General features: G+C 37.8%; 2 protein-coding genes across 2 annotated transcripts; both read left to right on the plus strand.

The window, feature by feature from the left end:
• The first annotated feature begins 24,745 nt into the window (after positions 1-24,745).
• LOC133797036 (probable chlorophyll(ide) b reductase NYC1, chloroplastic) lies at positions 24,746-29,065 on the plus strand. Its single transcript, XM_062234797.1, has 10 exons — positions 24,746-25,402; positions 25,728-25,806; positions 25,920-26,055; positions 26,229-26,303; positions 26,423-26,618; positions 26,855-26,923; positions 27,208-27,347; positions 27,478-27,600; positions 27,852-28,044; positions 28,542-29,065. Exons 1-10 carry the CDS (start codon positions 25,013-25,015, stop codon positions 28,725-28,727), a joined length of 1,587 nt encoding a protein of 528 aa, XP_062090781.1. The 5' UTR covers positions 24,746-25,012; the 3' UTR covers positions 28,728-29,065.
• A 9,146-nt stretch (positions 29,066-38,211) lies between these two features.
• Positions 38,212-42,613, plus strand: LOC133797037 (proline-rich receptor-like protein kinase PERK1). The gene is made up of 8 exons (XM_062234798.1): positions 38,212-38,998; positions 39,762-40,304; positions 40,503-40,589; positions 40,720-40,790; positions 40,948-41,024; positions 41,355-41,502; positions 41,632-41,793; positions 42,065-42,613. Exons 1-8 carry the CDS (start codon positions 38,398-38,400, stop codon positions 42,374-42,376), a joined length of 2,001 nt encoding a protein of 666 aa, XP_062090782.1. The 5' UTR covers positions 38,212-38,397; the 3' UTR covers positions 42,377-42,613.
• The last annotated feature ends 29,476 nt before the right edge of the window (positions 42,614-72,089 follow it).

The following is a 72,089-nucleotide window of genomic DNA, read 5'->3' on the forward strand; positions in this document are numbered from 1 at the left end:
TACTCTGGTCGTATAGAACATCTCACCGAATAGCGACAGGTCATACCCCATTTTCCTTAGCATACGGGTATGAGGCTATGTTGCCCGTCGAGTTAGATCCGCCCTCCCAACGAAGAATTACATACGACCAGGACCAGAATAGCCAACTAATGATGGACTCCTTAGACTCACTTAAAGAGAAACGGGAAAGAGCCCAACTCCGAGTAGCTGCATACCAGCAAAAGGTCGCCCGATATTTTAACTCAAAAGTGAAAGAAAGAAAATTCAACGTCGAAGACCTAGTACTACGACGAGTTTTCTTAAACACCCGTGACCCAACTGCTGGAGTGCTCGGACCAAACTAGGAAGGACCTTACCAGATTGAGGAAGTCCTTCATCCAGGCACCTACAAGCTTGCACACTTAAATGGAGATCTCGTTCCACGCTATTGGAACGGAGAACACCTGCGCAAGTATTATCAATAAACAATCCTTTTTAAAGGACTGGCTTGTATCAATTTTTACTTTTTACAAGTTTCGAATAAAGGTTAGCCACGTTGTATGGCTAATCGCTTATAAGTGTAATATCTTTTTAAGATCACTCGTAAAGACATGTTTAGTCCATTTTTAATACGAGATTATAAGGGACTGTGCGCAGCCAGTCATTCTTGCCAACCTTTGTAAATTTATTTTTACAAGTATTTGTTCATTACGTGTGTTGTTTTGCTGTATTATAAGTGTTACGTTTCCTACCGAGCAGTAATGTTTGCACAGGTCGTGGTCAAGGCAAGTGACTAAGGACCTAAAGCTCCTCGATCACTTGGGGGGCATATAAGGTACATCGATAGCAAAGCATACCAAGAGGTATGTAAACACACGAACAAAATGAGTGAAAGCATGCTACGGTACTTAGAGTATTTTTCAAAATTTATATTTTGTTAAATCAAGCCAAAGTACTATGCTAAGTTCGGTCATGCGAATAGATGTTATAATAGACAAAAATATTATAATATCAAAAGGCATTCTTTTACACCGCGAGCAGTACTGCTCGGATGTAATTGTTTAATTAAAAGTTAAAAGCTACCCTTGCAGCAAAGTAAAAAGCTGCCCTTGCAGCAAAGTAAAAAGCTGCCCTCGCAGCAATAAAAACAACTTGTCTTTACAAAACGACCCGTGGGCCATGAAAACAAAATAAAAAGAAAAAAAAATTTTAAGGAGCAGGAGGGTCTTGAGGATTGGGAGGAGTGCCTTGGTCCGCCGAAGGACCAGCTTCAGCTTTAGCGGCAGGCACTTTGGCCTTTTCCTCTATTTCTAGCCGAACGGCGTACTGCGCCATCAGAGTCCTCTTCAACCGCTCGGACAGGTAGTTGAAGTTGGCCTCCCGGTTGTGCTTCCAGAATTCATAGAAGCAGAGGTGAGTGGCCTCCTCATACTTCTTCAAATTCTTGGCCCCGTCCTCCTCGAGCTCCTGCACTCGCTTTTCAAGCTCCCTCGTCTCCTGCCTGCTGGCGATCAAATCGAGCTCAAGCTGCTTACATTCTTGAGTGTTGAGCTTGGCACTCTCCCTGAATTTTTCTCTGGATTCGTTGGCTTTCTTCAGGGCATTTTGGGCGTCTAGAAGCTCCTGGGTGAGAGTGGCTTGGTCCTCGCACAGTTGTTCATTCTGCTTGGACAGCTCTTTATTCTCCTCGAGCAGCTTATTGTTGTCAGCCTCAAGTGCTTGCTTAGTCTGGGCAAGCCTGGAGTCGAAGTTCTTTCCCTGAGAAACCAACGCCCCAACACGGCGCCAGCCAGCAGTTAAAGTTAGCAGTCCCTGAAGACAAAGAATAAGATCAAGTAAGGAAAATAAATCAGACATAAATGATAAAGTAGCAAGAGATGACTTACGCTAACTATCTTGTTCAACCCTCTGTTGACGACTTGATCAGCCTCCATTGAGGCAGTTTCAGTAATGGCGGCCTGGCTGCGTCTGTGCTTCGAGAGTTTGTATATCCTCTCCCTGGCTGAGCCGACCACAAACCTGGGCAGGGAGCCTTCGGGCAAGTTGTCCATTGCCTCCTTGTCAGAAGCCTTAGAAGAAGGCTGTGGATTAATAGGAGTGGGAGTCGTCTGCTCGGAAGGGGGCGGAGGTGGTGAGTTTTCCTTGGAGGGGGCGGTGGCTAGAGTATCATCTGTTCGAACCCTCTTTGAGGGGGTCTTGCTGCTTTCCCCTCGAGCCCTCTTGTTATCCTTCTTCAGGACAGAAGAGGCAGCGACAGCTTGCTAGTGCTCAAAGACATCCTCGGAGTCCATACCTGCACAAAAGGAAGCAACACAAGCAGTAAGACTAAATGGTCATGCAGGATTAAAGAATAAAAGTAAAAGGATTACAAGTAAAGTACCCGCGCTACAACTACTGGTCGTAACATTATTTACTGAACTACCTAGTTCCTGGAAGAAATCTGAATTTAAGGAGGGAGCATTCCTAAAGTTTCCATCCCCATCAAATAGATGAGAGGGAATTGGCAAATGATTTAAAAGCGAGATTATTATGCCGTTTTCATCCGACGAGTCGTCAGAAAGTTCGGTAGGCTCAGCAGCCATTTGTTTTCCTTTGCCCTTGAGGGCCAAGGGTTTCTCTGCTCGACGAGGGACGACAGGTTCCCTGATCGTAACCCCAGTTGGTCTCCTCCGCGGAGGAGACGCTTGGGGTTGCTGCTCGGGTTCCACTTCGACTTGGGCATTCTCCACCGAAGGTTCGCTCGTCACTGGTTGAGGATTCCAGAGGCCGACCAGCCTAAGGTTAGCCTCATTAACTAAATTTTTGACACTCTTATCAGCATTTGGCATGCTGGCTAAGAGTGCCGCCCTTGACTCCATCCCTGGAGTTGGGATTGGACGTAACCATGGGCCTGGAACACAGTGGAATGTCAAGACATTGTGGCAGAAAAACACTAAGTGAAGAAGCTAGTGACGTAGAATTTTTACCTCCTCGGGTGAAGGCCAGGTTGTCTGATGGACTCGAAAATGTACAATGATAATACAAAAAAAAAATACTTACCGAAAATATATGATCCTTTTTTAAATGGAGCCTACCGTGGACAAATTAAAAAATTGTTTTCACTTTCAATCCAAAATGAAATTGCCAAAAAAAATGACATAGAAAGGGGTTGGATAAATAAAATTCATAGTCTCCTTATTATAAATTTTTTAGAATTTGAACAAAAAAAAAAAAAATTAGAAAAAATTGATAAAAAATCATTAAAAAAAGAAACTCTTTTTTTCTTGCACTTAATTAATGAGCGGCTAAGTCGGGAGTAAGGAAGTATTCTTGGTGATACCTCCCCACGTTGGAGATGTGAGTAGTGTCAGACAAGAAAGTGCGCCCGGTTTCTTGGTGACAAAAATGGAAAAACCTCGTGCCTTCTTGGTTAGGGTTGGACTTAAGGTAAAAAAGAAAGTTGACCTCGTGGGGAGTGGGCTCTGGCCATTTTCTGAGTTTGTAAAGGATATAGAGTGCGGCTAGCATTCTATATCCATTTGGGGTGATTTGAAAGGGGGTAACTCCAAAGTAATTTGCCACCCCCTGAAAGAACGAGTGAAGAGGCAAAGTGGCACCTGCCTCAATGTGAAACCGCGACTAGGCGCTGTAGGTAGGGGTGTGTAGAAAATATCCGATCCAATAAAAACCGACCGATCCAAAAAAAATCGACTGCCAAAAATTGGATGTCCAATTACTATTGGATCGGATCGGATGTAATTTTTAAAAATCCAAATTGGATCGGTCGGTTGTTGGATGACCATCTGACATCCAATAAAAACTGACTGAACCGATCCAATTTCCATCCAATTACATCCAATACCTCACTGTAGCTTACTATAGGCTTGCACACATGGGATGATTAAAAAAACCCTAAACTAAACATTACAATTAAATATTTTTATTATTTGGATGAGTAATTAGTGTTTTTATAATTGAAATAATATATATATATTTTTTTAAAATCAGCCTAAATAAAGGTTTTAAAAGATCAGATGGATCCGATCCGATCCAACGAATAACCAATGGATGGAACCAAACCGATCCAATCATCCATTGGATCGGATCGGATCAGTTGGTTCAAGATGATTGGATCGGATCGGTTCCAAAAATCCAACATCCAATTGGATAATTGGATCAGATCGGACTTAAAAACATTGGATGTCATCCAATGAACACCCCTAGCTGTAGGCCCCGCCTGGCAGGTTGGCCCTCTGGTCGATGGAAGGTCTGACCAGGGTCACCCCTGTCAGTTTATACTTATTTAAGTAGTTGCCAATCATCTTCATCATCACTCTACTTTGGGGAACAACATGCCATCCGACATCCGGCTGAGCAGCATGTCGAGGACGGGCACGCCTTTGTACATTGGCATCAGGAACATTTTCACCTCGACCACTGTTCGAGGGGCATCAGCAGTAGACTGGCACGAGGAGTTAGGGATTTTCCTTTTTTGAGCTTTTGTTTTTGTTCGAGCCATTCTCTGGGTAGGGACTGTAGAAGGGTTTGGGCTAGGGCGAGAGAAAGGGATATTTGGTATCAAAGTAGAGGGGTTTTCTTCACCTTCAAGCAGCTGGGCTAGGAGGTCGTCTTCAATGGGTCTTTCTCCTCCCCAAGGGTCTTGCATATGAATTGCAAACAGACAAAGGAGGAGATAAGACACATAGCCTGCGGATTTACGTGGGAGATTGGGATAACGTTGCTCGCGTCTATTGACCAACAACATCCTACCCATACACTAAGTTTGGTGCTAGTAGTTTGAAAAACGGATCAAAAAGGAAATAAAATGTTTTCTGAAAAGGAACTTTTTCAACTCCTAAAGGGCGAGAAAAAACCCAGTTTTTTCAACTAGCTTAAAGATTGAATTTTTACATTGATCTTACGCCCTAAACCTATGATCCTTACTATCGAACTAGCTCCTAACTTATATAAAGCAGGAATACACTCTCTTACCAAGCATCATATGGTTTATACAAAAATCCTCATAATTTCTACTCAAGAACGCAGGAAATCGCAGAGCACAGTAAACAGCATGCATGGCATAATGAAGAGTTCAAAAGACGAAGTGATTACCTGGGCAAAGGGTGGAGATTCAGAAAACATAGAAATTTCGAGTCGGAAAGACCTTCGGCAGGGCGTCTGAATGGTTTCGAAGTTCTGGGCTCTGAAGCAAAGTTCTTGAAGTTCTTGATTGGAATGATGAGTAAAAAATTATAAGAAAGATAAAGAGGTTACTTATAGAGGCTGAAGTATGGCAAAAAGTGGCAATCATGACTTTCCCATTTTCAAAACGTGGGGGAGTGTATAAGCCATCAAATTGATTTCTTGAAAACCGAAAGGGCTTGATTAGACATAATTATGTCACAGTTTTCAAAAACGCATAAAGATTCTGACAGATTTCGTGGGGCATATGAACGATTGTTTCCCTAAAGTTTTTTTATTGCTGGTCGCACTAAACAAACTTGGGGGGCAAATGTTATCCAAAAAACAGGCATGGATGACATGGCAAATGTTTAATACACGTGGCTGACATCTGGCAGGAGTCTTGTTCGACCATCGACCAAAGAGATGTCTATGGCGCAACGCTCAATCTTTATATACGACCAGCCTAGTCGTATACTCGCTATATTTGGAGAAAATCTTATGCAGTTATAATCATATCTGTGGATGCCAAAAATCCACCAAGAAAAAAATCCCCGGTACATGGTTAAAGTACAAGGCTAAAGGACACTTAGTTACATTATCAGGCTCAGGCCTATAAGTCTTGTGAAACAGGGAGATGGTCCCAAGGGAAGCAACACCTTGTGAGCTGTGATGTATGGCCTTTGTGGATGCTCAATATTCCAAGCTTGTAAAAGATCCAAAGCACGCGCTTGGGCCCTGTGAATGCTAAAAATTTGGTACTTGTAGGAGACCCAAAACAAGTTCCAAAAGCCCCTCATGTGCCACCAAGGACCTGCGCGCCCTGACCACGCGACGCCCCTGCTCCGCGCGCGCGCACCTCGCGACGCCCCTGCTCCGCGCGCACTCACCACGCGACGCCCCTGCTCCGCGCGACACCACCTGATCTGCATGCAGGGTGGCCTCGCCCTCAAGGGCCATGCCCAAGTAGCATGCAAGCATGGGTGGCCTCGCCCAAGGACTAAGCATGCCCAGGGGACTCACCCCAAAGGGCCTCGTCCCAAGGACCACGCGTGCCTAGTGGCCTCGCCCCAAAGGGCTTCGACCCAAGGGCCACGTGTGCCTAGTGGCCTCGCCTCAAAGGACCTCACCCAAGGACTAAGCATGCCCAGTGGCCTCGCCCGAAAGGGCCTCGTCCCAAGGGCCACGCGTGCATGATGCCAGTGTTCAAGGTGGCTTACAAGACACAAAAAGAGTACGAACAAGGTACCTCTAAAGGGGTACGTACATGCCTGCAAGGATTAAGGGACAGGCCTGACACCTGTACCCGACAAATAGAGGCAGTTGGGAATAGTATGAGGAGTGGTTACACCACCACCATGTCTCTGACACCCGTACAAGACAAGTAGTGGAGTCATGACCGGGTACAAAAGCTGAGGTGCTCCCACGAACACTGACCATGTACCAGAGCCGACACCACTACCTGTAACGACCCAAATTCGCTAATAAGGCTTAAGGGCCTTGATTAGTGTGCCAGGAGGGCAGGTTGGGATTTATGTGTGGTTTTATGAATTAAATGCATGATTATGATTTAAAGCATGTTATGTGACTATTCGATTATTTGATTATTTGAGATGCATGACTATGTATATTAGTATGCATGTAGGCCCGGATTGTGTTTGAAGGGCATAATTGTAATTTTGGCCATGTTGGGCATAACTGTATTAATATGTGGTGATTGTTGAGACCACAGTGGTATGTGGGTATTTCCGTGATTGGTAACTTTCGGCACGAGGCGATCCTAGAGCTGAATAGCGAGGAAAGTCACAACGGGGCATTATAATTTACTTTGGGCAAGTCAAGGAGTATTTTTTATATTGGGTTATGAAAATAAATAATTGGAGATATATTTGAGGTTAGGATGTCTAGGCGGGAATACTGGGGGATTTTACCATTTTTGCCTCGGGGATATTTTGGTACCCCGAACCTTGAGGTAACCAGCTTAAGTTATAAAAACAAAACAAATAAACCATTTGGAGACTTAGAGAAACCGACCCAGCCTCCACCCTCTCTTCTTCTTCTTTCTTTCCTCTTTCTTTCATGAATCCACAGAAATCTTAGGAGAAATCAAGCTTGAATTTCTGAAAATTGATTGTGGGATTTGGAGGTTTAGCTCAAGAGTTAATCAAGAACAAATCAGGGTAAAGGTAAGCAATTAATTCTTTTTCTCAAGTTAAATTTCTGAGATTTTGTTGGGTTGTGAATGTTTATGGATTTTGATGTTCAAGGTGGAGTTTGAGGCTTGAAACTTTGAAGATAGGTCATGGGATCCTTTGGGAAATGATTCTACAACTGAGGTAAGGTTTAAATTAAAGTTTGATGGTTGAAATTGAGAATTTCCATGGTTGGTTTTGAGTTTTAGGTTTGAAATTTCAGAAATTTGGAATTGGGATCTTGGTGAGTGTTAGGTTGGATTTTTGGTGGAATTGTGTTGTTTAAACCATCCTAATGTTGTGATTATTAATTGGTTTTGAATTGGGAGCTTTGGGATGGCTTTAGGTGAGGTTTTAAGCTTGAAAATGGTGGGTTTTTCTGGGTTCGAAGGGTCGGGCCGCGGCATAGTTCTTGGAGGGCCGCGGCCCTTGAAGGCTAAGTTGTGCTGAGGATGGAGGGCGGGCCGCGGCATGGTCCTTGTAGGGCCGCGGCCCTTACCTGTTTCTGGGCGTTTTTGTGGCCCTGTTTGGGGGCCATGCCGCGGCATGGTTGGGCCATGCCGGGGCGCTTAAGGAATTTTGGGATTTTGAGAATTTGGGCTTGGGAATTTAACCTAGGGTGCTCGGGGTTGAGTCTTTTACAATGTTTGGTGAATTTCAACGTTCCGAGTACTAGAACTTGGTTTAGAAACTCATTGGAGATTAATCTTATTGGTATCCATTATCTTGGTTGTGACTAGGTGTTAAGCTAGTGCTCGGGAAGTGGATCGTGCTCGGGGGCCGTCATTTTCTATTTAAAGCATTTGGAACTAAGGTAAGAAAACTATAACACCCGTAGGATAGGGCGTGGGCCCATAGTGTGATTGCGGGGCACGGCCCTATATTGCATGTTGCATGATGAAATGATTGCCGGGCATGGCCCTCTATTTCATTACATGTTAGGGTGCAGATTTAAATGAATTGATATTTGTTTGAATGTGTTTGATTCATGCTATATATGATTATAGTGAATTGCACGGCTATGGCCGAGGGCGGCAAGGCCGAGAACGGCAGCGGGGCCGGAAGTAACACCTAGCACATGGGATGCTATGGTCAGGGCAGGGCCCGGGACCCACAGGATATGTGTGAGATCCTGCGGTGAAGACCGAGACCCTAGGCTTCGGTAAGGCTTCGGGGACGGCATGGCCGTGTTTGCTTAGTTTATGGTTGACTTGTTTATGTGTGGATTATCTGTTATGATAAATTGTATAATTTGCATATGTTATGTTCCGCATGAGTTTTCTTGCTGGGCTTCGGCTCACGGGTGCTCCGTGTTGCAGGTAGGGCAAAGACTGAGTCAACCAACCATGAGTACGGAGAGCGTGAAGCGACGCATACATGTTTGGCCTGCCCGACTGCTTTGGTTGGGGGTTTATTCGAAAATGGCTGTAATAATCTATGATTTTTATGATCAATCAACTGTAAACTCATTTCAAGATGTAAATAGTTTTCAAACCTTCTTTTGGGATCCCAAATGTTTAATACTAGAAGTTTTATTGAAACGACGCATTTTTCTAAGATTACAGCCTTAACTTTTATTTAGTCACACTTTTGTTTAAAAACCTCGGTTAGCGAGCTCATTGCACACTGTTTTGTCTTAAAACTCACTTAGTAACGGCTCTAAGGAAGTAGGGCGTTACACTACCCCTGGACATGGTCAGTGTACTCGTGTACCATCTGGTCCCCTGGACCACCATGTACCCAAGGCCATTAGAGCCTACTATAAAATGGACTCTAACTCCACCTAAAAGGGGGTTGGAAAATTCATTGTATGCAGAGGCTATTGATAAATATACCAAAGCTTGCTCCATTGTTGATCTGTGTTTACTTTTCCTTAAAGTTTATTCTCAGTTCTTATATAAATATCTCCTAACTTACCTTTGAGTTTTCCGATCTAATTTCGTTGACGAGATTTCACCGTCAACAATATCCGGAATTATCTTCCATGATTTCCTGAGTATCCGATTATTTAGGAAAGAATATCTATAACAAATTACTGTAATCTTCCTTGAGCCTATAAATAGAGAAAAATAGCTCAAGGAAGGGACTTTTGGACTTTTGGCTTTCTAATTATTGGAGATTAGAGTTTTACAAGTGTATTAGAGCTATCACATTCGAGATATTGTTTTGTTCTTCAGAGGTTTGTGAAACTCATTGAACCCTAGTTCTTTGATCACTCCTTTGAATCTTATATCAATAACAGCTCAAGTGGACGTAGGTTATTACCAGATTCTGGGGCCGAACCACTATAAATTCCTGTGTGTTTTATTGTTTTTGTCATTATTCTCATCTCAACATTTCTGTCCACATCAAGCAATTTTGACTCCGTGTCAGTTGACCAAAATTAGGGTCAACAGGTTCCTCCTCTGTTCGAGCTTTTTTGGGTGCACGATCCTCAACACTCATCATCTCGATGTCCTAGTCATGACGTAGGGTTCGAGCGTATCGTTCCCTCGCTTTTCCACTATCTCCTGCAAGATGTGGGCCTCCGCAGATGGTGAGTAGGGTACCTGCCATGAGAGCTAGCTGTAAAGGTGGCGAGCGCTTGCGTGTAGGTGCCGACTCATTGCCACCTTGAGCTTCTCGCTGTGAACCTCCCGCGACTCGTACATATCGTCTTAAGTGTCCCTGCCTTATCAGGAACTCGATCTCGTCCTTTAGCTGGTTACACTCATTGGTGTTGTGCTCGTAGTCATTATGATAACGACAGAACTTTGTCGAATCTCTCTTGGAGATATCTTTTCTTATAGGCGCGGGCCGTTTATAAAGCACGCTCGAGCTGGTCGCTTGGAAAACCTCGGTTCGACTTTCGACAAGGGCGGTGTAATTGGTGAATTTTGGTTCATACCGATTATTCTTAAGGCGCTTACTCTCGGAGGTCGAGGGTTCGCCATTCGCCCGTTTTCCACCATTTTTACCGTTGCCATTCCCGTTTCCATTCCCGTTGCCTTTGCCGTTGCCATTGGGCTTAGACCCATTGGCGGCTTTGGCGGGTTCTTCTTTGGGCCCCTTGTCTTTTGCTTGCGATTTGCCTTCGTTGGCAATCGCATCCTCGAGCTTGATGTACCGATCAGCTCGACCTAAAAACTCCTGAGTAGTGTTGACCCCATGCTTCCTAAGGCTACTCCAGAGAGGAGAATGGCGCCTAACCCCAGCAGTTAGGGCCATCATCTTGCCTTCATCGCCCACAGTCTTAGCTCCTGCTGTGGCTTGCATGAAGCGCTGAACATACTCCTTCAAAGGCTCCCCTTCTTTCTGGCGTATCTCGACTAGTTGATCTGCCTCGGTGGGGTGCACTCGACCCGCATAGAATTGTCTGTAAAACTCCTTCATGAACATTTCCTAGGATACTATTCTTGCAGGAGGGAACTTAAAGAATCACTCCTGAATGGCATCAGAAAGGGTCACTGGGAAGATCATGCAGCGAGCATCTTCAGAGACTTTCTGAATGTCCATTTGTATTTCAAATTTGTTTACATGAGATACCGGGTCTCCATACCTGTCAAAGTTTGGCAAGGTCGACATCTTGAACTTGTTGGGGGTTTCTGCCACAACAATCATTTGTATAAAATGGGTGCCTCTCCTCCGATCGTACTCGATATGCAATGTCCGCCCCCCAACCAGCTGCTGTACAGCTTGGTTCAAGGCATCGATTTGAGCTTGAACAGCTTCAAGAATTGATGGGGCCTCTGGTGCTGGGGGATGTATTCATCGTGCCTTTCTCAGCGGTCGTTAAGTACATCCCTCAGGTCATCGTCTCTTCGCCGATGCTCGCTAGCTCCGAGCCGGCTAAAGACGTTGTTTTGTCTGGGCTGCTCCCTAGCATTATGTCCTGCTTGTCGGTCTTCTCTAGGTGGGGGGCTTCTGCCTCCACCTCTCTCCTCGTTTCTCCGACCAGCATTCCCTCTGCCTGAGTCGGCCTCATTGTAGTCGTGGCCATCTCTGAACCTTGACTAGCTATGGTGGGACCGACTGTTTCTTCTGTTGCCTCTTTGGGCTGGAACTTCCTGAGCGTTACGGGGAGGCCTGCGCTGGTCGGTGGGTCCCCGTGCATTGTCATGCCGTGGAGGGCCCATGACCGCAGAACTTGTATCTGAGTTCCTTCCGTTGGCAGAAGGACGTTGCCCCTTGCTCGGTGGGTGCGACTCTTCGTCCCCTGGGCGTATAGGGCTACGGGGATGTTGCCCGGCCCTATTCTGCCTTGGGTGTGGGGGATTGCCTCAACCAGCCTGGTATGGAGGCTGCGTCTCAAGGTCCCTAGGTGGGATATCATCCTGAGGCATCGGTGGCTGCTCCGGCCTTTAAGGGCTTGTTGGCTGGAGCGAAGGGCTAGGATTGGGACCTCTTTGAGGTGGACCACTTGGGGGTTGATCAGACTGCGAGGCAGGTACAGCCTGATTCCTAGCCAACTGGAGGGCTGCTTCAAGGGCTGCCATGGCATCCCTCTGACGACAGTCCATCTCCGCCTGTCTCTCGCTCAGCTCTTGGCGCTGGCGCTCTATCTCCCTCTGTTGTGACGCCATTATCTCGGCAACACTCTCTTGACTGGCCCTCAGAGCAGCCAATTCATCTTGCAACACCCCCAGTGTTGTCTTCAGGGCCTCAGAGTCCACTTCCTCCTCATTGAACTCCAAATGAGGTTCGTCTTCAGCCATATTTGGGGGAGGAGGCTGGGATGGTGCGGCAGCAGCCTGTCCAGTTTTCTTGGTAGTCTTTGCCATTAGATTTTCTTGAGTTCAACTCTCAATGAAAGCACCAGAATGTTGACCCTGATTTTGGTCAACGACACGGATTCTAGAAAATGACAGGAAAATGATATAGAGCTTGAAAATAACCTAATGGAAAGATAAAGAACACAGAGATTTATAGTGGTTCGGCCCCAGTGATTGGTAATGACCTACGTCCACTTGATACTATAATTAATATTGAGCTCCCAAGGTGTGATCAAAGAACTAGGGTTCTTGAGTTTCACGGACCTTAGAAGAAGAAAACAATACAACGATGGATAATAGTACTATAATTCCCTCAGAAAAAGATCCATCCCCTTCCCTGAGCTATCTCTTGTATATTTATAGGCTCAGGAAGAGTTACATGAATTAGGAAATAATATCTATCCTTAATGATCGGATCTGCAGGTCATAATGAAGAGATATTCTCGGATATCATCACAACTGTACAGATCTTTTACATAAATAAACGAAATATACGACCAAGCTGGTCGTATATAGAACTTGATCTCTTCGTGTAGAAATAATCCTGGTCGATAGGCGAGCTGTATCTCTGCTACGTGTCCGCCACGTGTCGAAAATCCTTGCCACGTCATCAGCAACTGATTTATGGATGAACATAAATTAATAAATAAGTTTAAATCAAGGTTCAAATTATAAATAGTTAATTTGATAAAATGATTTAAATAATTATTTAATTAAATAAATTAATTAAAATAATACATGCCTTGATTTTAAGTCCAATGGGCTTATAATCAAATGAGAAATTTCACGGGCCTAAATCCCATGATATTTTTGACCTAGGGCTTCATATTGACTATTATTTTATTGATTTTTTAATTAAATTAAATGGCATAATTGAGTCTATAAAATGAGTGCTTAGAGAGAAGTCAAAACACAAGTTCATAAGTTTAGAAGTCAGATTTTCTAATAGGTTTTAGATTCTCTCTAAACACAAGTCATTTTATAACCCTCTTAGTTATTTTCTCTTCTTCTCTCTGTATCTATCTCATGTGTTGAGAATTGCCCACTCTAGTCTAGGTGATTCTAAGGATACATTGGAAGACTGTGAAGATATTAGAAGAACGGTTCAGTTTCTTGATAGTACTCTGCGATATAAAGGATACAAGAGTTAGAGAAACTGAAGGAAAGACTTTTTCATTCTGCTGCATATCCTGTAAGTATTCTTGTAACGACCCAAATTTGCTAATAAGGCTTAGGGCCTTGATTAGTGTGTCTGGAGGGAAATAAGTGAATTATTGTTATAATATATGAATTTATGTGCATATGTGATAGAGATGCATGTTTAGTTGAATTAAATATGCTTGTGGGCCCCATTTGGATATTAGGGGTATGATTGTAATTTTAGCCCGTTGAGGGCAATTACGTGATAAATGTGTTATGTTTGTGATATATCTGTGTAGCACGATCCGAGACAGTTCTAGGGAGTCATTAGTCAGAAAGTCACAACGGGGTTAAGAATTCGACTCGGGGTGAGTCGAGGGGTATACTGGGTATGAGATATTTTTCGGGGTTATCGGGTTATGAAAATAAATATTTTGAGATATATTTGAGGTTAGAATGTTTAGGAGGGAATATTGGGAAATTTTACCATTTTTCCTTCGGGGACGTTTTTGGTACCCCAAGCCTTGAGGTAACCTTAAAGCTTAAGCTAAATAAAACAAAACAAAGGAAATATTTGGAAACTTGGAGAAACCGACTTAGGCCTCTGCCTTTCTCTCTTTCTATTTCAAAACCACACTAAGGGGGAAACCTAGAGGAAATAAGCTAGGAAAATTCAGAGATTCAAGCTGGAGCTTTGGAGAACTGAAGCTTAGAACCTAGAAGATTAGTTCAAAACTTAGTTAAGCAAAGGTAAGCTTTTATCTTGAAGGAATTATATTGCTTTTCAACTGTTATTTTTCAGAGTTTGCATGTGGGAAGGTGGTGAATTGCCTTGAGTGTTTGGTTGAGCTTTGGGGTTAGTCTTTGTTAGGTTTTGATGCTGAAACTGTGTTAGAACCTTTGTGATAATTAGCTTGGATTGTTGGCTTGACTTTGGGGATAATTGGACTGGTTTTGAGGTAAAAATAGTGTGTTATTTCTGGGTTCGAGGGGTTGGGTTGCGGCTCTGTTCTTGCTGTGCCGCAGCCCCTTTGAACTGGGGCGTCAGGAATTGGAGGCGCGCCGCGGCGCCCTTCAGGAAGGGCCGCGGCGCGTGTGGGCAGTTTTGAGGCAAGGCCTCGGGTTGAGCCGGGGGTCGCGGCTTGAGTCCCTAGGGCCGCGGCGCTTAAGGTACTTTTGGGTTTTTAAGAGGTTTTAGGCTCGGGAATTCACTAGTTAAGGCTCGGGATGGATTTTGTCACCCGGATTGATAGAATTCAAGGTCTCAGATATTATAATTGTGGTTTGAAGTTTTTTTATTGGATTAGAGTTTAATGGGTGAATATTGTTATTATGTTGTGATTAGGGCTTCGACGAGGCTCGGACTAGGGAACTGTTCTCGGGATATCGGTGCATAGAAAGCTCGGGACACAGGTAAGTAACTACTGTTCCCATAGAGCTTGTGTTGTAGGGCTCGGCCCTATTTGATTATGTTGCGAGGCATGGCCCTTTGATTAAATTTATGTGTGTTATGAAACTTGTTTAGTATATTATGTGTATGTATTGACGATGGAACGACAAAGGCCGGGAACGGCGAAGGCCGAGAACGGCAAGGGGCCGGGAGCAGCGTTTAGCACGCGGAGTGCGAGTTGCCAGGGTAAGACCCCGAGGGATACCTAGGATATCCTTACGGTTTAGACCGCGAACCCAGGGCCTGGTAAAGCGCCTAGGACGGCATGGCCGTACATGTATGACCTGGTGATGGCTTGATTTTGTATTAAGTGTTTGAACTCTCTTGTTGTCTACCTTTATTATCTATTATTTTGTCTTACTTCTGTGTGCTTTGCTGCTTGTTATGTTCCTGCTTTGTTGTTTAGTTAATCTTGTAGCGATACTCTTTGCTTTTGTTCATATGTAACTAGGGGGCTCAATGACGACTTCTTTAATCAATCTAAGTTGTAGCTGACTGTTTTTCTTTCTTGAGTTTTCAACTAAATGCTTTGGATGTGAATGCTGCTAGTCATTGATTGATGCAAATGTTTCTTTTTTTAGTTTGTGCATAGTTAGATTAAACAATTTTGAGACCCTAGAAAGAGCTAGTTTTTTGTGAGAGCTTAAGTTTCTATAATTACTTAGTGATTTTACTTGAGGCGAAATCCTAGACAATACCACAGCGATGAAATGATTTAGGCCATCTTTGGACCGTTTGAGCCTTTGAAGCCTACCTTGTATGCATTTTTATCCATAGTCACCCCATTGAGCTTAAGTGTCAATTTTTTTTTCTTTCTTAGCCACACATTAGCTTAGCTTAACATATATATACTCACCTATTTTCACCACACCCTTTTAGCACCTTGATCTTTATAGGATTTATTTGTTATGCATTTTGGGGTGTTTTGTGAGTGAGTGGATGAGAAAATTGTGTGAGTGTTTTTCCTTTTCTCCTTTTGCTTGTTTTCACCATTGGGGACAATGTTGATTTTAAGTTGTGGGGGGGGGGGGGGGGGGGAGTGTGTTCTCAATCTTCTTGTACTCTTGCCATTTAGTTGTTTATTTTCATAAAAAAAAAATAGAGAATCCAAAAAGAAAAAAAAATTTAAGAGTACACTCCCTTGCATCAAAGCATCTAAAAAAAACAAAAAAACAAAAAATAAGAAACAAATAAGAAAAGAAGCGTATGTATGTTTGTAAATAAGTTTGGGGGTGTACTTTTCAAATAAAGGAAAAGTTGTTTTAGTTTTGTCTTTGTATGTTAGTAATAAAGGCTAGTGGAAAGATTTATATTGTGTTGTGGGGTTTTCTTTGGGGGAAATGAATGTGTGCATTTATGTATTTAGGTCCTAGAAAGATTGAGATGTTTAGGGTGATTTGAGCCAAAAATTATCTCTCTTATCCCACCTTTACCCTAGCCTATCATTACAAGCTTGATAAAGTCCTATTGATCTTTGGTGTGGTGTTTGTCTACATTAGTGGAGAGGGAATCACTAAGTAACTTATGGAGACATTATTTAAGCTTGAGGACCAAGGTCTAGCTTGATTTTTGGTGATTGAAATTGTTTAGGAAAAGCCATGCATGCACTAAAGGGTGAAACACTTGATTCATATTTTTGGCAGCAACATTCATGATTAAAGAATTTGGTTTAAAGCTTGTGAAAGATTGAAATTCAGCATCTCTTTTTCAAAAATAAAATTTCCTGAGAGCCTTCCCCTTTTTACCATTGGCATAGCAAAGTTTGTCCTTTGTTGTGGTGTTTTGCCTTTGTGTTTTCTTGTCTCTTGTGTTTAGTTTGTACCTTTTGTGTCTCTTGTTAGTTGTATGTTGTTTTTAGAGTCATCACTCGAGGACGAGTAATGTTGTAAGTTTGGGGGTGTGATAACTCTTGAATAAAGAGTTATTTCATGTGCTTTTGAACTTATAATTGTGAAAAAAATCATGGGTGATGTTAGTTTATTTTTAGTGTTTGTAGCTAACTTTGATGTTTTCATTATTTTAATTAAGTGTAATTATTTTTTAGTTTTTAATAGCTCTTGGGTTAAAGATAATGTTTTCATGGATGAATATTTGCACAAAGGAATGAGCTAGCATATGAATCCATTGTGATGAAATTATGTGTTGATGGCTGAATATTCAGGTTTGCTGCAGCAAACCTGAAGCATTTTGATCAGGCATATTTTGGAGCACATGGTGCATGTGGCAGTCAAAGGGTGAGCTGACATTTTTGGCTGAGGTGGAAAGGATAGAAAGACTATTCAGCATGTTGGAGAAAAAGACAAAAATTAGAGGAAATGATGACTTTATGCTTTGGGAGAAAAAATGGGCATTATGGTACTTTTGGAAGGGAGGGGAGAAAAACCTAACATACACTAAAAGACGTTTCAGCTGGAGAGAAGTGGAGGCAACCATTTTTGGCAAAGAAGACCAGAAAAATTAGAGAGGTAAAACTTGAAAATACCAACAAGGAAGAAGGAGGACAAGCATAGAAAGCTTAAGCATCATTTTGGATTTGTTCTTTCTTCTTTTCCTAAACTTTATTTTATTAATTTTTGAGTTGGATTCTACATCTGAATATTATGGGCTGTTTTGATTGTGAATTAATGTCTATGAACTCAGCCATGAACTAATTTTTAGGTGGCTTGAATTGTTGATGAACTCTATATTATAGTCTATAAATTTCTTGCACTTTATTCTAGTAAAATCTCCTTTGTCCATTCAAGTGTGCTTACATTAATTTCTTGTTGTTGTTTGGCCAGCAATGGCAAGTTATTTAATTATGTTTAATGCTGGAAAGATTAAATGTAATGGGAAAAACTTGGATGACACAAGTCATAATCTAGGTTAAGTTATGTTAGTAAGTAACATAGGGATATGTTATTTGCCTTGTGTAATTTTTGAGAATTAAACTTTGATTTGCATTCTTAAATCTGATTTTGCATAGGAATATGTTTAATTAGATAGAAGAATTAATGTCATAAAATTTGGGAAAGTTTTATGAGTATTTAAATGAATTATTGTTAACATGGGAGTTTTGCTAGAATATTGCTGCAGCAATCTGTCCGCAAGTTGTTCAGGATAAATAATATAGGGGAATTCAATAATTCAAGTCCATTTTGCAATCCATATATTTCTCTAAATTTTCTTGTTCAGTTCAGTTTTTAATTTCAGTATTTCCATTTTAAATTTAATATTTTGCTTAGCCTATAAACAACCCACTTGATTTTTAAATTTCTAAAATTGTTTAGTAATTGTTTTGCTTACTTTTTTAATTTGCAATCCATGTGTGGAGACGATTTACTTATCATTATATTACTTGTGTGATTACGTGCACTTGCGTATTCAAAATCAATATTAAATTGATCGCAACATGTTTCGATGCAATCATGAAAACTTTCTTTTTGGCCAAAACAATGTTTTTTTATGCAAAATCGATGCAAAATCGATATTGTTTCAATGTAAAATCGATGGAGTTTCGATGTTGTTGCGATGCAATCATGAAAACCTTATTTTTGGGCAAAACGATGCTTTTTCGATGCAATTTTGATGCTCTGCACTGAAATTTGACGAAAAATTTGGAGGTTCATATTTTTTCACTCAAATGTCAATTTCAGATGATTTTTTTTTTTAAATTTTGGTATTTTTTTTAGATCTACAATATTAGAATGAGAGAGAGAGTGATGCAATGAGAGACGTTAGAGAGAGAGAGTTTGGACTGAGAGAGAAAATAAGTGTTTGAATGTTAGGGGTATCTTTGTCCAAAAAATTGAACTTGTCATATATTTTGAATAATAACTTATGTTGACATATTAAAAAATTTCACTAAATTATCATGTATATAACATGGAATTTATCTTTTATAATCTAGTATCCTAATAAAAAAGTACTAAGTTCATGCTAAGACAAATAACACGATATTAAAATTGTATTAATTAAATGATAACGTATTAAATTAGTTCCAAGACAAAATTAAAGGTACTAAAATGATATATATATATTTTTAATAATATACTATTTTATAAATATAGCGTTTATATATTTTATTTTTGAGTATGAGTATGGGGACCCTAACATAATGGAGAGTGTTGACGTTGTTTTTTACCAACAGTGTATTACGAAATTTAGCTGGAATAAACTAGTGCTTAAGGATAAACCGTAAGAATAATAATCCCTCTTAAATATATTTAAAGATGATATGGTAATAACACTCGTTCCTTTTTATGTGGTTCGGAGGTTAAAATCTCCCTAGTCCACGAGTCGATATTATTACTGCATGTCTCTCTATATATTGACAGAGTATTTGCATTACACAGAAAAAACCCAACCCATTTTCTATCTAAGGTCTTGGTATTTATAGAAGAACCATCACATGATAGGTGTTGGGGTTGTCACGTGAATATACATCCCTCACTTGTGACCTATCATCTACTAATGGTGAATATTACAATATATCTTAAGGTAAGATCTAATCATTAGGTAGAAATGATCATGGGTCGCCTGGCGTAATCAGACACGTGATGTCTGATTACGCACGTTTATATTACGTGTCCGAGAATTCAGGGATAAATGGACATGTGATGCTTGACCGCGCACGTTTATATATAACGTATCCAACTTAATAAACTCATGGGCATGGCAGGTGGTCAGAGGACTCTGACCTGAGCATAATGCCAGCCCGTGTCCCGGAGGCCGTAAGTTATATCCATCTCCAGTTCGTACTTTAACGCTTCGTACTCCTCAGCTCGTGTTATTATCTAGGGGGTCATACTTATACTGCCTCTGCCAAGGAGATGTCAATCTGTGGGTCCCTCAGTGTTATTCTTAGATGGCCAGCTGTACTCGAGCTGCAAAAAGTACCCGGGCTGAATATCAGGGCGTAGAGAGAGAATTCAGGTGTGCCTGTTACTTATGTTAATTAATTAAGCATTATTGTCTTAGGTTATTTTTGGATATAATTGAATTGGATTAAATAATATAAAAGAAAAAATATGGAAGAATGAATGGGTGATTATTAAATAAGGATAGATACAAAATAACAATTTACTTTTTCTTACTATGGAAATATCCCCAATAAAATCACCCTATCCCATCAAATATTGCTTTATTATTCCTATCCGAAATCAAACAAATGATCATCATACCATTGTTTTTTTCTTTTCTTTTTTAAGTAATCCTCTAACCATTATTTTTTCATATATACCAACACAAATCAAGTATACCATTTTCTTAATAATATATATTTTTTCAAGATAATATACTATTTTGGTTCCCTGAATTTATACAAAATACTAAATATGCCTTCCGATTATCATAAATACCAAATGATACTCTTTATTTTATTATTCATACCAAAATGACAGCGTAAACTTATTTTTGATCAAAGTTATTTTTCAAAAGATACTTTTACCCTTCATTTATATATTTTGTTTATAATTATTTTAGTAAATTAAATATAATGTAAATAATGATAAAACTTAAATAAAAGTAATTATAAAAAATATATATAGATGAGAGTAAAAGGTTATTTGAAAAAAATAATTTTGACTAAAAATAGATTTATGACTAAAAATAATTATGAACAACAAAATAGAATGTAATATTTTAGTATTAATAATAAAATTAGCTTTTTTGGCCAAAACAATAGCACAGGTCTCAATGATAAGTCTACTAAAAACTTATCAACTCAAAAATTAGGATATGACTTATATCAAAAAGAAAAAAAAATTGACTAGGACCAAAAAGAAAATTTCCATTTCATTACTATATATCTTGATTAGTTAATCTACTTGATGAATGGCTTAATAATTTTAAATTATCAAATAATTATTAAGGAAATTTTTTAGTTTAGTTCACTAAAATTAAATAATTTGAAATACTAAAACTTTCATTTCAAAAGAAAAAAAAATATAGCAATTAATTTTTCTTTCTTAAGTGGTTATACCATCTGTTGCTGAAAAAACTTTTGGAAAACTTTATAATAAAGTATGTACTTTACTGCAAATTTTTATAAAATTTCACATAATTTATATTGCTAAAATGAAAGTTTAAAAAATCTATTGCATACATCATAAAAAAATAAAATTACAATTAATTTACGAGGCTAAAACAAATAACGTATCCAACAAATAAAGTAGGAGAAATTTTATGTTATATGCATGATAATTTAGTAAAAAAATTTAATATGCCAACATAAGTTACTATCATAAATATATGACAATTTCAATTTTTTAGACAAAAATATGTAAGGACCCAACTACTCTAGACTTTGGACCATTAATGACTACTATACATAGACACTAATCTTTAATAAAACTCACTAGTGAAATAATCATAACTTCATTAAAACTTGTAAGACAAATGTTAAACTACATAAAATTTAAAGTAGGATATGGAATCCCATTGTTTTTAAAATAAAAACATAACATAACTTTAAATAAATGGATTACAAAATAAAGTGCGGAAAATACATATAAAGCATAATTTTTAAAATACTAAGAAGCAACTTCATCCTCGAACCGAACGCTCAATCCATCCATTTCCGTTATGCCTCAATACACAACCCCCAAGCTGCCAAGAACCTTTCCGCCACCATAGCTATTTTCCTGCACATATAAATATAAAGGAATGAGCCTAATGCCCAACAAGGAAAATCTAACACATAAATCATATACATAAAATTCATATCGCAACATATACTAAAACATATCATAAACACATGTCACATATACTATAATGGCCATTATTACTTGGGGCTCGTAAACTAAACAAGTCATATGCCCATTAGATTTGTGGGGCTTGCTAGCTAAGCAAGTCATATGCCCATAAATTTATTGGGGATTGTTAGTTATACAAGTCATATGCCCAAGTCTACAAACATACATAATATAACATATAACATAACACATAAATCATAACATAACATATAAAATCCTATCCTATTTTCCTTACCAACTATACTGGGACATTGAAACATGATTGAGACTTTGGAACACTCCTAAAAACCATCAAAGAAAGGTGAGTATACTAATGAAAAAGGGATGAAAAGAATGAAAGAACTATATCATCGAAAAGATACTTACCAAGAATCTTATGTTCAAGATCCTAGATTTCCTAACCAAGAATAAAGAATAGAGTTAGGATTTTGAGTAGAAAACTATAAGAACTTAAGGAAACAATACAGAAATGAACTAGATTTTGGAATACCTTTAATGCTTCTATAACCGAACTACACCTCGAATAGAAATATACTATGAACCTTACTTCCCGAGTGTTTATTAAGCTTATAAGGATAAAACTTATAACCCCAACCCAAGTGTTTAAGCACTCAAAAATAACCTAGCAGCTTGCAGATTCTGAACTTTGCTTGATGAATGAATAAATGGCTGGGTACTAAGTCCTATTTATAGAGTTCAAGAATGAAAAGATCTTTATTTAACTTGAATAAAATAATGGCTTTTTAAATGAAAAATATTTGAATTATCGTTCACTCGGTCAGAAAGATGTTGGACTTATCAAGAGGTTAAAGATTAAAATGAGCTCGGTTTAAAAAACATTCAAAAATCATTCAAAGGACCCGATATATCGCCTGGGCTAATATGCCCGGGGCTCGTCAAGGTGATCGTGCGAAGTTACATGTTTTTCGTATCCTCGTATGGCGATATATCGCCCCATATAGCTGCGATATATCGGCATACACTGAAATATTAAACACGTAATTACACTTTTTCAGCCTAATTTGAATTGAGTAAACAACCTTAACTAAGTCCTCTAACGATTTCAAAGCTGCTGACAAACCCTAGGATATTCAAATATTACTCTTAATAAGTTTATTCCTAAAAAATACTTAATTATCATTAAACATACACAAGACAAGTGTTATTATCTTATTGGGTCTATCTAAACCTTATAATATAATAAATATCACAATCAATATTAGTCATATTAATCAAACCTTAGGTTAAAATTAATATTCTTAAACTATAGGTTAAACTTAGAAAATCTACAAGTGTTACTATGAGTGTCCAACTAAATCCCGGTCTGAACCAAAATCTACAGTCATAAAAATACTACAACTATTACTATTGTTACTACTATCTAACTAGCTAAGTAAAGTTCTTGGACTCTACAAAATATCCCTAATATTCAAACACTCATTTTCTCTCTCTTTAACATCTCTCAGTATCTCACTCTCTCTATCATTCTAATCTTGTAAATCTCGAAAAAATACCAAAATTAAAACAAAAAATCATTTGAAACCAACATTTGAGTGAAAAAATATGAACCTCTAAAATTTTCATCAAATTTCACTGCAGAGCATCTAAATTGCATCGAAAAATCATCGTTTTGGCCAAAAATCAAGTTTTCATGATTGCATTGCAACAACATCGAAACACAATCGATTTTGCATCGAAACACTATCGATTTTGTATCGAACCAACATCGTTTTGGCCAAAAAAACAAGTTTTCATGATTGCATTGCAAGAGCATCGAAACATCATTGATTTTGCATCGAAACACCATAAAAAGAAAAGCATCTAAATTGCATCAAAATGATGCATTTTCAATGCAAAATCGATGCAATTTCGATGCTCTTGCGATGCAATAATGAAACTTGATTTTTGGCAAAAACGATGATTTTTTGATGCAATTTTGATGCAAAATCGATTGTGTTTCGATGCAAAATCGATGGTGTTTCGATGCAATCATGAAAACTTGATTTTTTTTTTTGCCAAAACGATGATTTTTCGATGCAAAATCAATGGTGTTTCGATGCAAAATCGATGCTGTTTCGATGTTGTTGCGATGCAATCATGAAAACTTGATTTTGGCCAAAACAATGCTTTTTCGATGCAAAATTGATGATGTTTTGATGCTCTTGCGATGCAATCATGAAAACTTATTTTTTGGCCATAGCGATGCTTTTTCGATGCAAAATCAATAGTGTTTCGATGTTGTTGCGATGCAATTATAAAAACTTGATTTTTGGCAAAAACGATATTTTTCGATTGTGTTTTGATGCAAAATCGATGGTGTTTCGATGCTCTTGCGATGCAATCATGAAAACTTTTTTTTTTTGGCCAAAATAATGCTTTTGCAATGTAATCATGAAAATTTGATTTTTGGCCAAAACGATGCTTTTTCGATGCTCTGCAATGAAATTTGACGAAAATGTTAAAAGTTCATATTTTTTCATTCAAATATCTGTTTCAGATTTTTTTTTTTAAATTTTAGTATTTTTTTGAGATCTATAAAATTAGAATGAGAAAGAGTGAGAGAATGAGAGATGTTAGAGAGAGAGAATTCAGATTGAGAGAAAAAAATGATGTTTAAATGTTAGGGATATTTTTGTCTAAAAAATTAAAATTGTCATATATTTAGAATAATAATTTATATTAACATATTAAAAAATTTCACCAAATTATCGTGCATATAGCATGAAATAAGCCCCTATCCTAAGTCTAAGATTTAGATTGAAAATAATAATAATATATATTAACGGCCTACTACCTATGTTTAGTAGTGATGAAAAGCATAGGGAAAGAAAATAGAGCATAAAAAAGTAAAAAAAAAGATAAAATTGAGTTATTTGGTAAAAAATAAAAATAAAAAAAAGAGAAAAATGAGTGGAAGAAAATAAATGAGATTCATAAATTTTTTTCACTCCAATCTGAAAAGAAAACTGAAGAGAAAAATCTATTACAAATAAATAAAAGTAAAAATGATAAAATATTTTTACAAAAAACATAATATTAATATTCTTTAGGATAATATAAGGAAGGAAATATTAATAAAAGACTATATACAAATTTTCTTTCCTTCCTACGTAGCAAACAACTAGGAAGGAAATGATTTTCATTTCTTTCTTTCTAATTTTTTATCCATCTCATATTTTTCTTCTTTCTTATTTTCTTTCCTCGCTGAGAAAGATAGGGAAGTCCAAGGGCTAACACAGTAAAGTCATCTTCTTCTTCCAGTTACGTGCCACAACCACCAAACAACATCTAACACGAAGCCACAGACCCACAAAGACACGTGGCATCTAATCGCTAGTAGATTAGGTTGCTTTAACGTGTGGTCATCACAATCCTCACTCTCCTAGATCTCCCCAATTCCTTCTCTCTCTAACTCATTAGATTTAGATATTTATTGACTACATTGTTTGTTTTGATCCTCAACCTTTCTCTAAAAATATATATATTTGTGAAAATAAAAAGGAGAATAATGAAAGAACAGTAAAACCCAAATGTACAAAAGTAGCTGCACTCCCAACAAAACTGGAACCATTTCGATAAAGTTTTGAGCTTTGAATTCTGTCTTCAATGGCTGCTGCTGTTACAAGGCTTCACATATGGCCACTTGGGTTACACTTAGACCGGTTCAATTCCAAAGCTCATTTCCGAACCGGCCCGACCATCATACTTGGAGTTGGACCCGGTTTAGGTGGGTCATTGCGCACTGGCTGTGATGGGTTTCGCTTGAAAAAGTGCAGGGCTTATAGGAGTGAAAGTAGCGATGGAGGGGACGTGAAAGAGAAAGAGAGAGAAAGTGCGAGAAACGGTGGGAAAGTGAAGGAAAGTGTGAAATTGAACAAGGGAAATGGGTTTTGGAGTTGCTTGAAGTACGCGGTCACTGCCGGTTTTGGCTCTGGTTCAAGAAATGATGACGAGTATACCAAAGCTGTGGCCAAGTTGGAGGAAGTCTTTTCCTCGGTGAGTTTTTATTTTATAGTGAATTTCGCTTCTTTGCCAGTTGAATAAATTTTAAATTGCTTAATTTGGTTATATAATCCTCTCTCATTAAATATTATTATATATAACTGCCATAATTAGTATAAGACCTCACTTTTCTAGTTTGCTAAGCAAAATCTAAATTTTAGACATGATATGGTCATCTAACTTATCTTATATTGCTAAGGTTTTCGACTACTGACCAACTTTTTACTACTTTTGGATTCATTAAAGAACATTCTCATAAAAATAATAGTTAGTCTATTTGATTTAAGCTGTTTCTCTTTTGTCCTAAAAAACCAACCAGATTGCCGTCCAAATTGGAAGATATATTGTGACCATGATGAGTACTGGAGTTATATTAGGCGTTGGATTTCAGTTATCAGGTAATCAAACCATAATACTCTCAAATACATTTTTAATTCACCCAAAAAAATACATTTTGATGTTTTTACAACAATAATGACTAACTTATACTGTGTCAAAAACTGTTTTGAAGGCGGTGACAGCCAAATGAACACCTTAATCTGGTATAGCTGGCTTGGAGGGATTATCATTGGGACTATGATAGGAGCTAACATGGTTTTAGAGGAACACTGTCGTGCTGGTCCACGTAATGTTGTCATAACCGGAAGGTACCATCTCTTTCTTCTCTCTCCATATTTGTTTATTGGTCTTTTGCTTGCACTTGAGATCTAAAACAGTGCTTGTTTTTCTATGGTTGCTTATCCAGTTCGATGTATACTCTGATTTTTATAGTAATTTTAATGTTATTGTTGCTTGTTTTGATTGGATTGTCATTGTACAGTACACGGGGACTTGGGAAGGCTCTTGCTCGTGAATTTCTTCTTTCTGGAGATAGAGTGGTTATTGCTTCTCGCAGGTGATTTTCAGAAAATGTCAACTGTTGAATTCTAAATGTATTTGTATATAGTTTTTTTTTTTGTTTGTTACACAAATAATCTACTCTCCTGACCATATGACGGAATTGTGTTAAGGCAGCCCCGAGTCTGTAGACGCAACTGTGAGAGAGCTTGAGGAAAACTTGAGGGAAGGTCTACTCTCTGCAGGTGGCTCATCCAGGACAGACCTGAGACATGCAAAAGTCGTCGGAATAGCATGCGATGTTTGTAATCCTGATGATGTACAGAAATTGGGCAATTTTGCTGCCAAAGAACTTGGTTGCATTGATATTTGGGTGAGTTTTTCTTTGTACTTAGTAACTCACTCATATCTGATTGCAATTGTTGTCGTTGCTTTGTTAGAGTTTTTTTTCATCTGCTTGTGAGGGGCAGAGAGAGGAGGTGGCAAGTGAGGGTCATACTCATTTTATCATGTAGATGAATTTAGTTTTAGCTCTCTTGTGTTTCAGAATTTACATTACCAACTCATGAAAGTTAAGCTCGTAATTTAATTATTTAAACTCCTGGACAGATTAATAATGCTGGCACAAACAAAGGATTTAGACCCTTGCTGCAGTTCACTGATGAAGACATTAAACAGGTACTTGATGACTGGCTCTTTACTTGGGTTATTTGTTGCAGCACTTTATTCGTTTTTCCTAAACATTTTTTTCCCTTACCATCTTTGTATCCCAAGTAAGAATCCAAGGATGCCATTGTATGAAGTTTTGCAATTCTGTTGGAATTCCTTTCCCCATTGATGCACTATGATCGATGTTTATTTCTAGCTACTTCATTCTGTTGTGATATCTGCTTTATCTTCTAGCCATATAATATTTTTCATATATATGGTGAAAACTATTTGAACTTATCCTTTTTCGTTAGATTGTCTCAACAAACCTGGTTGGTTCCCTTCTTTGCACTCGAGAAGCCATGGGTTTAATGGAAAACCAAGTGAAGGGAGGGCACATATTTAACATGGATGGGGCAGGTTCTGGGGGATCAAGTACCCCTTTGACTGCTGTGTAAGTTCCATGTAAATTAGCTTTTTGCTCCAGGAATTGCAGAAGATGTCAACTAATTATTTAAGATTGTGATTCAAATTTATGGTGGGCGATAATGATACTTATGCTAGTTTGTCTCATTTCCATGTAGCTATGGATCGACAAAATGTGGCCTAAGGCAGCTTCAAGCATCACTCCTTAAGGAGTCAAAGCGATCCAAAGTAGGAGTCCACACAGCATCTCCAGGAATGGTTCTTACAGATTTACTTCTGAGGTGCTTTAAATGAATCCCTGTTAGCTGCTGCCTACTATTACTTATTATTTCACTTGTATCAATTTGTTTGGCTCACTATTTATAGGATGTGACTGTTTTCTCTCCAAAAGTGAAAGCAAACTTGTTAAGGTTTTTATTCTTTAGTAAAATGAGTTTTCTCTGGCTGATCAGTTTGCTTTCTGTGAAAAAAGCTGTGTATTTGTACTCTGATCATGCTTAGGCCTGATATGTCGACTATTGGTTGTTTTCAGTGGTTCCACCATACAAAATAAGCAAATGTTCAACATCATATGTGAGCTGCCCGAAACTGTCGCTAGAACTTTAGTTCCACGGATGCGGGTTGTAAAGGGAAGTGGGAAGGCCATAAACTACCTGACCCCACCTAGAATCTTACTTGCTTTGGTTACCATATGGCTGCGACAAGGGCGCTGGTTTGATGAACAGGTAAGTTTTGTATCTTCAAGTTTAAGATATGTATCATAACATCACATTGGTGCACATACATAAAATTAAACTTAATTATCTTGTTGAGGTATCTGGTATGCATTGTGAATGTCCTACAGTTACCTTCATAGTACACTGCCAAAAAGTTGTGCAATTTTCAATGCAGTACAATTTTATAGGCGCTTATTAAATGAGGATAACTAAAATCATGTGCTTGTAGCCTGCTAATTTCCATGTTATTTGAGTTGGTGAAAGTTTCCTGTTGTCAAATGATTCATGACAGACTGAGAAACCAGCTCACCAAATATAACAGAACTAGGTTCTGTATGGGTGCTGCAGTCACGTGTTGAGTTCTTAAAACTTTGGTAGCTTTTTCAGGAGAGTCGAGTACTTTTTTGGCTAGACGGTTTTGAGCTTGGTTACTCCTTATAAACAACATGGTTATTAAATAGTATAATTATCTAATAAGCAAGAACTGATTGGATCATACTTTTCAGGGAAGAGCATTGTATGCTGCAGAGGCAGACAGAATTCGTAACTGGGCTGAAAACCGCACTCGATTTTCTTTCACTGATGCAATGGAGATGTACACCGAGGGCACTTGGTTGTCTGTGTTCTCACTCTCTGTCGTCTGTGCCTTCATAATTCTTTCCAGCACAAACAGTAGCTTCCCTGGCACTTGAGTTTTGGCTAATTACTCAGAAGCAGAAAACAGTAGGAACATATTAGGAAGATGGCTTTTCTCAAAGGAGCAGCTTTGGTTGATGGGATGACTTCAAAGTAACAGAAGACCCTCAAAAAAATGCAGTTTTTTTTCCTGCATCCTTAAGCACCAGTAATATGTTTGACTATGCCCATTTGTAGTTGTAGCTTTTAAGGGTTATTTATACCAAAGAAATGAAGAAAATATCAAAGGAAGCAGTATTGTTAATGTTGTCAATGAAAGATGTTTCATAGAGATGCTTGTAACATGTAAATTGGTAATTGATTTGTCATGAAAATTCAATTTCATTTATTATTATTTTTTTCAGTTACATAAGAACAGAAAAAAAAAGTCTACAGTTTGGTTCATAGATGTCCACTTTGTTTTTCTGGGTTTTCTCATAAATTGAAAATTTAATAAGGTTGAAAGGAGTTAGTTAAGTTGTGGCTGAATAAAATAAAATATAAAAATGAACTCTTTGTCGTTTAATAGGGTGTTTTATTACATGTAGAAATGAGTTGTTGACCGTTAAAGCAGCAGTTGTTAGTCAAGTAATAAATTAATGAAAAATAAAAGATATATACAAAAGCGGCATTAGCTGTATACAGCTGAATATTTGCCTTTAGTCAGAGGAAAAAGCGAATGTCAAGGCACTAATTATGAGAAGGGGAATTAAAATAATACTAACAAGCATGTGACACTCAATCTCCTCCATCCATTCATTATATGTTTATTAAAAAAAACTCACAATAATTTTTATTTTTCTCTTTAGAAAAAATAAAATAATAATAAACTAAAAAACGACAATAATATGGAGAGTGGGACCCTATAATGAAATGTCTGTAATTGGAATTGGAATTGGAGATGAGATACGCATGCATTGCAGGGTCAAACATGAGAACTCCCACCCCAACGCACCATCCCAACACAACATCCCATGGCGTGGGGACTGAGGCTGCAGGCCCCTTACTATTACTACCACCTCTACCTCTACTACTACTGCTAGTAGCACAAGTTGGACTATGACTTGGCCATTAAGCTTGCTTTCGTGTTTTGCATGCTTTAAATATGAATATCAAAACCGGAGTAGATAATTTCAAAACTACTCTTTCCTTTAAATCCTAATTTTATTTGGACTTCAATTTTGACATCTTCCCTCGATGTTTTCCATTTTGGCTTTCTTACTTTTTTAAAAAAAAAATTAAATAATAATAATAATAGATAGAGATATATATGTCACGTGCATGGAGGATGTGACAATTAATATGATATAATATTTGTCACATGCTCTTTAAATATAAAAGAATACCATTTACACTGGCTAGATGGAGTGTTGCGGTAAAAAAATAAGGTAATTTCTTAGTTCTGTGGCTAACTTCGTGGTAATATATTTCTTCTCGCTACATGAAAGTTCCAAATCTTCCTTTTATTTATTTATTTATTATAACAAAGACCCTTCATTTTTATGAAACATACAACTATTATAATATGTATTTTAAATTTTAAAAAGACCGGAAGGTTACTATATACACTCAGTCGATTTCTCTTATGAAACCTACTCAATAAATTATTTTTACTAGGAAAATGAATGATATATATATTTAGAATTATTTAATATATATAATAATAGTTCGTGGCATTCCTGGTATTTGCTTTTCTTTCTTTAATAATTCGATAATGGAAGTAGTGATTGTCAATGGTGGAGGAGAAGAGAAGAGGTAGTGGCATTACAAGGATGACATTTGTCAAATCAAATGATTATTTGGTCCAATCTATGCAAAAACTTGAATAGGTCTTACTATAGTAGTCACCACAGCTCACAAACACAATGATCCACCTTTGTTTCTAGACTCATTTTCCAGCTACTTCTCTTCTTTCTCTACTCACCGTCTTTTTTTTTTCTAAAAAAAAAGAGGAATTCTCTACTCACCGTCTTAATTTGCTATATTATATAACTTACTACTAATTAACTAAATAAATATAATACATATATATTATCATCCCTAACGACAAATCCTATACTTATTTTCATCTAATTCATGATTAGTATTAATTATGAAAATCACCCTCGCAACTCACAAGCTACCGGCCAATACGCTTGTACGCACGCGCTTCATCATAAGAATAATACGGCAGTCTTTGACATTAATATACAATTCCACTTTCCATTTGATTTTGACTCATAATTTTAATTAGAAAATTTCCTCCGTAACTTATGCCTTTGAAATATAAGGACAAAATAAATAAAAATGATAGGAAATCACTATTTTGATTGTGGACTTTACTGAGTAAAAAAACCGTCAGAATAATTGTAGGAAAAAAATACTAACTTCCCTGTTCATTACTTTTTCAAAGTTTGGTGTGAGAATTCTTTATGTTTTCTATTGAGTTTTTTGTTTTCAGCCAAACTCCTCCTATTTTAGACTTTGTAATACTTATGTCCTATTTATTTTGTATCAACTTATCATTTAGATCCATAAAAATTATTTTTATTTATTTCAAAATACATAAAAAAATGGTGAATTAATTTAAAAAAAAATTAGACTACATAATTTAAGACAAAACCAAACATGACATTGAAAGTAAAATATTTTCATGATATTTTAAAAAAGATTTAATATAGTTTTATAAATTAAATTAATTTTTCATTAAAAAAATATTATTACCTACATTGTTGTTTTATAATTAATATTAATAACTATATTATATCGATTATTTTAATATTATCATTTTTTATTATGTCTATGCTTGTTTGTTTTATACATTTTTTTTATAAATAATGCAACTTAATAGTATATATAAAGTTATTTAAGTGCATATATATACTAGGTAAAAATAATACGCAATGCTCGTTTGCTTAATTTTAAAATTATAACATGCTTATTCAAACATGTATTTATTTTTATTATTTTTTAATTATCATGTAAATTTTAAATAAATAAAAAATATCATAAAAATAAATAAAATATGTTTAATATAATGTATGACATAAATGTATTAAAAAAAAATTAAAGCAAAACATTATCTATAATTTTAATAAAAATTGGTTCACTTATTTTTCTTCAATATATAATAGAATGAATGACAATTCTATAATATATATAAATATTTATATCAATAATCTCTACTATATGACATCTAAACACAATATTGACATAAATATATATTTACATGGCTGCATAACATATATATATATATAAATTACAATAATATTTAAAAAGAAAATAATAATAGATAAAATAATAATAGAAAAAGTTATAGTGTATTGTAGTATACATGCATCAACTATTTTTAGTTTCTAATGTATCTCGCAATGTCCTTTGGTGAATTTGATGAAGAAAAAAAGCTTCAATCACTTGATAAAAAATAAACTATCACACAAATTTACAAGATAAAAAAAATGATATGTATGACTTTATTATTTTTAAATAAATATGATTTAATTATTTAAATTATCATAAAATATCTTAAAAATATCATATTTTAATTAATCAATTTATGTTTGTTCTACTTTTTGAATTTGGTAGTGACAACAAGAGATTATATATTATATGTTTAATATAATATTAATATTATACATGAATTTTAAATTTAAGTTTGTTGCTAGTTTTTTTTTTTAAAAAAAAAGAAATTTGTTTCTTGCTGATAATAGATTATATTATGTTATATCTGTATCTGTCTTATTTCTGGACTTTCTTCAAGTAGTTTTTTCATCGCCAAATTGCCCGAGGCTTACGCTTTTTTAAATCCAATCTATATCTGTCTTAATTCTACCCTTTCTTCAAGTAGTTTAATATGATATTATTCTAATACGCGAAGTTTAAGTTTAATTAAATTTTATTTAAGTTATAAAACGTATAATTTTATTATTATGTTATATGTTTAATATGATATTATTTTTAATTTGTTTATTTATTTCATTTGATTTAAGTTTAAATCATGTTTGCAATCTACCGTTAAATATAAGAATATTCTGCTATGTATAAAAATATTCCGTTAAAGTTAAAGAAAAAAATAAAATCCGTTAAAACTAAGAATCTCCATTATTAACACACTTATTATATAGAAGAGATTTGATTAGTTATAAGTTGTATTATATAGGGGTGCACATGGGTCGGTTTTTCGGGTTTCGGGTGCATCGGGTTAGAGTTTTGTGGGTTTCGGATTGGGAAATAGGGTACCGAACCCACTCCGAATTTTTCAGTTTTTTGGGTAATTTCGGGTTTAATTTTTTTGTACTTTTCACATGTTTTTTTAATTTTGTTGTTAGTTTGATTCAATTGATTTTTTACAAATTGGGCCTTGGTGAACTTTTTTGAAAGGGTAGGGGGTTAGGGTTTTTTTGTCTTCAAATTTGAATTAAAATTAAAATAATTTTTTTATTTGTTCGGGTTTCAGGTCTAAATCCAAACCCGCGACACCACACATTCAAAACCCGAACCTGACCCGAGCCATGTCGGGTTCAGACTGGATTTAACCAGAATCTAACGGGTTTTGTCAAAAACCGGGTTACGGGTCTGCGGGTCAAATATTCACCATTAGAATTATAGAAAAAAAATTACAAAATAAAAATAAATTTGCGCATGATAAATATTGATAATTTCGTAATAGTTTAGTTATTAATATTTAAAAATATACGTAAGAATTTTTTTTAATGAAAAATTAATTTATAATATTAAACTATTAAATATTTTTTAAAATGTCATAATTTTTTTTTCAATATCATATTTGGTATTGTCATAAATTAAGTGTTTCAAATTTTTTTAAGATTGATTCACCATTTTTTATATTTTTTATGTATTTTGAAAAAAAAATAAAAATAAAAATAACATTTAAATACTCAAATGATACTATTTGAAAATATCGAAGACCTAATTAATACAAAATCAATTTTTTGAACATAAGTCTTACAAAGTGTAAATAATAAAAACTCTAGATAAAAAAAACCTTTTCTAAATTTACATTAGATTTTAGTTCTAATCCCTCAAATTTTTCTTGCTGTCCTTTTGTCTTTAGAAAAAGATTAAAAAAAAGTTGACTTTAGTTGTTATCCCTTGTAAAATTCTAACTTATGCGTTAAAATTTTTGATTCGAAATGATGTTGTTGTGAGAATTGAGATATAGATCTGAAAATGTAAAAGTAGGAAGGTCAGATCTTTAACATAGTGCTGATTTTGTTCGGTAATCATCGCCGGCGAAAGCATTATTGAAGAAGACCATTGATTATTATGTCTTTGACCAAATTAGTTTGTAATATTATGCCGCCTTTGAAGAGCCCAAGAAGATTGAAACAGTCATCTCATAAACATATCTTAGTACACACCTATATAATATAATGTCTCTTTTATTGTTACTAATTTTTCATTAATTAATACTATTTTATTAGTCAATATTAGCTAATGTGTAATAATAATACTCTCGGTTGCGTATCATTTATGTCATTCAGTGTGACAGTTGGAAATAATTCAGATCCGTACGTAAAAAAAAATCATACAACTCCAATGTATATTGTTTATATACAAGTCTTAGAAATTAATAAAATTCTAATCGTTCTACTAGATCTAGTACGAAAATGTGAAGCCTACGTGTAAATTTATAAGTTATTAAAAATGAATATGCAAGGATTAAATGTTGCGTCAAACATTATCATATTATAAACTTACTTTTTTATATAAATATTTGTGTTCATGCTTTATTGTAAGGAAACTAATATAATACGTCAATTTCTCTTTTATATTTATTTGATAAATGAATATCTTTATATATATATATATAAAAAGGTACAAAAGAAAGGTGGATATTTTGTTTGAGACTTAAAAAGGACACGAAGTAACGAGGAATATTTAAATAAAAATGGTCAGAAGAAGAATGAGGTGTTAATTAGTAGACATGATATTCTTGGATTGAAGGATTGTAAAGTGAGTTATGGAGTGTGTGAGATATAAAATTATTTACAGAAAGTGAGAGTAGTATTTATGTATATGGGTTGATGAAATTATTGACTATTGATTTTAAGATTTTTAAGTGTTGTAGTTTAGGGTTTTAAATATTACAATAAGTTTGGGTTTAAATGATAGGAAACACGCCAAAATCTTTTGGTTTGGTTAGCTGTGATTTATTTCCAGCTGGTGGTGACCTTTACTTAGAGTAACAGCCACAGCTACTCTGTATATATGAAAAATATCATAAATTATTAAATTAGATAAATTAGGATTACCTAATCTTAGACTTCCTTTCTTGGAAAATACTATAATAATATTATACACTGCTATCTTTTACTTTTACATATTCATTTTCTTTCCTTTGTTTTATCCCCTTTGTGGGAATATAACTAGGCAACTAGTGCAAATGGGGAAGTAAATTTGTTTAAATAAATAAATTTCTCAATCTATATATTTTTTCAGTACTGGAAATGAAAATTTAGAATCGTAAATTATGTAGTCTAATAATTAAACAAGGATTACTATAAATATTGAAAGAAAAGGTTACTATTATACTCTTTATTTTTTGCTACGATCAAGTGTGGGTTGAATATATATATAAGATATGTTATGCAATGATAAAGAAAAAGATAGTATATTGAAATTTGATTAATTAAAATATAAATCTATTCATCATGGTATCTGTTGATTATTTAGAAAGGTTATGATGATACTGAAGTTATGATACGCTACTTTTGGTCATTATTTCATCAAATATATACTTAAAAAAACACATTTCATATCATAATTACATAAATATATAAAGATTCACACGATGTCATATAAATTATTTTGATTTGATAAACTAAGAAAGGAATGATATACATACAAATAAATACCAGTGATTAATATTTTTTTTTGTATGCGTGAAAAATGGGATATCTTCTTCCTTTGTTTTTATCAAATATTTCACATTCTAAAATTTAAGTGCAGTTTTTGTGGCTCCATGTTTGTTTGGGCAAATACCAAATTACCAAAAAAAATATATATTGTCTCTTATTTCTTTTGTTATTTTTCTCCTTGGAAGTTTCAGGCTGTCACAGTGTTTTGTCGGGAAGTTGGATGTTTTGTTTGAGTTATAAAATATATAAATAATTTAATAAAAAAAGAGAGAGAAAGATGAAAAATGTGCAACGACAGATGTGATTGGATAACTTAAAAGAATTGAATTTGTTCCCACTTGACACCGGGAAATATAGGTTGCACAATCTGAAAATTCTTAACAACCATTAATGTATTTTGCTAACATATCAATTTGTCTCGAATCTTATTCTCTCAAACCATCACCACACCAACTCATTTTCTTTAACAAAAAGGATTCCAATCAAATCCCATTATTTTGACACCTCACTATCACTACACATAATAACATCCTTATTCGTATTTTTTTTGCCTTTTATAACATGATTTAATTCTATGTATTCAGCCTCGCAATATAATATATGTATATATAATATATGAATTCTTCTATTCACCCTAAAAAAATGGCACAGGACATTCTTTAGTGTTTTTGGCTTGAGAAATATTTTCGGCAAATTTTTTTTTGTATGATTGTGTACATTTTAGTTATTAAAAACATTCTGTAAATTTTTAGAAAATTTTGAATAATTTACAGTACCGAAAATTATATTCAAAATAAGTTATTACACGTGTGATTAATTTTTTTATGCGCGTAGAATGAAACATATTTGAACCTTGTTTTCGTCCTTGTATATAATTCGAATTTTTTTAAAAATTTGCAAAATACTTCATGAGCTAAAAACACCATAAGTACACCAGGTCCGTTTTAGGGGTGCACCCCAAAATTTTCCTATAATATATTTGGTTAGCATGATTTATGGGAACCTATATAAGGGTCAATATAGGTTGTTTTTCCTTTAATGTGAAACGACAATTACTTCAAAGATATATGAACATATGTATTGGTAGGTATGAAAACGCACATACCAAAAAAAAAAAGAAAAGGAAAGTCTCGAATTGAATTTTATTTACTCAACATATGTATTGGTGTTTATTTTAAAATAAACACTATTTTATTTACTCATAATGATTGAATTTTAGAATATGTTATATGTATTTTTAGTAGTTAAGTGCATTCCCAATAAATGATTTACTACATTCTTTAAAATAATTCTAAAAAATACACATTTTTCTATTTTATCTATAAGTTTTATATTATACCATATATCAATTTTTCTATATATTTCTCTACATCATTTAAATATTATATCTTTAAACATATTTTATTAATTAAAGTAAAATAAAATAATTGAAAAAAAATAATAATAAATATATATACTAAATAGGAGAAAAAAAGTTTATAAAGAAAAATAATAATATTAAAATATTATATAAATGATATGTAAATGTAGATATAGATTAATTAGAGTTTGTGCATAGCTATTACAAATATATGTATAAATGAGCTGATAAAATGTGTTTTTGTGAGTTTTAGCTAAATATTATAGAGAAAGTGTATTACAAAATACATCACCAAAATATATATTTTTTTATAATTTACCTCAAATTTTTACATTATACCATATATCAACTTCTCTATTTTTTCTCTACATCATTTAAATATTATATTTTTAAAAAATATTTTATTTATTTTAAGAAATAAAATAATTAAATATAATAGTATCACTCATATATACAAAAGTTTATAAAAAAATAAAAAAATATTTATAGCTTGATGAATAGTATTTTACTATATATAAAAAAATATTATTCATTTAGGAAAAAAAATATAACTTTACACCAACCATTAAATGACTATTTAATAATTTTTATTTTACATCTCTTTCGCAAGGAGTGCTTAGGGGGGAGTGCTTTGGGGGGAGGGGAGGAGAGAGAGTAGAGTAACGGCTAAGGGGCTTGGGATTATAATTAATAAATATAATATTATCACAACCAAAAATGAATAATACAGAGAAGCATATTATTTGAATTATTGTAATGTGAAAAAGCAACCAATAATTTTTGTGATAACAAAAGTATTATTATGGACCCCACACAATACAATATTTAAATGGGCCATATTTTTGGCCCCACTAGAGAATATCTTAAAGCGGATGCAATGCAAGACTCCTACTACTACCACCTACTCAAAATTGCATTGAGGAAAATTTAAATAAATAAACAAAATTCAAAAAATTAAAATAATAAGCTCATGACAAAGCCCCCCACCTTAAAAATTAAAATAAAATTAGATAATTTTGTCAAAAAAATAAAAATAAAATAAGATAATTTTGTCAAAATAAAAATAAACATAGATTATAAAGCCGACCCCACGGCAGAAAAATATCCAAAGCGAGTATAAAACGGAGAAATGCGCGGGCCAATCGTGTGGGCTCCACTATTTTACCGGTTTACCCCTTTCTCTTATTATCTGTAGTAGGCCACACCTGCTTAGCCTGAGTCGCCGTAGCAGACGATAATCCCCTCTTCCTCCCCTTAATATCTCTCTTTCCCTTTCTGTAAAACAAAAAGAAACTGAGTTTTCAAAAACTCGGTTCTTTCCTACTCACTGCCCAATTCTCTCTCTGCTACGAACTAAGGACGCTTTATCTCTCTTAAAGAAAAGTTATATAGAGAGAGAAAGAAGCTCCGGTTAAAGACTACTGACTACGCACCAATTTGTAGCAGAATTTTTTGTTGGTTATTCTGATGTCAACTCCGGGAGGTTCACCGGCGCCGAGTTCGCCGCCGGCTACTAACTCGACCTCACCACCCCCTCCGACCCCAACCGCAACGCCGCCTACTACTCCATCAACTCCCGCACCTCCACCAGCCACTCCGTCTCCTCCGGCTGCCACATCTCCGCCTCCTTCTACCACTCCCTCGCCGCCAGCAGCTACCCCTCCGACTCCCTCGCCACCAGCGCCTACTACACCAGTTCCCTCGCCTCCCTCGACTACAACGCCACCTCCGGACTCATCGGCTTCTCCACCGCCACCATCGACGCCGTCCACAACTCCAGCGACTCCATCTACTCCGTCGAGGTCTCCTCCGCCCCCGTCTCGTACCAACACGCCAACAACACCTTCTAATCCGAGCCGGAGCCCGCCCCCTCCTTCTAGGTCTTCGTCAGCACCGGGACCCTCAAGTTCGCCGTCGATGTCGACCGGGGTTGTGGTTGGGATAGCTATAGGCGCAGTCGCTATCTTAGTTGTGCTGAGCATTCTATGCGTTTGTTGCACCAAGAAGAAGAGAAGGAGACGCGACCAAGAAGGTTACTACGTTCCTCCGCCACCTCCTGGGCCTAAAGGTAATGATTTTACTTTTTAAATTTACACAAGTAAGTTTTTTTATTATTATTATTATTTTATTTTTATCTTCATTGGATTTGCCAAAAATTTCAAAATATTGAGGCATGCAATCTGATTTTTGAATTTTTCGAATCTCAGATTTTATGTGATCTTTATTTGTTTGGGTTGGTATGCATCTTTAGATCTGGTCATTGATGAGCATTCTTATGAATTTGAAGTTTTTAACCCATTCCTGAAATTGCTAAAAAAGCCTTCATTTCTATCAATGTTTTTAAATGAAAATATTTTTTGGTAAATTAACTTGATCAATACTAATACTGATTTTTTTTGTCAAAAAAAAGACTAATGCTGATTCAGGGTTATTATTATATTTTAATTCCTGTTTCTATTTAAATATCATCAATTTTGCTCAAACTTTTACTCGTGGAAAATCATGTTTTTTCTCCTTTATCTAAGAAAATGTTCCCGGGAATCATTGGACCATCAAATGAGGCTGTCAATATCATAGGTTTTCGAAACTGTAGTTTTGATACATTTCTCAATTCTATTTTTTTAAGGAAGAAGAAATAAAAATGCGTTTTACTTTTAATAATTCTGGAGTCTTATGGATGCAACTTCATTTTCAATTTTGTTTTATTTATTTAAAACAAAGCGATTTATGCGTGTAGAATATATTGTATTGCTTAAATAATCTTACTTCTAAATTTCTAATAAGTCATTCTCACTGTCAATTCCCTACTGTTTTTTTTTTCTATTTTTCAGAAAACAATCAACGCTGGCAGCAAAATCCTCCCCCTCCCGACCATGTCTATATGCAAAAACCATCTCCTCCACCGGCAGTCGCATCACGGCTTTCTCAACCCCCGGGATACAGCCTGAAACCTCCACCACCACCTCCACCTTTTTCAAACAGCAGTGGAGGCTCAGCCTCTAATTATTCAGGATCTGACAATCCTCATCCACCACCACCTCCCCCTGGCTATTCTTTAGGCTTTTCAAAGAGCACATTTACATATGAGGAGTTAGCATTGGCTACAGATGGCTTCTCAGATGCTAATCTCCTTGGGCAAGGTGGTTTTGGATATGTCCACAAGGGAGTCCTTCCAAATGGGAAGGAAGTTGCAGTGAAGCAGCTCAAAGCTGGAAGCGGTCAAGGAGAACGTGAATTTCAGGCAGAAGTTGATATTATTAGCCGAGTTCATCACAAGCACCTTGTTTCACTAGTTGGTTACTGCATGATTGGGGCCCAGAGAATGCTTGTTTACGAATTTGTTCCAAACAACACTATGGAGTTCCACTTACATGGTACATTTTTTTTTCTGCTCTTATTAGTTTTTAATAAAATATCTCTGAAAATGACTTCTCCAGTGTCCTGTTGCAAGCAAAAAATTATAGCAACATTTGTATGTTGAATTGCTATTTAAATTTGACATAAGATGATTCACCGTTTTATTTTACGTTAGCTAATAATACTCTGGGGTTTGGTGGATTATTATGTTGCAGGAAAGGGACGACCCACCATGGAATGGTCCACCAGACTTAAAATTGCTTTAGGATCTGCTAAAGGACTTGCATATCTTCACGAGGACTGTAAGTTCTCTCTCTTTCAATTTTCATGGGTACTGGCCTTATGCATTGCTGATAAGACAAGGATCAATTTACAACTATTTATCATTGATTTCTCCTTCCATTTATTAACTTCATAAAATCTTGTATGCAGGTCATCCAAAAATCATTCACCGTGATATTAAATCAGCTAATATACTTATGGATTTCAAATTTGAGGCCAAGGTAATTCATCATGATATCAACTGTACACCTAGATTTTTAAATTTTTACACACTTCTTCGAGATGATGCATTAGCATTCAATTAATTCTATTTGGATGTAATGGCTATAATCATTAAGTTTGCAACATGTCTAATCTTTTGTTTGGTTTTTTTTGCAGGTTGCAGATTTTGGACTAGCAAAGTTTTCTTCTGATCTCAATACTCATGTTTCAACCCGAGTGATGGGAACTTTTGGGTAAATAGAAATTCGGACTTTGTTTTGATTTTTTAATTTCCCAACATGAATGTTAGTTTGCATGGGCCAAAACTGGTTGGCCTAGGCCCTTGAGTGTGTAAGCTAATGTCATCTTGAATTCTTGGACGTTGACATCCTGAAAGTTGTAATTCTTGTGAAGTAGCTTTTGCATTAGGCATTGCATTGTATTCTATGCTGTTAAGTTATGTTGGTCGGCATGGTTTTCTCTGACTTCAGGATACATTTTACATTGCCTGATGAGTATTTATATGTTGACAAGCATTGAGTTATGATATTAGTTAACTATACTTCGTATTTAATCACCTGCAGATATCTGGCTCCAGAATATGCTTCTAGTGGGAAGCTCACAGAAAAGTCAGACGTTTTCTCCTTTGGTATCATGCTTTTGGAGTTAATTACTGGACGCCGACCTGTTGATATGACTCACTCTTATGTGGAGGATAGTTTGGTAGATTGGGTGAGTAGCATGTTTTTTAGTCTGTGCATGTTCTTGTTTTGTTCTATAGGATTGTGATACTCTGTTGGTCCTGGCTGACAGAATCATTGATGTGTTATTGGATAAGTAAACTCTGTTTTGGTATTGCAGGCAAGGCCGTTGCTCAATCGAGCTTTTGAAGACAGAAATTTCGATGAGCTGATTGATCCCAGGCTGCAAAACAATTATGATGAAAATGAGATGGTTCGTATGGTTGCTTGTGCTGCAGCTTGTGTACGTCATTCTGCTAGGCGTCGACCAAAAATGAGCCAGGTGATTTTTCCTTAGTAATCAAATTCAAATAAATTCTTCTTTCACCATTTGCTAGAGTTTGGACTAGGTTAACTCATAGATTGTCAATTTATTTGTTGCCTGATGATATCTTCTGCAAAGAGGTAAGTTAGGGTGGGATACTGCAAGCTCGAATAAAGTAAAAGACTAAATACTTGGAATTTTATGCCTTATCAATTTGGTGCTTCAATTATGTATTGCTACTTTTGGGAAGGCAACAAATTTACACAACTATATTACATGATACAAACAGATTGTTCGCGCATTGGAGGGAGATGTTTCTCTAGCTGATCTCAACGAAGGAATCAGGCCCGGCCACAGCAACATTTACAGTTCTCATGGAAGCTCTGATTACGATACGAGTCAATACAATGAGGACATGAAAAAGTTTAGGAAGATGGCGTTAGGAAGCCAGGAGTATGGTGCCAGCAGTGAGTACAGTGGACCGACCAGTGAATATGGTCTCTACCCATCTGGTTCGAGTGGTGAAGGCCAAACTACTCGAGAAATGGAGATGGGAAAGATGAAAAGAAATGGTCAAGGTTTTAGCGGAAAGCCTCTTTAACAGAGTAATTTTTTCTGTAAAATCCCCTCACGTTCGGTTCATTCCAAGAATATCATGTTTTATAGGAGTTTTAACACAATTTTTTCCTCCCTTTGAAATTGTTGGTTTTCCATTGTACTTATTAGTGCTTATACGGCAGATTGACAGGAAAAGCTTGTTCATTCTTTTATTTGTTGCTTCATCTTATTTTTGTTTATACCAACGCATACTTCCCGTATATATTACCCCTTTTAACTATGTAAGGTATTGCTTACGTCTTCTTACATTGTTTTAAATTCTGTTCAAGCAAAACAATAATTTGATTTTTTATATGGCTAACGATAGAAATCTTATATTTAAAGTTGTTACATCAAGGGAACTTGCAAGTAGTAGATTGCGAATACTCTTTCAATGATGCGTTCGTTCTCAAAGTCAATTCAATTGGTGCTGTCTGCCAATTATGGCAGAAGCCAAAAGAAAAAGGCTTATCTGATTAAAAAAAAGGGTCAAACAAAGTTTAAACGGTCAAATGTTCAATAATTAGAATAATAAATTTATTTGTGACAAAAAGATATGGCCACCACAATCCAATACACATTGTGAGATTGGCCATTGGGTGAAGAAAATGGAGTGGAGACCAGCTCATTCTTTTTTTTGGAGATATGATGCTCTTCTTAAACTTATGCACGTGCCTACTTTCCTATTTTTGCAGGCCTATCTAAGAACCCCATTGAGAAAAGTTGCAAAAAAAGAAGTTAATAAGTAAAGCCACTTCATGATTTCTAATTGAATTTTGTATGGATACACTGCAGGGGACCACTTTGGATTATTTCTTGGTGAACATTTTGGACAATTTGGACTTGAGTTGGGAACTCTTCAAGTTCGACTAACTGGAATGAATTCCACACTATTTCATTATATGTTCTTTGGAAATAACATTGTCACGGTCAGCTAGACTTAGCGGAACTTCAAGAAGATTAAAAAAAAAAGACAAGAAGAAGTTTTCTTTCACTGGTCAAATTGAACTAGTTGATTAGTTTTTTCTTTTTCTTTTCGCAACTTGAGACAGCCAGTTGACATAAATCTAATGGAATGAATGTCACATAAAATCTGTCAGATGCAAACCTTAGAAAGGTTCCTAGTTTTCAAAAACCACGCGAGGACCAGCTCAACAGTGAATGTGGGTTGTATTTATAGTATCATCTATCTATTGTCTATTTTTATCTGAAATTATGTGTATCCCAACCCCAACATTGCCCTTTTAAAGCCGAGCTAGAGCAAAACCAACCATAAACACTAAAATTGTATTGAAACAACACAAAAATAATATAAAGTAACTATTTTGGTGCAGTCACTTTTTTGGTTGCAACGTTTTTAAGTTATTTTCGGCACCTAAGTAGTTATAATCTCAATTTTTTTATATGACTATTTACATTGTAATCATTTAAGATATGCTGTAAATTTTAAAGAAATTCTGAATAATTTACAGTGCCAAAAACAAGGTTCAAACAGTTTGTTACACCCATACCTAATTATTTGTATACGCATGTAAAATTCAACTGTTTGAACCTTGTTTTAAGCACTTTAAATTATTCTGAATTTTTTGAAAATTTGTAGAATGTCTTAAATTACTACATTGAACACTGTCATATAAAAAAAAATTGAATTATAACTGTGTAGATATAGAAAATAAAAAGTGACAACATCGGTACAACAATAAAACGGTTGCAGTGAAGTGGTTCCTTATCATTTTAATACTATAATATTTTTTTCATTCTAATAAAAATACTAAAAGTTACACAAAAAAATATACTCTTTATTATTATATTATTTAAAATATATATATTATTAGTTTAATATAAATAATACATAGTTTAGCCCAACATCAAATCCTCCCAAACACCTATATATACAAGTGTCACAGGGTTAATCTACACTATAGATTTTTTTTTTTTTGCTGTGATGGCCTAAGTTCACCAACTTAGTCAACCAACCCAACGCTAATACGCACACAAATAATATCCAGATCACAAACCCACACACGCTCATGTATCAAGTAAATAAACAAGCATGAACACAAGTAAAGCCACACACCAATTACGGGGGCCCCCTCCCAACTTTGTATATTACTCACAAAATACAAAGAATACTAGTGTACATGCGCTGGACATCACACCCCGATGTCTCAAACGCCTAGGCTATATAAATCACATGCCAATAGAGGCATCTGTTGACAACCCCAACTGTCTAGGTCTTAGCTGGACCAACCAGCTAGCAACACGTCCACCAGGCAAGCCATCTGCTAATTGGATAGACACTTGTCGCTGGCCAAGCTTATGGGACAACCACCGTTGGATTCCTCCTACAAAATGTGAAGATGCTCCACGTGGATACTACTGATAACTACCAATAACAGTCATGTACCCGCTTGATCACATCCATCAATGAGGCACCGTCATCAGCCAACACGTGGGTGCACTGGCGCGCACCTACCCAGCGAGCGTGCGCGCGTACATGTGCGCGCACACATCCCCACTTGGCGCCATATGGCGCCAAATATCCAACACTTGATTTCCCACTCATTCTTAAGCTCAACCACCTCTAAACATAGCCTAGACGCCATCCCTAGGCCATGGCCGAAGACCCTCCCTGGGGGCACCAGGGTCACCCCCTCTAAGGAGCATTCTGGAGATTTAACCCTCTAGCAAGAACTTATATGATTTTTGTTTGGGAGACATATTTTCATTTTTGGAAACCTTCCCAAAATATAATCCTCAAGCTCTTTTAACCTCACATCCTAGACCCCTTTAGGATACTTTTCAACTACACTCCGCCCAAGGAATGTTAATTTGGCTCGGCCGTGTCCGTTCGACCCAAGCCCCGCGCCCATGCGCGCGCGCACACCTGTCTGTGCACCCCTACGCACGCACAGTCTGATGAGGGCCTAACAGACCTCCCCCACCAGATGAACCCGACATCCTCGTCGAGATGCCTTGGAGATACGCATAAACCTGATCCTCAAACTGCCACAAGGATACTGCTTTCTCCCAAGTAGCATCAACTACTTCTTTGCCCTTCCACTGAATGAGATATTCTGTCCTCTGATTCTTTTTACTGGTACCAAGTATTCTATGATCGAGCACCCTCTCGATCTCCTTCTTGAATTGTTTCCTCACATTAGGAGGAGCCCGTACTGCCTTAACCCATAACCATCATCGTGAAATTTCTTTAAAAAACTCACATGAAATGTTGGGTGCACCTTGAATCTCTCAGGCAACTTCAGTCTATAGGCCACCATACCCACTTTCTTTACAATCTCGAAAGGACCGTCATACTTTTGCACTAGCCCTTTGTAATAACGTTTGTCCGTTACCTTCTTCCAAATCTGGGGTGTCAGTTTCAACATCACTTTATCCCTAATCGAGAACTCTACATCTCACCTACGCTGGTCAGCATACTTCTTCATTCTTTAAGAAACTTTGGCCAGACTATCCCTTGCTTGTTCCAGCATCTCCATTCTATCCCTTGCAAACCAATAGGCTGCTGGACAATATCCCTGGGACTTCTGTTTCGCCACTTCCTGCGGCGTCAATGGTTGTCTTCCAAACACTAGTTCAACAGGACTCAACCCCGTTGCTGAGGACTGATGGACATTGTAGCAATATTGTGCCACATCAAGCAACTCCACTCAATTCCTCTGGCTAGCTGTAACATAGTGCCTCAAGTATTCTTCCAATAGCTGATTCATCCTCTCATTCTGACCGTCTGTTTGTGGGTGATTCGTAGTAGAAAACTTCAAATTTGAACCCAACATGTTGAACAAAGTAGTCCAAAAACTTCCAGTAAACCAAGAATCTCTATCACTAATGATGTCAGCCGGAATACCAAAATACTTCACCACATGTTTCATAATCAACCCGATAGCCACCTCTGTTGGACACGCATGTGGTGCGGGAATGAATATTCCATACTTTGAAAAATGATCAACGACAACAAAAATCGATCTCATCCCCCTATATTCGGGAAACCAACAATAAAATCCATACTAATGCTCTGCCACAGATACTTTGGAATAGGCAAAGGCTGTAGCAAGCCTGCCTCCCTTTCCTTTCAATCTTGTCCTGTTGACAGACCAGACACGTTTGGAGATATGCCTCCACGTCCTCTTCCATCCTAGGCCAACTGTAGGACCTAGACAGCAAATCCATCATTCTTTCCACACGTGGGTGACCTGCCCATTGTGGATCATGCGTTTCCCGTAACAATTCAGTCCTTAAACCCCCACTTTTTGGAACGAACAACCTGCTACCCTTGGAATAAAGCAAGTCATTCTCTAGCCAATATATGCGCACCACCCCCTTAGTGACCTGTGCTTTCAACTTGACATACTCAGAATCAAGCAATGATTGCTCCCTCACCCGGCTAAGAAAGGTTGTCTCAACCTGAGACAACGCTGCTATATAAGCTTCCACGTCCTTTCGACTAAGAGCATCAACGACCTGGTTCTGTCTTCCCGGTCTATGAACCTACAAAAAGTCAAACTCGACTAGATACTCTTGCCAACGTGCCTGTTTTGGGGTTAGCTTCTTTTGCGACTTGAAATAGGTATTGGCCACATTGTCTGTTACCACTGTAAATCTCATCCCTAGAAAATAATGTCTCCATACATCCAGGCAATGCACAGCTGCTGCCATTTCCTTCTCGTGGGCAGAATACCTTTGCTCTGCATCTTTGAGCTTCTGGCTTTCAAATGCAATCGGGTGTCCCTCCTGCACTAGTACTCCACCCAGTGCTCTGTCAGAGGCATCAGTGTGCACCTCAAATGGCAACTCAAAATCAGGAAGCCTTAGGACAGGCTTCGAAGACACTGCCACCTTTAATTTCTTGAAAGCTTCTGCGCACCCCTCGGACCAACACCATTGCTTATCCTTTTTCAGTAGATCTGTCAGGGGACTCACTCTCTTGGAGTACCCTTTGATGAACTTACGATAGTAGTTGCCAGTCCGTAAAATGATCGAAGGTCCGCCACCTTCCTTGGAGCAGGCCAATCTACTATGGCCCTAATCTTGTCTCCGTCCATCCTCAGCTTGCCTTTACTAACCCAATGCCCCAAGAACTTGACTTCTTGGCGACAAAACTCACATTTTTCCTTCTTCACATAAAGCTTAAACTCTCTTAGCTTTGAGAAAACCTACCTTAGATGTCTCACATGGTCAACCAAAGCATTACTATAGACAACAATATCATCCAAATAAACAACCACAAAGCGATCCAAGAATTCGTATAGAACATCAAAGGGTACTCTCTTGGAGTACCCTTTGATGAACTTACGATAGTAATTGCCAATCCCAAAAATGATCAAAGGTCCGCCACCTTCCTTGGAGCAGGCCAATCTACTATGGCCCTGATCTTGTCTCCGTCCATCCTCAACTTGCCTTTACTAACCCAATGCCCCAAGAACTTGACTTCTTGGCGACAAAACTCACATTTTTCCTTCTTCACATAAAGCTTAAACTCTCTTAGCTTTGAGAAAACCTACCTCAGATGTCTCACATGGTCAACCAAAGCATTACTATAGACAACAATATCATCCAAATAAACAATCACAAAGCGATCCAAGAATTCGTATAGAACATCATTCATCAGATTACAAAACGTTGCAGGGGCGTTTGTCAATCCAAAAGGCATGACCAAAAACTCATAAGAGCCATACCTTGTCACACACGTGGTTTTAGACTAGTCCCTTGGAGCGATCCTGACTTGCCAGTACCCCAATCTAAGGTCTAGCTTGGTGAAGTACGTGGCCTTGGACAATCGATCAAACAAATCTGCAGCATTTGGTACAAGATATTTGTTTTTCATCGTCACCTTGTTCAATGCCATGTAGTCCACACACATTCTCAACGATCCATGTTGTTTATTCTGAAATAGAACTGGAGCACCATATGGGGCCTTGGATGGCTGTATTAACCCAGCGTCAAGCAAGTCATCCAACTGTTTCCTCAACTCAACCAATTCTACCGGACCCACCTAGTATGGAGCCTTGGTCGGTGGCCTGGTTCCTGGTTCTAATTTGATCTTGTGGTCAATAGCCCTCCTGGGTGGCAACTCCCTAGGCAACTCAGGCAGCATCAGATCAGCAAACTCTACCAACACTTCCGCTACAGAATTTGGTACTTCCACCACCTAGTCAGGTTTGATCTCTATCAGTGCCGCGACGTAGGCTTCATTTCCCTTCTTCATGCCTGATTTGAACTGCTTAGCCGACTACAATTCAATGCCTTTGTCCTTACTTTGGTTTCCCACGATAGCTTCGATGAAACATGGTATTGTCTCATCACATATCATCACTCCTCGAAGATGCAGTGCCACCATGGCTTTAGCCGCACTCAGGAACTCATTTCCAAGGATTTAACTCATTTCCAAGGATTAAATCGAAATCATCTAGAGGTACCACCATCAGATTTCACTCTACTTCCCACGAGCCAACCTTCAAGGTGATGCCAGCCGAACCCTGTATCAGCTTCGCCTCTGAATTAACAACCTTTAATTTTGTGGTACTGTGAACAACATTGAGACCCAATCTCTCTCCCTCTCGGTGTGCTACAAAGTTATTCGTTGCACCAGAGTCAACCATGGCTCTTACCTCCTTCCCGTTGACAAAAGCCTTGACGTACAACAATCCCTTAAATTGGGTAGTCGTTCCCGTTGTCAAAGCGTTCAACAACTGTAAGGGGTTCATACGGGATGGTCCCTCTTGGCTCGCGGCTTCTCTCTCCTGGGTAACCATTGCATTCACCTTGCCTTTTAAAGGACATTCCCGTGCAAAATGAGGGCCCTGGCAAATAAAGCAGCCCCCACTCCTTTCCTTGCCATGAGTGTTAGAGGCGTTGGAGGAACCCTTGCATTCGTTCCCTGCCCAACCCTCATTCTTTTTCCCTTCATTTCTTTGTCCTCCCTGAGGACCTGAGGGTTTTTTTGTTCTTCTTCTTCTTCCCCCCATTGTTAGACTTCTTACTCGCATTACCTTGCGAAGTCTGGGCTGTATATTTGTAGTCTACCAGTTTCTCAGCCGCAGCAATGGATGTGGGTAGATCTGTCACCGCCTGCCTTCTAAGTTCAGCCTGTGCCCAAGGCTGAAGACCTGATAGAAAATTGAACAATTTGTCCTCCTCGGACATATTTTTAATATCCAGCAATAAGGAACTAAATTCCTTCACGTAATCTCGTACTGTACCGATGTGCTTCAACTTTTTGAGAGACTCCCTTGCAACCCACGTCGTGTTACAAGGGAGGAACTGATCCTTCAATTCCTTCTTCAAGACATCCCATGTCTAGATCTTAGGACAACCCGTGTTGGCATCATCTTCCATTCTGGTACGCCACCACAACTTGGTGTCACCTTGAAGATATATGCTGGTAATCGATACTTTTTCAAAATCAGGAATCCTTGCGGCCCTGAAATATTGTTTGACATCCCAAAGGAAATTCTCCAATTCCTTTGAATCACAACTTCCATTAAAGGTTTTCGGTTTGAGCACCTTGATCATGGAGGAACTACCAGAAAACTTAGAGCCCTGATTAGCCATAGCCCTCTTCAACAAAACCATATCCACATCCAGCGCCATGGCTCGGTCCTTCAGAGACTGTGAAAGAGCTAAGACGTCCTCAGACAACGTCTTGATCTTCTCAGACAAATCCCTCTCCATCTCAGTCATAGCCTGGTCGATTACACTGATCCTTTCAGTGGCATCCTTCTGCAAGTCTGTGATAGTATTCCTCAAGACGGTCAACTGCTCAGTATGTTCTTCACCGAGAATGAACAAACTGACAGAGTTATCATCCGCTGGAGCACCAAAGCTTTCCTCAAGCCTTTCCACCCTCTCTCTCAATTCTACCATTGTCACCATTGTTTCTAGTTTCCCAACACGAAACATGGCTCCAATACCAGTTGTCATAGGATCAATCTACACTATTGATTTTTTTTCCTGTGATGGCCTAAGTTCACCAACTTAGTTATCGAACCCAACGCTAATACGCACACAAACAGTAACCGGATCACAAAACCACACACGCTCGTGTATCAAGTAAATAAACAAGCATGAACACAAGTAAAGACACACATCAATTAGGGGAGCCCCCTCCCAATTTTGTATATTACTCACAAAATACAAAGAATACTAGTGTACCTACGCTGGACATCACACCCTGATGTCTCAGACGCCTAGGCTATATAAATCACATGCCAACAGAGGCATCGGTTGACAACCCCAACCTTCTAGGTCTTAGCTAGACCAACCAGCTAGCAACACGTCCACCAGGCAAGCCACCTGCTAATTGGATAGACACTTGTCGCTCGGCCAAGCTTATGGGACAACCACCGTTGGATTCCTCCTACAAAATGTGAAGACGCTCCACGTGGATACTACTGATAACTACCAATAACAGTCATGTATGCGCTTGATCACATCCATCAATGAGGCACCGTCATCAGCCAACACATGGGTGCACTGGTGCACACATCCCCACTTGGCGCCATATGGCGCCAAATATCCAACACTTGATTTCCCACTCATTCTTAAGCTCAACCACCTCTAAACATAGCCTAGGCGCCATTCCTAGGCCATGGCCAAATACCTTCCTTGGGGGCACCAGGGTCACCCTCTCTAAGGAGCATTCTGGAGATTTAACCCTCTGGCAAGAACTTATATGATTTTTGCTTGGGAGACATATTTCCATTTTTGGAAACCTTCCCAAACTAGAATCCTCAAGCCCTTTTAACCTCACATCCTAGACCCCTTTAGGATACTTTTCAACCACACTCCGCCCAAGGAATGTTAATTTGGCTCGACCGTGTCCGTTCAACCCAAGCCCCGCGCCCATGCGCGTGCGCCTGCTACCACGCGCACACACTTGTCTGCGCGCCCCTACGCGCGCACAGCCTGATGAGGGCCTAACACAAGTTTATATGTGTAATTGTACTCGGTAGGTGTTATTTTTTGGTCCTATGAGTTAGTGGTGGTTACTAATGATCTTGTCCTCCCTCTCATCCTGAAGATGTTTTGACACTCCTTCCCCCATATTATACCAATGGTGTGGTGTCAATTTTGGAGTTCAAAGTTCAAAATTTGCAAGGAGATCGTGTAGTCATCAAGTGGGACATGTATTCAGCTATAATGTATACAGTTGAATATTACATGATGTAATGAAATTTTAAAAAATACATAATTTAAATATACATATTATTTGCGGCGAAAATAGCTAAATTATTGTGTTTGTAGCACTTAAGTACCTAAGTTATTTTTTTGGTGGCGAAAGTACTTTCCGTCTATGTTTTGATGCAATTTAGTGAATCTGTTTGTTTCTTCGTTAAGTCCGCCAACATAGTGTGAAATTTACTTATAACTTTGGTACTTTCGCCGCAAATATCTCTTAAATTAGGTACTTTCGCCACAAATATTCATTTAATTAGGTACTTTCACTTACGTGTTACAATCGAACTTAACGGTGAGAATTGATGATTGTACTAAACTGTACCAAAACATGGATGGAAGGTACTTTCGCTGCTAAAAAAATAACTTCGGTACTTAAGTGCTACAAACATAATAAATTAGGTACTTTCACTGCAAATATCCCTTATTTTAATATTATATATAAAAAAATGTCGTGATCCACAGTTTCAGGAAAAATGTAGACAAACCTAAATATAGTGATATTTTGCAGTCTCATTAAAGTTGTTTAGTGTAGAATCACTAAAATATAACATTTGGCAGTCTCATTGGAGTTGATCTTAGAAGATCACTTATTGCATGTTTTATGCAATTCTACTTATTGTAAAAGTGTATAATTCATTTGGTCTTGATAATTTCATGATCATTTTATCTTCTTTATTATAGAAGTTTCTCCATATCTACTTATTATAAAAGTGTCTCTAAAATATATATATTTTAATTATATTCTCAGAGAATTTAGCCCTAACTTGAAACATGTGTGTTTTATGAAAAAGAGAAATGTTTAAACGTTATTTTGCTAGGTAAAATAACATTTATTGTGACATTTGCATATTTTATTGTTGCAAAAGGAAAAAGTTATTGTAACGCCCTGGTTACTCCAATATCGTTACTGTAACACCCTGGTTACCCCAGAACAGTTACGGTGAACGGGAAATTTGACCCGCTACCCGAGTCCTTTGGTTAAAAACGTTTCTAAGTGTTATTAACAGGTTAAGGTGGAAAACCAATAAAGAGGAAATGATATATTTTATTAAGTATATAACTGCTCATGAGCTTATCAAAACATTTACAAGATATTTACAACTCAAAATGGTCACTACTGTTTCAAATTTACAAACCCGTCGACCTAAGCAGCAAAATAGGGTAAACCCCCTAGTTCCTCTGAGAACTCCTTGGTCGTGGTGGTCAAGCGGCCGCATATGTACACATCACCACCTAAGCTCTCCACTCAAGGCTGGGTGAGCTTTTCTTTCCCTTTACCTGCACCACATAGCACCCATGAGCCAAGGCCCATCAAGAAAACACAATATAGCATGATATAATGTCAAGAATGATCATAATAATCATTCAGGACTATTAGTCCAAAACAGATAAGTGACCGTCACAAAAGTCACTAAATTGGGTATAGCTCCCTTTAGCCTTGTGATGATAGGGTCACCGGGGCTTAACATATAAGTGAACCTTTCACTAGCTTAAAACAGGATAGGTGCATGGTGACTAGTCACCAACATAACCTTCCTCATGACCATAGAGTCATAACCCTGGAACATCGTTCCCTAGCCATGTGACAAACGGTCACCTGGGCCTTAGGCCCTGACTCTGAGTAACTAGTCTTAGACTAGCCAAGCGCTTATAGGTTCATTGACCTTAGGGTCGGTCCAGCGTTAATGCCTTAGGGCCATTCAACGCTGATAGCGATTAGATCTAATCTTCATTCGGCCCTGCGCTCAGGACGCTTATGCCGTTTCTAACTCTTAGGTCAGTGTCCCTGACTAGTCAGTACCATATACAAGTAAACAACATTCACTAGCATTTAATATGCAATCCATGTCCACATTTATCAATCAACATGCCTCAATAACAATCACGCATGTCATATAGACACATGGTGCAGTTTTCTTACCTCAGATTCAAGCTAGAATGAATAAAAGAACGACCCTTGAGAACGATCAACTTTTAGTCCTTTAGCGGTCACCTAGTCGTAACCAAATACGGAACATCATCAATAAAAATGATAAACATAGATTTCCAAACCAATATCTAGCCTCCGGGACATCAATCCAAACAATCCCGAGGCCTAAAACTATGTTCTCGGGGTCAAAATACACAAACGGGCTCAAACCTGCCCAAGGGCTGCGGCCCTGGAACCTTGTGCCACGGCCCCCAGCCATTCCTGAAGTAAGGGCCACGACGCCCTATACATAGGGCCGCGGCACCCAGCAAGCACAAATCCTCCCACCTGCTTCTTCGAGCTAGGGCCGCGGCACCCCAAGAAAAAGGCCGCGACCCCCAACCCAGAACATGCCCAAACTCGTTCTCCAACATCCCAAAGCCTCCAAAATCATACCTAAACACTTCCAAATCATCAAATCAAAGTTCCCAAGCTTCCCAATGGTCCAAAACCATCAAAACCCAAGGCTCAATCGAACCAAAAACTCAACGATTCACAAAATCCAATTCAAAGCTTAGAAACTTTAAAAACTCAAAACTTAAACTTAGATTACCTTCGATTGGGTTGTTTTCCATCAAATCCTTCGGTTAAGAAGCTTCTAATCTTTCCTAGGATCACTATGCCTCTATCCTCGCTTGATTCCGACTCCTAGAACTCGAGATTTCTTCAAAAAGGTTTCGAACGGTAAAAATGAACTAACGGGAAAGAACGAGAGATTTTCTAACGTACGTTCTATCTGACAATCTACTTCAAGCTTAAGTAACCTCAAATAAAACCTAGTGCTCGGGACCCCAAAAACACTCCTGGGGGTATTATAGTCAAAACTTCCAGAATTTCATCCTGATCTCAATAACTCCCAATTTATCATCAAATAAACATTCTTATTACCCAATAATTGACCCTGTTATGACAAAACCGCTAATCCATTATATAAGACCGTCTCATGCCGAATAGCTCGAATATATCTCCATAATAATGGGATCTCATTCACAAATCACAATATGCACCCAAATATACAAATATACCATTAACGGGCCAAATTATCAAAACACCCTAATATTCAAATATGGACCCACATGCATGCATATTACATCATATTATAATATAATTTACATAAACATGCATATATTCATTTAATGGCACAATTAAACAGTTATGGCACTCCCAGCCTACTAATCTAGCCATTTAACCGCATTAAGGATTCGGAGCATTACAGTTACTGTGAACTTTAAATAGTGCTTAACTTGCTAAATGAGTCATTAGGTTATAAACATGCTTCTAGGTGTTATTAATAGGCCATGGTGAAAATCTCGGTCAAAAGGAATAGATATATTTTATTTAAAACGTTAAACTGTACATGGGCCTATAAAAGTGTTTACAAAGTTATTTACAATCCAAAATGGTCATTGCAGTGTAAAAGTTACAACCCGCCGACCTAAGCGCCAAAAATAGGGTTAAACCCTAGTTCCCCTGAGAAACACCTTGGTCGTGGTGGTTAAGCGGCCGCATATGTACACATCGCCACCTAAGCTCTTCACTCTAGGTTGGGTGAGATTTTCATTCCCTTTACCTGAATCACATAGCACCCATGAGCCAAGGCTCAGCAAGAAAACTCATTACTGCATGTATACAATATAAATAAATCATTCTGGGGCTTGCAGCCCTAATCAGATGGTGACTAATGAGTCACTCCCTGGGTAGGTGACTAACGAGTCACACTCTGGCTAGGTGACTAATGAGTCACTCTTTGGGGCTCTGCACCCTAAGCCATGTGACGTTTCAGTCACCTGAGCCTTTTGACCCTGACTCTAAGTAACTAGCCTTTAGACTAGACTAGTGCTTTAGTTTTCTTCGACCTATAGGTCGGTCAAGCATTTAATGCTCATGTTGATTAGAACTAATCATTTCGGCCTGCGTTAAACACATTAATGCCATTCTTGACTCACAAGCCAATACCATACAACCAATGCTCAGTACTACTGCCGATCATGACTGATAAGTCTTTCACGACCAGTACTAGCACAAATGTCGTTTCTGACTAATAAGTCAGTGCCATTCACAAATAAGCAAAGCTGCTAGGCATTTACAATGCAATCAATGTCCATATATAGAGCACTCAACATGCCTCATCAATAACCATGCATGTCACATACTGGGTGCAGTTTTCTTACCTCTGATTCGAGTGTGAAATAATAAAAGAACGACCCTTGAGAGCGATCGGTCCTTAAGTCCCTTAGCGGTTACCTAGTCACAACCAAATATGAAATCCCATCAACAAAATATTTAATAAATGGTTCATGGTCTAAAACCCCGCTCCCAGGACCTCGAATCCTACTAAAACAGTTAGTATATTCGATCCTGAGCCTTAAGAAATGAGAGCATGAGCCTAAATGGTATTTGTGAAGAAGAAGGACGGTTCTCTAAGGATGTGTATAGACTATAGAGAACTGAATAAGTTGACCATCAAGAACAAGTATCCTCTACCAAGGATAGATAACTTATTTGATCAACTTCAAGGTAAAATGGTATTCTCAAGATAGATCTTTGATCTGGTTATCACCAGTTGAGAATTAAGGACGAAGACATACCCAGGACAGCTTTCCGTACTAGGTATGGGCACTATGAGTTTCTCGTTATGTCATTTGGTTTGACTAACCCCCCGACAACTTTTATGGACCTAATGAATAGAGTGTTCAAGGACTATCTGGACCAGTTTGTGATTGTCTTCATTGATGATATCTTGATTTATTCACAATCAGAGGAGGAGTATGAGCAACACCTCAGATTGGCTTGCAGAGACTGAGAGAACATAAGCTATTCGTGAAGTTTAAGAAGTGTGAGTTCTGGTTACCACAGGTGACATTCTTAGGTTATATCGTTAGTAAAGATGGGATCAAGGTAGACCCAACTAAGATTGAAGCTGTTAAGAACTGGCCAAGGCCAAGGAATGCCTTCGAGATTAGAAGTTTCCTTGGGTTGGTAGGCTATTACAGGAAATTTGTGGAAGGATTCTCAAGAATATCATCCCCACTGACAGAATTAACACGTAAGAACCAGAAGTTTACTTGGTTAGATAGATGTGAGAATAACTTCCAGGAGTTGAAGCGGCGTTTGATTACCGCTCCAGTCTTGAGTCTTCCGACTGGTCAGGAGAAGTTTATGGTTTACTGCGATGCCTCGAGGCAGGGGCTAGGCTGTGTTCTTAAGCAGGCATGGAAGGTGATTGCCTATGCATCATGGTAGTTAAAGGATTATGAGCAGAGGTACCTAACTCATGATTTGGAGTTGGCAGCTGTGGTTTTTGCATTGAAGGTATGGAGGCATTACTTCTATGGAGAGAAGAGTGAAATATATACAGACCACAATAGTCTTAAGTAGTTCTTTACACAAAAGGATTTGAATATGAGACAGAGGCGTTGGTTGGAATTGGTAAAAGACTATGATTGTGATATTCTTTACCATCCAGGGAAAGCCAATGTGGTGGCTGATGCCCTAAGTCGGAGAGGTCCAGGACAGTTGTATAACGTGAGACAGATATCCAAGGAGTTAGCAGAGGATATGACCAGAGCAGGGATTGAGTTAGTGGTGGGCCAGTTGGCCAACATTACCCTGCAGTCTACTCTCCTAGAAATGATAAAGGAGTGTCAGTTTCAAGAGCCACAGTTGGTGAAGGTTAGAAAGGATGTTCTAGCTTGAGCAGCTAGGGACTATTCTATATCTGACATGGGCCTGCTAAGATATAAGGGCCGGATTTGTGTTCCGATGGATGCTATTATTAGATGAGAGATTCTGAATGAATCTCATACCACCTCGTATTCCTTGCATCCCGGCACCACCAAGATGGATCAGGACTTAAGAACTTTGTATTGGTGGCCGGGGATGAAGGGTGATGTAACTGAGTATGTAGCCAAGTGTCTGACATGTCAGCAGATCGAAGCTGAACATCAGAGACCTACAGGATTATTGCAACCCTTAGACATTCAAGAATGGAAGTAGGAAGACATCGCAATGGACTTTGTGGTGGGATTGCCTAAGACAGTGGGTCAACATGATTCAGTATGGGTGATAGTGGACAGATATGCTATATCAGTTCACTTTTTACCAGTGAGGACAACCTATACCGTTGACCAGTATGCAGATCTTTATGTAAAAGGGATAGTTCATATTCATGGATCTCCGAGGTCTATTGTGTCAGATCGAGACCCCACCTTTACCTCCAAGTTCTGGGGAAGTTTGTAGAAGGCAATGGGCACGCAACTAAACTTCAGAATAGCGTATCATCCTCAGACCGATGGTTAGTCTGAAAGGACTATCCAGATATTGGAGGATATGCTGAGAGCATGTGTACTGGATTTTGAGGGGTCTTGGAGTAAGTATTTACCTCTGATAGAGTTTTCCTACAACAACAGCTATCAAACGACCATAGGAATGGCTTCTTATGAGATGTTGTATGGTAGGAAGTGCAGATCACCTATTCATTGGGATGATTTGGGTGAGCGCAGATACTTGGGTCCCGAGGCAGTTTAGAGGACCAATGAAGCCATAGAAAAGATCAGAGCTCGGATGCTCGCATCGCAGAGTAGACAGAGAAGTTATGCGAATCTGAAGCGTAGGAACGTGGAGTTCCAGGTGGGAGACTATGTCTTCCTTAGAGTCTCACTGTTCAAGGGGGTGAGAAGATTTGGCAAGAAGGGCAAGCTGAGCCCTAGATTCGTAGGACCATTTGAGATTTTGGAAAGGATCTGTCAAGTGGCCTATAGGTTGGCGTTACCTCCGGCGTTGTCGGCCGTGCACAACGTGTTTCATATTTCGATGCTGCGGAAGTATGTTTCTGATGAGACTCATGTGTTGAGTTATGAAGATCTGGAGATGCAGACGGATTTGTCCTTCGAGGAGCAGCCAGTCCAGATATTAGACAAGAAGGACAAGGTTCTGAGGAATAAAGTTATACCTTTAGTGAAGGTATTATGGAGGAACAGCAAGTTCAAGGAGGCGACCTGGGAGTTGGAGTCAACTATGCGGGATCAGTATCCCGAGCTGTTCAGGTAAAATTTCAAGGACAAAATTCCTATAAGGAGGGGATAGTTGTAACATCCCAAATTTCCTAATGTGGCTTAGTGCCTGGATTAGAGGGCCGGGAGGCAATAATTAATTATTATGTTTATTATATTATAATATAATTATGTTTGAATTTTAGAGATATTAAATTTGTGTTTGTGTGATTGAGACCACATTATTATGTGGATATATTTGGGTTACTCGATGAGAGGCAATCCCGATGGGCAAGTTAGCGGAAAAGTCACAACGGTGTTTTAATACCCGGCTCAGGGTAAGCTTAGGGGTATTTTAGTGATTAGTACATTACCAATAATTAGTGGGTAATGGGAAAATTTATTGGTAACCGTATGAGAAAATTGGAAGTAGCAGGAATTATAGGATGTAAATTGTGGATAGCGGGATTTGAGGCAAAGGACAAAATTGCCCTTGTGAACATTTGAGGAATAAGCTAAGGGCAAGGGGCAATTTAGTCATTTCCACTCAAGTTTAAGACTTAGCTGGCTGGGAATTAACTCAGAAGGTTTGAGAAATTAAAGGAAAAAGGAATTTAGCAGCTCCCTTTCTCTCTCCCTCGTTTTCTCTATGTGCCATAGAGGTTTGAGGATTTTTTCTTGGGAAATTGAAGATTAAAGCCTAGGAATCAAGGTGTTGGGCTTGGGGAAAATCAGAGGTTAAGCTTAGGTGGTTCATCTCAGTTGAGGTAAGAGTTTTGAACTGAAAATTGTATGGTTAGTTATGCTGAATATTTAGAGTTATGGTGTTCATGCATGCTTGATAATAGGGAGATTGGGTTTAGGAAGTTTGATGAGCTTTTCTATGCTAATTAACTGGGTTTGATTGGTGAGAATGAATATATAGGCTGTGGGAATTGAATTGGAGGAGTGGGATGAAATTGGATAAAGTTTTGGATGGGTTCGGTTGAAGAAAAACCCAGAAATTTTTGGGTTCATGGGGCTGAGCCGCGGCCTGCGAAAGAGAATTCGAGCCATCAGGGCTCGGAGGCAGGGGCAGGCTGTGGCGCCTCAGGGGCGCGCCGCGGCGCACGTTGGTTTCCAAGGAGGCCGAGTGTAATGCCTCAAATTTCCTAATAAGGTTTAAGACCTTGATTAGGAGGCCGGGAGGGCCATAATTGATTTATTATGCTATTAAATGATAATATGCATGTATAGGTGTATTAAATATGCATGTAAACCCATTTCTGTGTAATTGGGTGATTTTCATATTTTGGCAATTTCGGGCATATTTGGCATATATGTGATATGTGAGTGTGGTGCTTTATTATTGTTTGGTTATGCTAGGGTTACTCAGCACAAGACGATCCTAGGAGGTAAGCTAGTGAGAAAGTCACAACGGGATTTATTCTTGACTCGGAGTGAGTCAAGGGGTATTTAGAGCATTACCGGGTTATTGGGTAATGGGAATAAATATTTGGTGATAAATTGGGAGTTAGTAAGATCAGGGGGAAATTTTGGAGGTTTTGACTATTTTGCCCCCGGGAGTGTTTTTGGGACCCCGAGTGTCAGGATTTGGTTGAGGTTACTTAAGCTTGAAGTAACATGTTAAAAGAATAAAAAGAACGTTCTGTACGTTCTCTCTCCCTTAAAGTTCCATTTTCGTCTCCCGATCGCATTTTCGAAGGAAACTTGAGTTTTAGGACCCGGATTCAAGCGAGGATTGAGGCATAGCGATCCTAGGAAAGATTGGAAGCTTATTAGCCGAAGGATTTAGTTGGAAACAACTCAATCGAAGGTAATTCAAGTTTTAAGTTCTAAGTTTTTTTAAAGTTTTTAAGCTTGAATTGGATTTTGTGTTTTGATGAGTTTTTGTTAGATTTGAAGCTTGGGTTTTATGGGTTTTGGATCATGGGGATGCTTGGGAACTTTGATTTTTGAGTTTGGAGATGTTTGGATATGTTTTTGAAAGGTTTTTAGATGAAGAAATGGAGTTTCTTTGGCTGGGTTCGAGGTTGAGTCGCGGCTCTATTCTTGGGCGCTGCGGCTCAAGCTTGAAGAAGCTGGTGGTTTGGTGCTGAAGGGCTATTTGAGCTGCGGCTCTATTGGGTAGAGCTGAGGCTATAATTACTGCCAGAGAGAATTTTTGGGCCTGACTTGAGTGGGACTGTGGCTCTAATGGTTGGGGTCGTGGCTCAAAAGAGGAAAAGTGACCAAAATGGGTTTTTAGTCATGGGAACTCAAACCTTAGGCCTCGGGATCATTGCTACTACCCGGATTGGTGGTGTTTGATGTCTCAGAGGCTAGGTCTTGGTTCCGGGATTGGTTTTAGAACATGAACTCATTGGATCATCGTTTATGGTTGTGACTAGGTTATCACTAGAGGCTTGGAGTAAGGATCGTGCTTGTGGCTCGTTTACTGATAACCTGTGCTTGGACCAAAGGTAAGAAAACTGCACCCCATATGTGACATGCATGGTTATTCTTGATGCATGTTGGATGTTTAAATGTAAACATTGATAGAATATTGAATGCTTAGCAATCTTGCTCATTGGAATATGGTTATTATTGAGGCATGTTGGATGATTAAGTGTGATGCATGTGATGCACGAGAAACATGTAATTAGGGCATGCCATGAATATTGACTGTGAGATTGATCAGAGCTTGAGTCTCTGTGTTTGTGCATGATCATAATTATGCTAGCAACTGTTAAGTAAGCATGCTGAATGCCCTACGTTTGAATATTCGACATATGACATATGTTTGGTAGCATTGCTTACTTGTGCATGGTACTGACTCATTAGTCAGAATTGGCAAAGGTGTCTGTATCAACTGTGAAGCTGTGACTCATTAGTCAGGTTCAGCAGTGGTACTGGGCACTGGTCACACAGTGCTGACTCATAAGTCAGGACGGCCTTAGCGTGTTCAACGCAAGCCAATAAAGATTAGATCTAATCGACATCTGCATTAAATGACTCAGAAGAGCATTAATGCTGGACCAACCTCAAGTTCGATGAAAACTAAAAGCGCTTGTGTGACTTACCCATCAGTCACTCATCTGTTAAGTTGGAGACTTACCCATCAGTCTCTCATTTGTTTAAGGCTAGTGGCTTACCCAGCAGCCACTCTTCTGTTTAAATTAGTGACTTGCTTGTCAGTCACTCAGCATGGTTTTCTAGAACCTCAAAGTGATATTCACTCATCTGTTCAAAGCTATAAGCTCTGTATGATCATTTTGATCATCATATGCATGGCTTTGGGTGCTGAGCCCCGTAGTGACTTGCTTGTTGGTCTCTCAGTATGGTTTACCAGAACCTCAAGTGTTAAAACACTCATCTGATTAGGATTGACTTGATAGTCATCCATTCAGAAGGGCAGGATTTCTTATCCTAGATACCCCAGCATTGTTTGAATTGTTTGCATGCTTGAATAAAGCTATGTTTGCTAGGCATGCCAGATATGATTTGATATCATGATATGACTGTTCATGAGCATACTGAGTTTTTCTTGCTGGGCTTCGGCTCACGGGTGCTATGTGGTGCAGGTAAAGGAAAAAGAAAGCTGGACCATCCTTGAGTTGGAGAGCTTAGGTGACGATGTGTACATATGCAGCTGCTTGACCGCCACGGCCGAGGTTTGAAGGAGAGGAACTAGGGTTAAACCCTGTTTTGCCGCTTAGATCGGCCGGTTGTAAATATTTTGTTGTAATAAACCTTTAAATTATATTTTTGGGATCCCAATATATACAGTAAACGTTCTAGTGAAACGTTATATCTTAACCAAATTTTTTTATCCCCAAACCGCTAATCATACTTAGTTACACGTTTTTGGCCAAATGACTCGATTAGCGAGTTTAGCACTGTTTACAAGGAACACCGTAACGGTCCCTGGAGTTGGGGCATTACACCGAGCCTCTGGAATTAGAGGCGGGCCGCGGCTCGGGTTTTTGGGGCCACGACCCTTAAGGAGAATTTTGGCCTTAATGGGATTTTTTAAGTTGGGGGACTTAACCATTTGGGCTCGGGATCGATTCTACTTCCTTGTTAAGTGGAATTCGATGTCTCGGAGGATAAGCTTTGTTCTGGAAGCTTTTATTTACCTGTTTCTGATGGAACTTCCTTATTACGATTGTGGCTAGGTTTACGCTAAGGGCTTGGATCGGGGATCGTACTCAAAGGGGCGTTGCTAGTAACTTGCATACAGACAGAAGGTAAGAAAACTACACCTGTTATGTGAATGCATGATTAGAGCTTAGTCAAGGTGATGAATAAAGCTTTGACTTTGTTAATGAACATGATTATGATTGTGTTTGCGACTATATGTTTAGGTACACTATAATGTGCATAATTATGATTATGCTTATGACTGCTGTGTGAATGTATTATAATGCATTGTGATTGTTGATAGGTATTCTATATGAAACATGTGAATGTCTGTTATGACTGTGAAGCTTGGTTTATAAACTAGAGGGTTATTAGTGTGTTAGGCGGGGATAAACTTATTAGTTGAGAATATATTGGACTCTAGGAGACTCGCCTCATAAGTTGAGAGTCCCAAGGCTTCACCTTATAAGTTGGAGGCACGTGGTGGCTTGACTTATAAGTCAAGGGCTTAAAGAACTTAGTTTATAAGGTAAGATTGGCATAATGCACGTGGAGTGCAGGCCACCATGGCTGGGCTACCCTGGGAGTGCGACATGCACTTGACTGGCTCGGATGCCAACAATTTGAAAGAAAGTGCGACATGCACTCGTGTGACTCTTGGTCACCAGTTTCAGTTATTACTGCTTGATAGTCATTTTATTCTGTGAACTGTTGAATACGTTTTCTTGCTGAGTCTTCTGGCTCACAGGTGCTTTGTGGTGCAGGTAAAGGTAAAGATAAGCTCAACCAGCCATGAGTCGGAGGGCATTAGCAGTGGTATGTACATATGCGGTCCACTCGACCACCACGGCCAAGATGCTCAGGGGAACTAGGGTTAAATCCAGTTTTTGCCGCCTAGGTCGGCTTATTGTGTAACCTGAGTACTGTAATTAACTTTTGAACTGATGTTTTTGGGATCCCGTGTAAAGAACATGTTTTTAATCCAGTGGAAATACACTTGAGTTTATCAAAGAATTTTAGTACCTAAACCTTAGTGGCTTAATCACACGTTTAGTCCAAATGACTTGTTTAGCAAGTCCAGCACTGGTTTTAAACACACTTGGTGACGGACCCTAATTAGCAAGGCGTTACACTTACTCCAAGCCTCTAGTGATAACCTAGTCACAACCACAAATGGTGATCCAATGAGTTCAAGTTTTAAAACTAATCCCGGAACCAAGACCTAGCGTCCGGGACATCCAATCCCACTAAACCAGGTAGTAGGAATGATCCAGAGGCCTAAGGTTTGAATTCCCAAGCTTAAAACATCATTTCGGCCATAAATACCCTTAAGCGCCGCGGCCCCAACTCACTGAGCTGCGACCCCTAGCCAAAATAGAACCACCAGGGGCAAGCACCGCGGCGCCCTATACCTAGTGCCGCAGCCCCCAGAGCTCCCAAAGTCTTCCACCTGCTTCTTCGAGCCCGGGTCACAGCACCCAAGAACAGGGCCGCAGCCCAACCTCAGACCAGCCATTTTTCCCCGACTTTAACCTTTTAAAACCTCCCAAAAACATATCCAAACATCTCCAAACTCAAAAATCAAAGTTCCCAAGCATCCCCATGATCCAAAACCCATAAAACCCAAGCTTCAAATCTAACAAAAACTCATCAAAACACAAAATCCAATTCAAGCTTAAAAACTTTAAAAAAACTTAGAACTTAAAACTTGAATTACCTTCGATTGAGTTGTTTCCAACTAAATCCTTCGGCTAATAAGCTTCTAATCTTTCCTAGGATCGCTATGCCTCAATCCTTGCTTGAATTCGGGTCCTAAAACTCAAGTTTCCTTCGAAAATGCGATCGGGAGACGAAAATGGAACTTTAAGGGAGAGAGAACGTACAGAACGTTCTTTTTATTCTTTTAAAATGTTACTTCAAGCTTAAGTAACCTCAACCAAATCCTGACACTCGGGGTTCCATAAACATCCCCGAGGGAAAAATAGTCAAAACCTCCAGAATTTCCCCCTGATCTTACTAATATCACCAAATATTTATTCCCATTAACCAATAACCCGGTAATGCTAAATACCCCTTGACTCACTCCGAGTCAAGAATAAATCCCGTTGTGAATTTCCCACTAGCTTACCTCCTAGGATCGTCTCGTGCTGGGTAACCCTGGCATAACCAAAGAATAGTAAAGCACCACACACATATTACATATATGCTAAATATGCCCGAAATGGCCAAAATAAGAAAATCACCCAATTACTCAGGAATGGGTTCACATGCATATTCAATACACCTAACACATGCATATTATCATTTAGTAACACAATAAACCAATTATGGCCCTCCTGGCCTCCTAATAAAGGTCCTAAACCTTATTAGGAAATTTGGGGCATTACAACTATCCCCTCCTTGACCCCACAACTAAACTGAACTGAACTGCCCGGAATATAAATTCCGCACAACTGATTCCAGTTTCCCAAGTCGTTCCCTTGACCCCACTGATTCTGTAACATACCTTAACCCAAGGTATAACTTTGTTCTTCAGAACCTTATTCTTTATGTCCCATATCTAGACTAGATATTCCTTACAGGATAACTTAGCCTCAAATCCCCAGATTCTCATTACTCAACTCATGAGTTTCTTTTAACCCATGTCCTCAACATGGAAATACATAATACACTGTGTACAACTAACAATGCCAAAGATAAGGTCGATCCAAAGTCAACCTAACCGATCATATCCAGGATTCAAACTATCATAACAATCTAGGGCTCAACTTGCCCTCATCTCCTCACCCTTTTCCATGGTGATATTTTTAAGGAAGATAAAATCTTCTACCTGGAACTCCATGTTCCTACTTTTCAATTCAGTAGCATTTTTCCATTTACTCTGAGAAGTGAGCATCGAAGCTCCAACCTCTAATAGTCTCAATAGTCCCCTGAACCACCTCAGGATCCAGATATAACATCTCACCCATCTCATTCCAATGAATTGGGTGATGAACACGCTCTACCATACCTAATCTCATAAGGTTCCTTTTCAACGCTAGATAACTCTTTATTTCCCTCTCTGATTTACCATCAGTCTGAGAATAATAAAATGTAATGAATCCCATTTATATACTTATCGCCTTTCTTAACCCTTCCAAAACCTGTAAGTAACAATAGAGTCTTCATTTGATAAGATAGACCTTGAATTCCATGAAGGCGCACTATCTGTAATGCCCCGAATTCTCCGATGTGGTTTAGTGGCGGTTTGGTAGGCTGGGAGGGCCATAACTGTTTAATTGTGCAATTAAATGAATATATGCATGTTTATGTGAATTATATTATAATATGATGTTATATGCATGCATGTGGGTACACATTTGAATAATTATGATGTTTTGATAATTTGGCCCATTGAGGGTATATTTGTGTATTTGGGTGCATAATGTGATTTGTGAATGAGATTCCATTATTATGGAGATATATTCGAGCTATTCGATATGAGATGGTCCTATTTAGTGGATTAGCGGTTTTTTCATAACGGGGTCAATTATTGGGTAATAAGAATGTTTATTTAATGATAAATTGGAAGTTATTGAGATCAGGGTGAAATTCTGGAAGTTTTGACTATAATGTCCCCGGGGGTGTTTTTGGGACCCCGAGCACTAGGTTTTATTTGAGGTTACTTAAACTTGAAGTAGCTTATCAGATAGAACATACATTAGAAAACCTCTCGTTCTCCCTTTCGTCAGTTCGTTTTACCGTTTGAGCCTTTTCGAAGAAATCTCGTGTTCTAGGAGTCGGAATCAAGCGAGGATCGAGGCATAGCGATCCTAGGAAAGATTAGAAGCTTCTTGACCGAAGTATTTGACGAGAAACAACCTAATCGAAGGTAATCTAAGTTTAAATTTTTGAGTTTTTAGAGTTTCTAAGCTTTGAATTGGGCTTTGTAAATTGTTGAGTTTTCGGTTCGTTTGAAGCTTGGGTTTTGAGGGTTTTGGAGCATTGGGAAGCTTGAGAACTTTGATTTGATGATTGGGGAATGTTTAGGTATGATTTTGGAGGCTTTGGAGTGTTAAAAACGTGTTTTGGAATGGCCCAGAGTTGGGGGCCGCAGCCCTGTTCTTGGGGTGCCGCAGCCTTGATTTGAAGAAGCAGGTGGGGCTTTTTGTGCCTGCTGGGCACCGCGGCCCTTGATGAAGGGCGCTGCGGCCCTTGCTTCAGGAAGTTTTGGGGGCCGCGGCCCAAGGTGCTAGGGCCGCTGCCCTTGCCCAGTTTTCACCCCGTTTGCATGTTTTGACCCCAGGAACATGGTTTTGGGCCTCAGGATCACTCCTACTACCCGGATTAGTGAGGATTGATGTCTCGGAGGCTAGATCTTGGTTTGAGAACCCTTGATTATCATGTTATTGATGGTATCCTATAATGTGTTATGATTAGGTAACCGCTAAAGGACTAAAAGCTAAACCGTTCTCAAGGGTCGTTCTTTTATTCAATCTAGCTCGAATCAGAGGTAAGAAAACTTCACCCCATATGTGACATGCATGGTTATTCTTGAGGCATGTTGATTGTGTAAATGTGGACATGAATTTATTATCGAATGCTTAGCAAATCTTGCTCACTTGTGTATGGCACTGACTCATTAGTTAGAATTGGCAAAGGTGCCGGTATCAACTGTAAAGCTGTGACTCATTAGTCAGGTTCGGCAGTGGTACTGGGCACTGGTCACATGGTGCTGACTCATAAGTCAGGACGGCCTTAGCGTGTTTAACGCAAGTCAATAAAGATTAGATCTAATCGATATCTGCATTGGATGACTCAAAGAGCATTAATGCCGGACCGACCTCAAGTTCGATGAATATTATAAGCGCTTGTGTGGCTTACCCATCTGTCACTATTCTGTTAAGTTAGAGACTTACCTATCAGTCTCTCATCTGTTTAAAGCTAGTGGTTTACCCAGCAGCCACTCATTTGTTTAAATTAGTGACTTGCTTATCAGTCACTCAGTATGGTTTTCTAGAACCTCAAGTGATATTCACTCATCTGTTTAAGAGTTATAAGCTCTTTATGGTTATAATGATAATCATTTGATATTGTTTATATCCAATATTGTGTTTTCTTGCTGGGCTTTGGCTCATGGGTGCTATGTGGTGCAGGTAAAGGAAAAGAAAAGCTCACCCAACCTTGAGTGGATAGCTTAGGTGGTGATGTGTACATATGCGACCACTTGACCACCACGGCCAAGGAGTTCTCAAGGGAACTAGGGGGTTTACCCTATTTTTGCCGCTTAGGTCGGCGGGTTTGTAATTTTGAAACAGTAATGACCTTTTTGAGTTGTAAATATCTTGTGAATGTTCTTGTGGGCCCATGAACAGTTTTATGTATTAAATAAAACATATCCTTTTTTTTATTGATTTTCACCTTAGCCTGTTAATAACACTTAGAACACGTTTTTAACCAAAGGACTCGGGTAGCGGGTCAAATTTCCGGTTCACCGTAACGGTTCTGGGGTAACCAGGGCGTTACACTATCTCTCTCACATAGAGATCTGAATACTGATCAGCTGTATTATTCGTCCTTGCTGACAAAAATAAACTCACTTGAAACACTAGTCCACAATGACCCAAACCAATTCACGTTGACCCACTAACCTGGGCAATCTGTTGCGATTTTTCTACTGCTCAAGTATACGCAATCAAATAGATAAGTAATAGTAGTGGAAGTACAGTATCGTTCCGTCGGGGAATTGATCCAGTAATTACCAATAGCAAAATTTTATTTCTATTTGACTAATGACAAATTAACAACGAACAATAAACTAGAAAAACAAAGTTTAATTAACGAAATTTAATATAAGAGAAATATTAGAGCATTCTAATTTCATCAACCTTCAATTCTATTCAAACAATAATACTACTAATATGATTCTTTAACCTATGACTATAGCAGGTTTACTATTGACAATTCTATTCTTTCTCAAGATATAAAATATTCAGTTACCTGTGAATTCTCTACATGTCTGTGATAAATTCTACACATAAACCGCGTTAAGAACAAAAACCTAATTGCTACGCAAACCAATTTGATACTTTCGTTCTAAATTGAAATCTATGTCTATTGCCTAAAGCTATTCCAATTCTCACTTTTCAAAAATTGAATTAAAACCAATATTCATGCAAAAGATGGCCAATCAATTACAAGCATTAAACATAAGAACAATAGATAAACATAAATTCAAAGAATCATAGAAATTGCATTAAAGATGAATAGAATATCCAGTGACTACATTAAAATACTCTAAATAAAAATTTAGTTCATAATATTAAACATCATCACATAATCTAAAATTCAAAAGCATAAAGAAATGAAAATAAAATTGAATTCTTCTCTCTTTCTTTTCTCTTGCCGTCAGAACTCTCATTCTGCTCTCTCCAAATCTTCTTTTATTTCCACCAAAACCTACTAAATTCCATAAAAATTTCCAAAAATACCCTTTTGCCGATATATCGCCTATCATGTTGCGATATATTGCCTGTCGAATGTACTCGATAAAAACACAATATCTGTTGTCGTTTCTGCTTCAGCCAAAATTGAAATTCCTCAAGTGGCGATATATCGCCCAAGACAAGCGATATATCGCCTGTGCCAAATTTCCAAATATTAACCAATTTTGACTACTTAAACAGATATTTATCCAAATTCTCGTACTAATCAGAATTATAGCGACACACTGCACAAGTTCACCAAACAGATCAAATACAAACTTTCACTTGAGAAAAACAACCAAATCAAACTTAAAAAGTTATGAATAAGCGTATATTTTGTATGCTTATCACAATCCCACCGCGAAACCCATTGTGATGTTTCCTTATTCCCACTACGAAATAGTCAAAGGCTGCAATGGCCCTGCTGACTTTCAATACTCTGTCTTGACCTGCTAACAAGTTAAGAACTTTATCACACATTCCATTACATCCCTCTCCATCTCAGGCCACCACTAAAAAGCTTTCAAACTCTGATACACTAATATGATGCCTGAATGAAGAGAATAAGAGAGTAACATGAGATTCATCCAGAATCTCCCAATTAATCCCAGTGTCCATCGGATCCCAAATCCGATCCTTATACCTCAATAAATTCATACCTGACACTGCTTAATCCTTAGCTAATCCAGCGAAGACTTTCCACTCAATTTTTCTTATCTGTGGTTCACTTAATCATCTTTCCTTTTGAATCCTTTCCGAAATGATAATCTCAAACATAAAACTGGCCACCTGGCCCACCTGAAACTCTACTCTAGTTCTGGTCAGATACATTAACCAACATATTGCATAGGCAATCACTTCTCCTGCTACTAAGGTGTCATAACAACCTACTAACTGGTTCTGATCTGCAAGAAGACTCCGAACTATTTCCCAAGGCACCTGAAATATCTTTACCACCCAAGGAAACTCCTGCCCCTAAGGCGTTCCTTGACCTTGACAAATTTCCGCAGAGAATACACCATAATACCATCGTCCAAGACAATCACAAATCCCATTCAAATAAACCTTTGAATGCTCTGTTCATCTAATTCATAAAAACTTGGCATAAAACAAATTCTCAAAACATACTCAGCACTCCCAGTGCCCTTATCTGATATAAAACAGTCTTCTACATATCCTTCTCCCTGATCTCTAGCTGGTAATAACCAGATCCAAGATTCACCTTAGAGAATACCATCTTACCCACTAGCTGAACCTTTAATTCTTACAACTATGCTGAGCCATACAAAACAGCGCCCTAAATCCGACTTCATTCCTGGCACTAGGGGTGCACACGGGTCGGATTTTTGGGTTTCGGGTTCATCGGGTTCGGGTTTTGTGGGTTTCAGGTTAAGAAAAACGTTACCGAAACCAATCAGAAATTTTCGGGTTCGGGTTCGGGTTTGGGTTCGGGTTTCATTTCGGGTTGGCTGGGCCATTTGTGATTTTGGGCCGAAAAGCCCAAATTTGCAAAAATGCCATTTTTTTTTCAAAAATACCATCTTTTTCCAAAAATATGGTTGTTTATTTGCTAAAAAAAACATTGTGAGTTATAATAGTCCATACTTTTATACATGATTAAAATTATTTAAGTTTATATTTATTTTTATTTAACATTTAAAAGTTGTGATTATTTTTTTAATGTAAGAGTTATATTAAATGGTTTAGACAATGAATTGTAGAAATATATTTCTTTATGAAATATATTTAGAAATGTACGAGTTATATTAGTGCGATTTTTTTTTTTGAAAAAAAAAACAAAGTCATAAAGAATTTAATTTATATTAAAAAAATAAGAAGAGAAAAAAAAAGTATAAAAAAGACATTTATTTATTATTAAGGCAAAGTCTTGATTATAGTATACATCATTTCAAACACTACATTTTAGAGAATATTGTTGTGTTCTCTTTATATTAGAAAGGAATGTATGACTTAAACTTTTATGTAATTCTAATTTGTTGGAACTTGAAAGACTTTGTATGAAACATTCATTCATTAAAAAAAAAGTATCAAAAATCAAAACTTTACAATTGAAAGGATGCTTTGTCTATATAATGTAATTTTTCTTTTCAAAATGTTTTATCATTTAAACTATGTTATAATACATCCTTTAATTTAAAAAAAAAATAAGAAAAGAAAAAAGAAGTTAAAATATAATGTCAACCAAATCAAACACTTAAAATACAAACAAAGTTCAAATTACCAATTACAAACATTAAAAATGTCAAAGTCCCAAAATACAACCATAAATAAACAAAGATAAAGTCCATAAACTTAAATACATAACTAGTTAACCACAAAACCAAAATAAAGTCCATAAGTCGTCTACAACCATAAACATTAAATTAAGTCTATAAAAATTCAAAATACATGAAAAGTTTATGCCCTTTCCTTCTTTCCTTTCTTTCCTTCCTTCCTTTCCTTCATTCCTTTCAAAATTCAAATAAAAAATATTATTAACGAAAAGAAATCAAGGATAATAAATAACAACATAAATGCAGGTAGGCACAAATAAATTCTTACAAGCAATTGCAATTCTTTTAATTTGTAGATTGTTATGTAGTAGATGAGGCTGGCCCAGGCCCAGTACTTGTAGGATCATTGGTCATCTCTAAAAATATTATTAATATAAAAGATAAATATTAGATTATAAAAAAGCATTCACACACTTAAAATAAATATTAAAATGTACTAAACTACCTGACTCAAGATACTCTGATGTTTGAAGCGCTTCTTCTTCATCCATATAGTCTCGAACAATGATGGGTTGATGTGATCCGCTCCAAATATTAGAAGACATGCTATGAGCATGTGTGCTGGACTTTGGTGGGTCCTGGAGTAAGTATCTACATTTGATAGAGTTTTCATACAACAACATCTATCAGTTAACCATTGGAGTGGAACCTTATGAGATGCTGTATGGTAGGAAGTGCA

The sequence above is a fragment of the Humulus lupulus genome, chromosome 8 (genome assembly GCF_963169125.1).
Source record: "Humulus lupulus chromosome 8, drHumLupu1.1, whole genome shotgun sequence".
Lineage (NCBI taxonomy): Eukaryota > Viridiplantae > Streptophyta > Magnoliopsida > Rosales > Cannabaceae > Humulus > Humulus lupulus.

Coding starts and splice junctions, on each gene's coding strand:
- LOC133797037 (XM_062234798.1), top strand. CDS start 38,398: ATGTCAACTCCGGGAGGTTCACCGGCGCCGAGTTCGCCGCCGGCTACT. Junction 38,999..39,761: donor GCCACCTCCTGGGCCTAAAG/GTAATGATTTTA, acceptor TCTATTTTTCAG/AAAACAATCAACGCTGGCAG. Junction 40,305..40,502: donor TATGGAGTTCCACTTACATG/GTACATTTTTTT, acceptor ATTATGTTGCAG/GAAAGGGACGACCCACCATG.
- LOC133797036 (XM_062234797.1), top strand. CDS start 25,013: ATGGCTGCTGCTGTTACAAGGCTTCACATATGGCCACTTGGGTTACAC. Junction 26,924..27,207: donor CTGATGAAGACATTAAACAG/GTACTTGATGAC, acceptor CTTTTTCGTTAG/ATTGTCTCAACAAACCTGGT. Junction 27,348..27,477: donor AGTACCCCTTTGACTGCTGT/GTAAGTTCCATG, acceptor ATTTCCATGTAG/CTATGGATCGACAAAATGTG.